General features: G+C 46.0%; 2 protein-coding genes across 2 annotated transcripts; both read right to left on the reverse strand.

The window, feature by feature from the left end:
• Nucleotides 1–13,324: 13,324 nt before the first annotated feature.
• On the reverse strand, nt 13,325–50,765 carry LOC129846023 (pleckstrin homology domain-containing family O member 1-like). Its single transcript, XM_055914030.1, has 6 exons — nt 50,371–50,765; nt 49,534–49,680; nt 23,091–23,231; nt 21,601–21,705; nt 17,164–17,265; nt 13,325–16,888 (listed from the first exon to the last, which is right to left on the reverse strand). The coding sequence occupies exons 1-6, from the start codon at nt 50,395–50,397 to the stop codon at nt 16,100–16,102; spliced, it is 1,311 nt and encodes a 436-aa protein (XP_055770005.1). The 5' UTR covers nt 50,398–50,765; the 3' UTR covers nt 13,325–16,099.
• Nucleotides 17,612–21,593, reverse strand: LOC129846024 (neurogenic locus notch homolog protein 1-like). The gene is made up of 2 exons (XM_055914031.1): nt 18,223–21,593; nt 17,612–18,189 (listed from the first exon to the last, which is right to left on the reverse strand). The coding sequence occupies exon 1, from the start codon at nt 20,956–20,958 to the stop codon at nt 19,858–19,860; it is 1,101 nt and encodes a 366-aa protein (XP_055770006.1). The 5' UTR covers nt 20,959–21,593; the 3' UTR covers nt 17,612–18,189; nt 18,223–19,857.
• Nucleotides 50,766–56,377: the final 5,612 nt, after the last annotated feature.

Consider the following 56,377-nt stretch of genomic DNA (forward strand, 5'->3'; position numbering starts at 1 on the left):
CACACACAACAGCATTAACCTTCCCCTCCTCCCTCACTGTGTCTGTAAGCCAGCAAATCACAGTGCTCGGGCTGCTCCTTGCCTTATATGGACAATCAGCTTTTAGGGGGAAGGGTTTGCCCCTGAGCCGCTGCAGTTACGCTGGGCTTTTTGTCTGCCTGCCTACCTTCCATATGCACACATGGCTAAGCATGGTTAACTTATGCATCAATTATGTATGGTTGTCAATGGGGGATTTGTGATTTCTTTTCTTCTTAACAAATGGTTCCCCGTTTCCACACACAGAAGCAAGCCAGTGCACACTTACAGGAGGTCAGTGGTCTCACTGGAGCTTCGGCTGTCTTTTAACACTCTGACAGACTGCTGACACAGCAAAGAAGGGAATCTCCCAAAAGGAGTGTATCAGCAGAACACATCCCTGGAATTAAACACACACACACGCACACGCACACGCACACGCACACACACACACACACATTCAAACACACACACTGCCTGTGTCCTCCCGCTCTATCCCTCACAGCCCACTGCTCCTACCATCTTGAATCCCCTAGAGAGCTCAGAGACTGTGTCCCATCCCCAGAGAGGAGCAGAGTCAGACGGGTACAAAGGCCAAGCAGCTGGAGGGCGTCTCCTCTCCCCTCCTTTCCCCTCTACTCCTCTCCCTTCCTCTCCTCTCCCATTTCTCCTCCTTTCTCCTTCTCCTCTCATGTCCTCTCTCTTCCTCTCCTTCCCTTCTCTCCCCTCTCTCCTCCTCTTCTTTCCTCTCCCCCTGGACCTGGAGGCTCAGCCCAACACAATCTCACCCCATCACAACCAAATCTCCATGGTGATCAAAGCTAAAATAAATCCCCACTGAACACAACAGAGCACATTCACAAAATACATCATCTTCTGATGGGGTGAGGGAAGTTGCAAATAGTTCAAGGCAAAATCAGATGTAAGCAAAGTCAAATCAAATGAGCTTGGATATAGCTAGGCAAAACAAAATGTAAAGTGAATGTAAAAAATAAATGATAGCCTGCTTTAGTGCCCAATGATCTCATGACTTGGGTCTCTATTCAGTCTGTATGGCTGAAGCGTCACAGATTCCTCAATAGAAATGTAAAGGTCGTTTCAGATTCAGCCAACATATGCAACTTTTACCGTGAATGCGGTCTCCACTAAAGTGAGAACATTGCCTTTAAATTTGAATCACGCTGTAAAGCAGAAATTCCGCAATGCAGATTGAATAGAGCCCCTGGTCTCTTTACATGATGCAGACTTGTCTGAATGACAAGCTCAGGAATATTGGCCAGTAGCATATTGTCCTGCAATAAGGTTAGAGCAGAACATTCTTTGCAGGTGTCATGGCGTATGAACACTCACAAACTTTGTCAGTTGTAGTATTCCAGAGATATAGTGTCACGCTGATATAAATGATTCGGGAGAGAGGCGCAGGAATGCGTAATCGTTTTTTTTATTACGCACCAAATTACGGCGTGGCGTGTAAAAGCACGGGACGAAAACCAAACAAACAAGTAACAAAAACAGAGGGTTGAAACCCAAACAAAAGACGAGGAGAACCTTGAATAGATAACACACGCGCACAATGATTATCACACGGGACGAGACCCATAATCATCTGCGCAATCCACAATGGCACGAAAGCCCAAACACACAGCACAGGTACTCACACGCACCAACGGACATTGTAACAATAATTGACAGCACCATGGTAAACAAAGGACAAATATCAACTCAGAAAAAAAATAAGCGTCCTCTCACTGTCAACTGCATTTATTTTCAGCAAACTTAACATGTGTAAATATTTGTATGAACATAACAAGATTCAACAACTGAGACATAAACTGAACAAGTTCCACAGACATGTGACCAAACAGAAATGGAATAATGTGTCCCTGAACAAAGGGGGGGGGGGGGGGTCAAAATCAAAAGTAACAGTCGGCATCTGGTGTGGCCACCAGCTGCATTAAGTACTGCAGTGCATCTCCTCCTCATGGACTGCACCAGATTTGCCAGTTTTGTCTCGTCCAGTGACGGTGGGTTTGTACCCATAGGCGACGTTGTTGCCGGTGATGTTTGGTGAGGACCTGCCTTACAAATCAAATCAAATTTTTATTTGTCACATACACATGGTTAGCAGATGTTAATGCGAGTGTAGCGAAATGCTTGTGCTTCTAGTTCCGACAATGCAGTAATAACCAACAAGTAATCTAACCTAACAATTCCACAACTGCTACCTTATACACACAAGTGTAAAGGGATAAAGAATATGTACATAAAGATATATGAATGAGTGATGGTACGGAACGGCATAGGCAAGATGCAGTAGATGGTATAGTGTACAGTCTATACATATGAGATGAGTAATGTAGGGTATGTAAACATAAAGTGGCATAGTTTAAAGTGGCTAGTGATACATGTGTTACATAAAGATGGCAGGATGCAGTGGATGATATACAGTACAGTATATACATATACATATGAGATGGGTAATGTAGGGTATGTAAACATTATATTAAGTGGCATTGTTTAAAGTGGCTAGTGATAAATGTTTACATAATTTCCATCAATTCCCATTATTAAAGTGGCTGGAGTTGAGTCAGTATGTTGGCAGCGGCCACTAAATGTTAGTGGTGGCTGTTTAACAGTCTGATGGCCTTGAGATAGAAGCTGTTTTTCAGTCTCTCGGTCCCTGCTTTGATGCACCTGTACTGACCTCGCCTTCCGGATGATAGCGGGGTGAACAGGCAGTGGCTCGGGTGGTTGTTGTCCTTGATGATCTTTATGGCATTCCTGTGACATCGGGTGGTGTAGGTGTCCTGGAGGGCAGGTAGTTTGCCCCCGGTGATGCGTTGTGCAGACCTCACTACCCTCTGGAGAGCCTTACGGTTGTGGGCGGAGCAGTTGCCGTACCAGGCGGTGATACAGCCCGACAGGATGCTCTCGATTGTGCATCTGTAGAAGTTTGTGAGTGCTTTTGGTGACAAGCCGAATTTCTTCAGCCTCCTGAGGTTGAAGAGGCGCTGCTGCGCCTTCTTCACAACGCTGTCTGTGTGGGTGGACCAATTCAGTTTGTCCGTGATGTGTACACCGAGGAACTTAAAACTTTCCACCTTCTCCACTACTGTCCCGTCGATGTGGATAGGGGAGTGCTCCCTCTGCTGTTTCCTGAAGTCCATAATCATCTCTTTTGTTTTGTTGACGTTGAGTGTGAGATTATTTTCCTGACACCACACTCCGAGGGCCCTCACCTCCTCCCTGTAGGCCGTCTCGTCGTTGTTGGTAATCAAGCCTACCACTGTAGTGTCGTCCGCAAACTTGATGATTGAGTTGGAGGCGTGCATGGCCACGCAGTCGTGGGTGAACAGGGAGTACAGGAGAGGGCTCAGAACGCACCCTTGTGGGGCCCCAGTGTTGAGGATCAGCGGGGTGGAGATGTTGTTACCTACCCTCACCACCTGGGGGCGGCCCATCAGGAAGTCCAGGACCCAGTTGCACAGGGCGGGGTCGAGACCCAGGGTCTCGAGCTTGATGACGAGTTTGGAGGGTACTATGGTGTTAAATGCTGAGCTGTAGTCGATGAACAGCATTCTCACATAGGTATTCCTCTTGTCCAGATGGGTTAGGGCAGTGTGCAGTGTGGTTGCGATTGCGTCGTCTGTGGACCTATTGGGTCGGTAAGCAAATTGGAGTGGGTCTAGGGTGTCAGGTAGGGTGGAGGTGATATGGTCCTTGACTAGTCTCTCAAAGCACTTCATGATGACGGAAGTGAGTGCTACGGGGCGGTAGTCGTTTAGCTCAGTTACCTTAGCTTTCTTGGGAACAGGAACAATGGTGGCCCTCTTGAAGCATGTGGGAACAACAGACTGGGATAAGGATTGATTGAATATGTCCTTAAACACACCAGACAGCTGGTCTGCGCATGCTCTGAGGACGCGGCTGGGAATGCCGTCTGGGCCTGCAGCCTTGCGAGGGTTAACACGTTTAAATGTTTTACTCACCTCGGCTGCAGTGAAGGAGAGCCCGCAGGTTTTGGTAGCGGGCCGTGTCAGTGGCGCTGTATTGTCCTCAAAGCGAGAAAAAAAGTTATTTAGTCTGTCTGGGAGCAAGACATCCTGGTCCGCGACGGGGCTGGTTTTCCTTTTGTAATCCGTGATTGACTGTAGACCCTGCCACATACCTCTTGTGTCTGAGCTGTTGAATTGCGACTCTACTTTGTCTCTATACTGGGACTTAGCTTGTTTGATTGCCTTGCGGATGGAATAGCTACACTGTTTGTATTCGGTCATGTTTCCGGTCACCTTGCCCTGGTTAAAAGCAGTGGTTTGCGCTTTCAGTTTCACGCGAATGCTGCCATCAATCCACGTTTTCTGGTTTGGGAATGTTTTAATCGTTGCTGTGGGTACGACATCGTCAATGCACTTTCTAATGAACTCGATCACCGAATCAGCGTATTCGTCAATGTTGTTGTTGGACGCAATGCGGAACATATCCCAATCCATGTGATTGAAGGAGTCTTGGAGCGTGGAATCAGATTTGTCGGACCAGCGTTGAACAGATCTGAGCGCGGGAGCTTGTTGTTTTAGTTTCTGTTTGTAGGCTGGAAGCAACAAAATGGTTTCGTGGTCAGCTTTTTCAAAAGAAGGGCGGGGGAGGGCCTTATATGCGTCGCGGAAGTTAGTACAACAATGATCCAAGGTTTTACCAGCCCTGGTAGCACAATCGATATGCTGATAGAATTTGGGGAGTTTTGTTTTCAGATTAGCCTTGTTAAAATCCCCAGCTACGATGAATGCAGCCTCAGGTTGTGTGGTTTCCAGTTTACAAAGAGTCAGATAAAGTTCGTTCAGGGGCACCGATGTGTCTGCTTGGGGGGGGATATATACGGCTGTGATTATAATCGAAGAGAATTCCCTTGGTAGATAATGCGGTCGACATTTGATTGTGAGGAATTCTAAATCTGGTGAACAGAATGACTTGAGTTCCTGTATGTTGTTATGATCACACCACGTCTCGTTGATCATAAGGCATACACCCCCGCCCCTCTTCTTACCAGAAATATGTTTGTTTCTGTCGGCGCAATGCGTGAAGAAACCAGCTGGCTGCACCGATTCCGTTAGCGTCTCTTGAGTGAGCCATGTTTCCATGAAGCAAAGAAAGTTACAATCCCTGATGTCTCTCTGGAATGTTACCCTTGCTCGGATTTCATCAACCTTATTGTCAAGAGACTGGACATTGGCGAGTAGTATGCTAGGGAGTGGAGCGCGATGTGTCCGTCTGTCACGATCGTCATAATAAGCGGATCAAGGCGCAGCGGGATATGAAGACATCTTCTTTATTTAAAGATGATGAAACACGAAACGAACACTTTTACAAAACAAAACAACAAACGACCGTGAAGCTACAAACGTAAGTGCATACACAAGCTACAAACGTTCAACATAGACAATTACCCACAAACACCTAAAGCCTATGGCTGCCTTAAATATGGCTCCCAATCAGAGACAACAATAAACAGCTGTCTCTGATTGAGAACCAAATCAGGCAACCATAGACTTTCCTAAACACCTACACTGAACACAACCCCATACATACTAAAAACCCCTTAAACAATACACACACCCTAAACTAGACAAAACACACAAACATCCCCCCATGTCACACCCTGACCTAACTAAACTAAATAAAGAAAATCAATATAACAGAGGCCAGGGTGTGACACCGTCTCCGAAGCCTGACCAGGAGACCGCTTCGTTTGCCCCTTTTCGGCGTCGTTGTTTAGGGTCACCGGCTGGGATCAGATCCATTGTATTGGGTGGAAGGCAAAACACAGGATCCTCTTCGGGAAAGTCATATTCCTGGTTCTAACGATGGTGAGTTGACGTTGCTCTTATATTCAGTAGTTCCTCCCGACTGTATGTAATGAAACCTAAGATTACCTGGGGTACCAATGTAAGGAATAACACATAAAAAAACTAAATACTGGATAGTTCCCTAGGAACGCGAAGCGAGGCGGCCATCTCGGTCGGCGCCGGAAGAGAACAGGCCTACAAGCCTACAACAGGCCTACAACAGGCCTACAAGCCCCCAGTCCAGCCTTTCTCAACCTATTGAGGACAGTCTGAGCACTGATGGAGGGATTGTGCGTTCCTGGTGTATCTCGGGCAGTTCTTGTTTCCATCCTGTACCTGTCCCGCAGGTGTCATGCCTCCTTGCAGCATGCCTAAGGCACGTTCATGCAGATGAGCAGGGACCCTTGGCGTCTTTCTTTTGGTGTTTTTCAGAGTCAGTAGAAAGGCCTTCTTTAGTGTCCTACGTTTTCATAACTGTGACTACCGTCTCTAAGCTGTTAGTGTCATTACGACTGCTCCACAGGTGCATGTTCATTAATTGTTTATGATTCATTGAACAAGCATGGGAAACAGTGTTTAAACCCTTTACAATGAAGATCTGTGAAGTTATTTAGATTTATTTGGAAAACAAGGTCCTGAAAAAGGTATGTTTATTTTTTTGCTGAGTTTACAAATACAGTGGGAATAGGGCCAATTCTGGAAGGCAAATTTATACAAATCAAAGGCAGACCCGGAGAGCAGCAGCTTTGCATGGTTTCCACGACATGAGCTCTGTACCCAGAATGCCTGTTGGCAGGACATCTGTCTCACTCCCATCATGCAGTGTGGTAAAATGAAACAGCTTGAGTTGGACTGGAACACCAATGTGGAAACAGCATTAGAGTAGAATTTAAAAGGAGAAATGTGCAACATATGCTGCAGTATTCTTTGAGGTGGTATAAGTCAATATGGCTAAATGCCAAGGAGAGGTCTCTCTGGCAGAACATAGATGGAGTCGTATATTGGGTTTGGACACACCATGTTAGCACCAGATAAAGATTTGTTGCTATGTAATACTTTATTACATTATATAGCATGGGTTGCTTAAATGTTTTGACAAATCTGACTATTCATCTTTGAGAAAACACATGCAAGACAGAGTTCTTGGAACATCAGTCATAAGAAGATCACAGGCCAGTTGGATAAACCTCCAAGTTTTTCAGATTTTTTTTCACCCCAAGAAAATGTAATGTTTGAGTGGAAATGATGGAACTGAGCCAAGAACGCTCAATTTAAGTACTTAGGCTGCTCTGAACAGAGCCATGACACCGTCTGAGACAGACAGACCAGACCGTGTGTGTGTTGCTGAGAGGAGCGTGATCGGCTCTGCTTCTGTTATTTCTAGACACAGTCCGTGACTAACCGCACACAGCCGAGTGGAATCAGGAAGAGGCACTTGTGTTGTAGACATTCTTATCTTCCTTTTTCTTGCTCATAGTTTATATTCACTGAACACTAATGTTAATTGGGTAACACGAGCCTGGTCTCATAGACTAGACGTAAAATAGTAAATGTAAATTTGCTTACTCAAATTAGTATGATATGTTATGTTTGGTATCGTAACATAAGACAGAAGGTTACTTAAGGCAAAAACGAAAGGAGATTGGTTGGTCATGGTAGATGGTTGGGCGTATAACGTGAATGTCTAGCAACCCAAAGGTTGCATATTCGAATCTCATCACAGACAACTTTAGCTAGTTAACAACTTTGCAACTACTTACAAATTTTTAGCTACTTTGCAACTACTTAGCTGACCCTTCCCCTAATGATAACCTTAACCCTTTAACGTAACCCTAATCTATATTCTAACCTTAAAGGGTAGTAATAATGACATCAATGTAACAACACAGTGTGGTCAAAGACTTAGTAACTTAGTTGTAGCCATGATCTGGTTACCTATACAAACATAGTTATGATTTTGGGTTATTACATATTTATTAACTTGTTTCTGGATATCTTCTTAACTACCCACAATTAACTATTTCTCAACGTCATATGGAGGATCTACTCAGTGCTACCGAGTTTGTATGCTAGCGCAGTAGCTAGCTCAAGCTCACTAACGTTACCCACATCCCATGCTGTTCACAGACTTTGTGGCTGTTTTATCTAGTGGGAACCCGATAGCACGGCAGGCTCTGGTGTCATCTTGCCGTGGGCTCAAAACGAAAGAGAAAATCATACATGCTGGCTCTAATTGTGTAGTATCTTGTCTGTTCTCCTTTTTGTTTTGTCAACTTTTCGGCATGTTCTCTGTGAAGTAGGCTATGGGAGTTTTGTAACTTTTTCCACCTTAGCAGAATCTATCTGCTTTTGATTTTTCTCTCTATATAGCTATTGGATGTCCCTGACTCTCCCTCAGCCTGGTGAAGCGCCAACCTCCCCCTTGCTTTCGTAGCTAACTCAGCCTGCACTCTTTTAAAAGTTTTACCATCGAATGGGCCCGAGCCATCAATCTGTAAATCTCTGCTCTCTCTTCGCTTTTAATCTGCGATTATGTTTTAGTTGTGTTGTGTTAGTTGTGTTCAAGCTGGTCTACTGTAGTTGGGCTCTAGCTTGCCGACCATAACCGTGGTGGTTGGCTAGGCTGACTAGGCTAATAGCAAGTTGGCTAAATAGCTAACATTAGCTGACTGGCTAGCATTCTTGCTAAGATAACTGCATGTAGCTAATATTCTTTGATAACTGGTTAGTATCAGGTATCAAGGTAAGACCCAAGAGCAGACTTTGTGAAGTAACAATGTTTATTGTAACCACAGGGGCAGGCAAGGGGTCGATAATCCAGAGTAGAGGCCAAGGTACAGGATGGCAGGCAGGCTCAGGGTCAGGTCAGGCAGAGGTCGGTAATCCAGAGGTGGGGCAAAGATACAGGATGGCAGGCAGGCTCAGGGTCAGGTCAGGCAGAGGTCGGTAATCCAGAGTAGAGGCCAAGGTACAGGATGGCAGGCAGGCTCAGGGTCAGGTCAGGCAGAGGTCGGTAATCCAGAGGTGGAGCAAAGATACAGGACGGCAGGTAGGCTCAGGGTCAGGTCAGGCAGAGGTCGGTAATCCAGAGGTGGAGCGAAGGTACAGGACGGCAGGTAGACTCAGGGTCAGGGACAGGCAGAGTGGTCAGGCGGGCGGGTACTGAGTCAGGACAGACAAGGGTGAAAAACCAGGAGGACGAGAAAAAGAGAGACTGGGAAAAACAGGAGTTGACAGGAAAACCGCTGATAAGCTTGACAAACAAGACGAACTGGCAACAAACAGACAGAGAACACAGGTATAAATACACAGGGGATAATTGGGAAGATGGCGACACATGGAGGGGGGTGGAGACAAGCACAAGGACAGGTGAAACAGATCAGGGTGTGACAGTTAAATGGCATTATATATTTCCAAAACGTTGTTTTACTTTAATGTAGCTGCAAGCTAGGTGTTGAAAGCAACTGGGTGACTCATTCAGTGCTAATGTAACATTTGCAGGCTGGTAGGGCTAATGTTAGCAGGCTAGTAGGGCTAACATTAGCAGGCTAGTTGTCTAGTAACCTTGCGAGTTGATTCAATGTAAACGTAACATTAGCACGCTGGTAGGTCTAACGTTAGCAGGCAAGTTGGCTTGTAACCTTGCAAGTTGATTTGTCAAAATAAATTATAAACTATTTGCTTGTAAATTGGCTGAAGATTTTATTGAAACCAGTAGTCATGAGTGCAAACTATTTGGTTTAATTTGAAGATATATATTTTAAGTTATTTCTGTTTACATTATAGGGAATAGGCCTGCTTGCCAGATCCTCCATATTACATCACACCCCAGAAAAACATTTTCCAACATGACTACGGCATTTTTCGGAATTCTGATCGGTTTTATGAAATAACAGGTGTTATTTTTACAGTGAGTCGTAACTTGGCATTGGAACCTTTGATGTGTATACTAATGCAAATCCACATGTTACATGTGGTTACGTTTATGCTACCTACCCTTTAACCGTAACCACAAGACTAGCTAACGTCAGGATTCGGATTTGCGTTTATCGTTGAAGGAATGAGCTTTACACCGAGGCCTGTACTCTGGAGCGGGATCGATTTGGAGGTGGAGGGTCCATTATGGTCTGTGGCGGTGTGTCACAGCTTCATCGGACTGAGCTTGTTGTCATTGCAGGCTATCTCAATGCTGTGCGTTACAGGGAAGAAATCCTCCTCCCTCATGTGCTACCCTTCCTGCAGACTCATCCTGACATGACCCTCCAGCATGACAATGCCACCAGCTATACTGCTCGTTCTGTGCGTGATTTCCTGCAAGACAGGAATGTCAGTGTTCTGCCATGGCCAGCGAAGAGCACGGATCTCAATCCCATTGAGCACGTCTGGGACCTGTTGGGATCGGAGGGTGAGGGCTAGGGCCATTCCCCCCAGAAATGACCGGGAACTTGCTGGTGCCTTGGTGGAAGAGTGTGGTAACATCTCACAGCAAGAACTGGCAAATCTGGTGCAGTCCATGAGGAGATTCACTGCAGTACTTAATGCAGCTGGTGGCCACACCAGATACTGACTGTTACTTTTGATTTTGAACCCCCCCCCCCCCCCCTTTGTTCAGGGACACATTATTCCATTTCTGTTAGTCACATGTCTGTGGAATTTGTTCAGTTTATGTCTCAGTTGTTGAATCTTGTTATGTTCATACAAATATTTACACATGTTAAGTTTGCAACACAGTTTACAGTGAGAGTTGACAGTTGACAGTGAGAGGGCGTTTCTTTTTTTGCTGAGTTTATGTATATTTTTTCAATATATACATATTTTTTTATTCAACCTTTATTTTACTAGGCAAGTCAGTTAAGAACAAATTCTTATTTACAATGACGGCCTACAGTGACGGTAACACGTGTGATAAACAAATACCTCAAGGATGCTTGAGGTGACCATAAGATGCTTTTCTTCCTCAATGTGTAAGTCAACGCGGAGTGTCGCTCATAAAATCACATACACCCATTAGACTCGTGGTGACAGCAAGCTTCTTCCTGTCTGCTGCGCTGTTGGATGAAGTGTTGACATCTGGAGTGTGACTGCAGCTAGGCACGGAGCAGAGCAGCGTCAGTACTAATTTGAGGAGGCAGAGGGACCTCTCTCATGTGTTTAATGAGCAGGGCTTGGCGTGGAGGCCACAGGGGCCTGCTGCCCTCTGGGAGGGGATTCTGCCCTATGGAGTGTCGAGATCTCCACAGGCCGAGAGAGAGAGAGAGAGAGACAGCGCGAGAGAAAGAACGAGAGACAGAGAGTGAGCGAGAAAGAGTGCGCGAGAGTGAGCGAGAAAGAGAGACAGAGAGCGAGAGAATGAGAGACAGAGAGAGAACGAAAGAGAGACAGAGCGAGAGAAAGACAGGGTAATATGTATGCAGATTTAAGTGTGCATTGGGTAGAGGATGTATTGGTTGTATTCTATTCACACAGTAGACTTCTCTCGGCTGTGTTCTGGCTTCTTCATTTCTGTGGTGTATTTTTGTGTCTCATTTAAAATCACTGTCAGTATCTGTTTCTCTTCCTGCCTCTATGGGGCTGTGAACATCGGTGCCACATCTCACCCAGTTTTAAGGAGGTGCCACCATCTCTGTACTGTCTTTGGCAGTGACAACACAGGAGGATGATAACACACAGTCCGTCATGCCGTAGGCCCAGCTCTCTGTCTGTCTATGTCGGACTAGCAGGCTGCTCCTGCCACATGGTGTGAGGTGCACACATGCATGGAATCATTCCTGTGTGTGTGTGACGTGTGTTTGTCTCTGTGTGTGTGTGTGTGTGTGTGTGTGTGTGTGTGTGTGTGTGTGTGTGTGTGTGTGTGTGTGTGTGTGTGTGTGTGTGTGTGTGTGTGTGTGTGTGTGTGTGTGTGTGTGTGTGTGTGTGTGTGTGTGTGTGTGTGCACATACAGTTTCTACAGACTGGCAGAGAGAGTGTGAGTGTAGTTTCAAATGCTCTTGAACAGATTTGGTCAAAAATGAAGAGAAAGTACATTTTCCATTTCTTTTGTTTAGCACAATTGATTAAAATGGACCCCTGAGGGAGCAGGATTTAAACCTCTGAGTCTGTGTACAATGCCTTCTCCATTCCCATCTAGTAATCCACCTAGCTCCTACTCTGCTATTGTATTCCTATGGTACAATCTTCATCTCATCCATAATGCACAAGAATTAGGATTTTGTAAATAGCTGGGGGACAATCATTGTAGTTGCTGAGTAACTTTCCTATATTCCTCTTGGTATTTAAGGCTGCGGTAGTTACTGTTTTGGTGCCGGACCCACATTTGGTGAACAAAATTGGAAAGGAAACTGAAAGTATGACAACATAAAAATGTCATACATAAAAAGAAGGAAGACATTTCACCTTACAGAAATAACAAAACAGTCATGATGGAATGTTATGTGTTTGTGTGTGACCTTGTGTGGCCAATATTGGCTGGATTTCACAACTTGTGGCCACAGATCCTGTATCCTGGTCCTGTATGGCTCAGGTGGTAGAGCACGGCACTTGTACTGCCATACCTGAGGGTTCGATTCCAGGGGCCACCCATACATAAAATGGATGCGTGCATGACTGTAGCAGCAGCATACCACCCTGCATACCACTACTGGCTTGCTTCTGAAGCTAAGCAGGGTTGGTCCTGGTCAGGCCCTGGATGGGAGACCAGATGCTGCTGGAAGTGGTGTTGGAGGGCCAGTAGGAGGCACTCTTTCCTCTGGTTTAAAAAATATCCCAATGCCCCAGGGCAGTGATTGGGGACACTGCCCTGTGTAGGGTGCCGTCTTTCGGATGGGACGTTAAACGGGTGTCCTGACTCTCTGAGGTCATTAAAGATCCCATGGCACTTATCGTAAGAGTAGGGGTGTTAACCCCGGTGTCCTGGCTAAATTCCCAATCTGGCCCTCAAACCATCATGGTCACCTAATAATCCCCAGTTTACAATTGGCTCATTCATTCCCCTCCTCTCCCCTGTAACTATTCCCCAGGTCATTGCTGCAAATGAGAACGTGTTCTCAGTCAACTTACCTGGTAAAATAGGATAAAGCAATCCTTCTGCCCCCCCCCCCCTTAAAATGATCTAGATGCACTATTGTAAAGTGGCTGTTCCACTGGATGTCATAAGGTGAATGCACCAATTTATAAGTCGCTCTGGATAAGAGCGTCTGCTAAATGACTTAAATGTAAATGTAAATAAAAAAATTGCTTTTGATAAAAGTGTCTGCCAAATGGCATATATTATATTATTATTATATCCCAGAATGCATTGCGGCTGGAGAAGAGGTTAAGTTGACTTGGTGTTTAATGGATTATTAAGGTTGGAGTTGGTGTGACCAACCATTTCACACAACATGTGGTATGGTTGTCAGAACCAGTAGGCTGACAGGTTTACATTGTCAACTAGAAAATATGAAACATCCTTATTTACATTATCAAAGTATTTCAATGGGAATAGTTTTATTTCCTTGTACAGCCATATTATCTTTGGCATAGCTTGAAGATGGTATTATTGCTGCCGTAAAAACAATGCTTGGATCAATCACTTCCTACCTCAGCATTTCCTATGAAAACCAGCCCTATATTCCAGTAGGGTATTCTTCTGAATGGACATACAAAAATCATTTTATTACAATTCTCGGCTAGGTTTTGACTTAAAAAAGCAAACATTCAATGTAGAACACTGGTTGTCTGAATTAGGCTGATTGTTATAATTGCACAAGTGGTTATGTCTCAAGTACTTTGACAGTCCAGAAGTGATGAACATCAGTGCAAAGCAAAGCCACTTTCGTCTCCATCATAACGCAACGCAATAAGAAAATACAGCAACATCCTTTGAGATGATTCAAACTGCTCCGAGTATGTACAGTGCATCGGCTGTCATATCAATCTTTTAGGATTGCACAAACATTTTGTGTTCAGCCTCACACAAGAGAGTACTTCATCCCAGATAAAACTAAATAACAACAACAATAATAGACATACTAGTAAAAATATTGTTTATGGCCTACTCAGTTAAATGTTTCCTCTTGTCTTCTTTCTAACATACCTTTTTCACCTCACCCTCATTTATGTCCATATCCAACTTCAACGTTAATGATTTTTGACTTCTGTTATTGGGTTGTGGTTGTTGGTTGAACAAACAGAGTAACACTACAATATGCAGAGTTTCCAGTTGAGTATTCTAAGAGCGTGAACATTCTAGAATGCCCCGGCCATTTTCTTCTCTAAAGCGTGCCTTAAATCATCCTACAAAAGCATTTTAAACAAATAAAAAATACAAACAATGATAACAACATAATCATAACACTGTTTTTGTCCGTCTGACAGTCCAGAGCGAACCATTTCCACAGCACTGTGCCAACACATAACATGCGTAGCTACTGACTATAAAACAAGGCGGGGTGCTCTAGAGAGGCGCACTGGATGTTTTGATTAGGCGACGCAGTCCATTGGCCGCTGCTCTCTCTCTCTCTCTCTCTCTCTCTCTCTCTCTCTCTCTCTCTCTCTCTCTCTCTCTCTCTCTCTCTCTCTCTCTCGCTCTCTCTCTCTCTCTCTCTCTCTCTCTCTCTCTCTCTCTCTCTCTCTCTCTCTCTCTCTCTCACGTTGTGGTTGTGTGTGTTCGTGCTACGTTGCATAGCTCTCTTCTCTGTCATAAACCCTATAAGACCTTAAGTAGGACAGGGAGGTCAGAGGTCAAGCATTAGCATCACTGTTAGCTAGCCGGAGGGATGCGTTCATCAACAGCATTGTTTACACACATTGTACCTTTGAGAAGCTCAGATTTTCAAACAGTAACAAGCTGAGCGACTGTTTTAGGTATCACAGCGTTGGAACTATGCAGTCAGTATGTTTCTAGAAACACTAGATTGTCGTATCAAAAATGTAGAACAGAATGAACAGAATCTGTGCTCTCCAGTTTCCACCCACCAGTTTCATCCTCTTGTTTTACAGCCTTCCTTCATAGTGCAATTCTGTTATTATTACTATTTTAGCAAATCACTTACAAGTGGTTCCTCTCCTCAGTACTGCATCTGACCTCTATGTCATGCTTCCCACTCACAACAGACACACACAGACGCCATCCCGGCTCCATGGCTCTACAGTAGCATGATATTCACCACTCACACCAGACACACACAGACGCCATCCCGGCTCCATGGCTCTACAGTAACATGATAATCACCACTCACACCAGACACACACAGACGCCATCCCGGCTCCATGGCTCTACAGTAGCATGAGAATCACCACTCATACCAGACACACACAGACGCCACCCCGGCTCCATGGCTCTACAGCAGCATGAGAATCAATGGCTGCAGTGGCAAGGCTGAAGACAACTGGTTGTAGGCCTACAGGAAAGGAACAGCCCTGTCCTAATAGGTACCATCTAGTAACAACACAACCCAGACAGACGTCCTCCATTTTGACTCTATCATATGGCTCATGGAACAGACAGAAACACCCTATGGAAGGCCAGTGTTTTCTGACTATGTGAACTGGTTCCCCTTGTCCCTGTGAGTCATAATGGACCAGCAGAGATGAGGAGTCCACTGAGCTCCATTCCCAGAGCAGCAGAGGGAGTGAGGATGCTGTACTGTACGGTGGGCTGATGTTGCTTTTAGAGTGGTGGTTGTTGGGAATCTGGCTCAGACCAACCTTCCAGTGTGTTGAGTAACAGAAAAAGGAAAACATTCACATTCCCAACATGCGGGCTGGTCTGGACACCATGTTTCCCTTCCTGTAATCTGAGTCATCCTCAACCACTGTGTGTCTATCCCTGGAGAGCAAAGCCCTTCTGATTCCCCGCCCAAACCTGGCAACATCCCCTCTTTGACAACCAACGCAGAGGAAAACATTGAGATTGTGGGCAAAACCCGACACTGCAGTATCACAAGGTCTTTCAGCAGCTGGTCAGTACAGAGAGACAGGATCTCTACTGGACTCCCTGGCCAACATGTACCTCAGATCCTAGATTGGCCCCTTCGCTTTGCCCCCCACACCCTTCATCAAGCAGACATGTAAGGGCACAGTGGTCAAGCACAGGGGACGTCGTTGGGCAACTGAATGTCCTCACTTTGTCACAGCATCAATCAAATGAAAGGACACAGAAGGAGAGAAACAGACATATTTAACACTATTGTGGCTTTGCATGTTGAGTTGTTTTTTTGCTTAGGGATTCATAGTCCAGTCTGTGTTGAGTTCTCTGACGGTCACATCATGCTCTTCCTGTAGTCAGTCTGCTTGCCGCTGTTGGAGGGTGTGAGGGGTGAGAGGGAGGCAGGGATGGCGGGCGGGGAGTCCAGCTGACGGTAGAGCGCTCTCAGCTCCTTCACCTCCTCTAGAACATCCTTGGCCTGACCCCATGTGGACGCTGCCTCCTTCAGCAGCCTCTCTGCCTCTGCCCGGGCCCCGTCCGAGGAACCCCTGGAGCCCTTGGAACCTGGCGAGTCCTTCCCTTTCCCCTTCCCCCGCTCCACCTCCTCCCCCTTCGCACCCTGCACCTGCATCAGCAGCTCCTGAGTTCTCTCCAGCTTCTGAGCGATTAGGTCCTGCAGCTGGCTCATGGGCGGCAGGTTGCCAGGGGGAGCAGAGGTGGCAGAGCGGGGGATGGATGTCCTGGGTTTGGTGGCCTGCGTCCCGGAGTGTGAGAGGATCTCGTCCATGGAGGCGCAGCGGCTTTTCTCAGCCGGTGTGAGCCTCTTGCCCGGCTGAGGAGTGCAGGACTTCCCCATCGGGCTCTGAAGTTGCTGTTTATCGTCCCAAGTGACCCCAGTATCGCGCGGAAGGCTCTGGGACTTCCCAGTGACCTCTGCGGGAGTCGCTAGACAGATGCTACTGATGGCACCCTCTGTTTTGGACCTGAGGCAGTCGAGCTGAGTGGATTTGTCCAGGTTGGCCCGGAAGCTCTTGTCACAGGTGTCCTGGCCGTCTGTGCTGGGGCTGTCCTCCTCCTGGATCAGGTCAAGGGTTAACATGCCGTCAGAGGTAGAAGTGGAGGCCTGGACACGGAGCAAGGAGAAACAGTCTGTTAGTGATATTAGACACAGTGAAAAACACTGAGATCAGGGTAAGGCCCATTGTGATTTAGTTAAGTTAGGAAATGAATTGGATTAAACTTATGTAAAATTCCAGTTGAAAGTAGTTTGATCATTACCATGTCCAACTGACTCATTGAATTAAAGCTCAATTGACCGAGTTGGAATTGTCTCCAACCAGCCGTTGTGGTAATAAGGAGGGCTAAGACAAGACAGGCCAGGAGAAGCAGGATACCTACCACAGCCATGATGTGTCCTCGTGTAGGCAGGCGCCGTGTGTGAGGGATCTTAGCCCTGTCCCGTGTGAGATGGGACAGAAGGTTTTCATCCTCAACCATGACCTGAAAGAAAGAGATAAAAAAAAGATGAAAGAGAGAGAGAGAGAGAGAGAGAGGGGAGAGAGAGAGAGAGGAGAGAGAGAGAGAGAGGGAGAGAGGGGAGAGAGAGAGGGGAGAGAGAGAGAGAGAGAGAGAGAGAGAGAGAGAGAGAGAGAGAGAGAGGGGAGAGAGAGAGAGAGAGAGAGGGGAGAGAGAGAGAGAGAGAGAGAGGGGAGAGAGAGAGAGAGAGAGAGAGGGGAGAGAGAGAGGGGAGAGAGAGAGAGAGAGAGAGAGAGAGAGAGGGGAGAGAGAGAGAGGGGAGAGAGAGAGAGAGAGAGAGAGAGAGAGAGAGAGAGGGGGGAGAGAGAGAGAGGTATAGAGAGAGAGAGGTAGAGAGAGAGAGAGAGAGAGAGAGAGAGGTAGAGAGAGAGAGAGAGGTAGAGAGAGAGAGAGAGAGAGAGAGAGAGAGAGAGAGAGAGAGAGAGATAATGGAACAGTCACATGTGGAGTGAGGGGATTGACATGCTTTCACATTAGCCTGAGGGCTGTGTTTGTGTCGGAGTGGGTTGGGTAGTTTATTGATCAGTATTATCGGCCTAATCATGGATTGATCATGTACAGGCATGTGACTCACTGGGCCAAATGGGCCACAACAATTTGCATAATGCCTTGGGAAACAGGCCGCTAACCTATAGACAACCTATAGCTAACCTATAGCTACACTGACGACCAACACGTCTGCACTGTTAACTAGTGATAACACCGTCTCCACTGATGAAGTGAGTTCAGCCCTATAGATAACCTTTAGCTAACCTATAGCTAACCCATAGCTAACCTATAGCTACACTGATGACCAACACGTCTGTACTGTCATCTAGTGATAACACCGTCCCCACTGATGAAGTGAGTTCAGTCCTATAGCTAACCTATAGCTAACCTATAGATAACCTATAGCTAACCTATAGCTATCCTATAGATAACCTATAGCTAACCTATAGCTACACTGATGACCAACACGTCTGTACTGTCATCTAGTGATAACACCGTCTCCACTGATGAAGTGAGTTCAGCTGGAGTGTAGTTTATTCACTGGCTAGTGGGACTAAGCAACATGTAATATTTTATCCGCTGGGATTTTATGTCTAATATCAACGTCATAATTGTCAATTGGATCTGAAAGCTTCTAGCCATTACATTATCAGGTGGAACGAGAAAAGATGGAGATCACCAGCATATGTGTGCAGTTAAGAGCACTAGGTTAGCTATCCAGGCTGCATCACTACCAGCTGTGATTGAGAGTCCCATCGGGCGGTGCACAATTGGCCCAGCGTCGTCCAGGTTTGGCCGGTGTAGGCCGTCATTGTAAATAAATTCCCAGTTCTCTGCTGCCAATGACTGGAACGAATTGCAAAAATCACTGAAGCTGGAGACTCATATCTCCCTCACTAACTTTAAGCATCAGCTATCAGTGCAGCTCACAGATCATTGCACCTGTACACAGCCCATCTGTAAATAGCCCATCCAACTACCTCATCCCCATATTGTTATTTTTTTGTTGTTGCTCCTTTGCACCCCAGTAGCTCTACTTGCACATTCATCTTCTGCACATCTATCACTCCCGTGTTTAATTGCTAAATTGTAATTACTTCGCCACTACGGCCTATTTATTGCCTTACCGCCCTAATCTTACCTCATTTGCACACACTGTATATAGATTTTTTCTATTGTGTTATTGACTGTGCGTTTGTTTATTCCATGTGTAACTCTGTGTTGTTGTTTGTGTCGCACTGCTTTGCTTTATCTTGGCCAGGTTGCAGTTGTAAATGAGAACTTGTTCTCAACTGGCCTACCTGGTTAAATAAAGGTGAAATAAAATATAAAATAAGAATTTGTTCTTAACTGACTTGCCTAGTTAAATAAAGGTTAAATATATATATTTTTCCGTGCAATGGCTACTGCTATAGGTTTCAGGAGTTTCAGACTGCTTACCACTCTCTCCCAAAATACATCATCCAGGAGGATCCTCTTGATGGGGCTGTCCATATCGGCAGACTGTGATATTTTTCCACAGATTGAAGAGAGTTTTTGAGGATGATTTAAAACGCCATCCAATCATGTGACTGTCTTGTCAGGGTACTGTGTTCAGTAGAAGTGCCCCTGAACAAGGCAGTTAACCCACTGTTCCTAGGCCGTCATTGTAAATAACAATTTGTTCTTAACTGATTTGCCGAGTTAAATAAAGGTTAAATAAAAATAAAAATAAGGGTGTATTTAAGGGCACTAGGTTCGCTATTATACACATACATTATGTGTATACAACACTTTCAACCAATGTTGTATTGCAATTCAATGCTGGTTTATCAACATAGATCTACAGTACGTGTGTACCATCATGTAGGACTCCACCTGTGATAACCCTACAGTTGAGAGCAATGAAACCCCATCCTGGTGGAAGAGTGAATCCCGTCTCTGATGTCATCAGGCTATTCAGCAGCAGAGACACTGGAGCCCTGGAGGTAATTGATATCTCTCACAGTGCTGGTGCTGTTGTTCCGAGTCCATCCACACACCTGACCATTTGTCCTCTAATTGTATTTTATTTGATGTGAAAGTAGCTCAATGTTGTATTCCTTCTGTTTCTTTAACAGTGATGTCATGGATTTGGATAGTCATTGTGAGAGTGCTTCTGCTTCTCCCATCTATAGCTGTGTGATAGGGACCTGTACAGTTTGGGCCATCTATAGCTGTGTGATAGGGACATGTACAGTTTGAGCCATCTATAGCTGTGTGATAGGGACCTGTACAGTTTGGGCCATCTATAGCTGTGTGATAGGGACATGTACAGTTTGGGCCATCTATAGCTGTGTGATAGGGACATGTACAGTTTGGGCCATCTTTAGCTGTGTGATAGGGACATGTACAGTTTGGGCCATCTATAGCTGTGTGATAGGGACATGTACAGTTTGGGCCATCTATAGCTGTGTGATAGGGACCTGTACAGTTTGGGCCATCTATAGCTGTGTGATAGGGACATGTACAGTTTGGGCCATCTATAGCTGTGTGATAGGGACATGTACAGTTTGGGCCATCTATAGCTGTGTGATAGGGACATGTACAGTTTGGGCCATCTATAGCTGTGTGATAGGGACCTGTACAGTTTGGGCCATCTATAGCTGTGTGATAGGGACATGTACAGTTTGGGCCATCTATAGCTGTGTGATAGGGACATGTACAGTTTGGGCCATCTATAGCTGTGTGATAGGGACATGTACAGTTTGGGCCATCTTTAGCTGTGTGATAGGGACATGTACAGTTTGGGCCATCTATAGCTGTGTGATAGGGACATGTACAGTTTGGGCCATCTATAGCTGTGTGATAGGGACCTGTACAGTTTGGGCCATCTATAGCTGTGTGATAGGGACCGGTACAGTTTGGGCCATCTATAGCTGTGTGATAGGGACCTGTACAGTTTGGGCCATCTATAGCTGTGTGATAGGGACCTGTACAGTTTGGGCCATCTATAGCTGTGTGATAGGGACCTGTACAGTTTGGGCCATCTATAGCTGTGTGATAGGGACCTGTACAGTTTGGGCCATCTATAGCTGTGTAATAGGGACCTGTACAATTTGGGCCATCTATAGCTGTGTGATAGGGTGCGTGTGTGTGTGCATGCGTGTGCTTTCGTGCATCAGTGTGTATGTGCATGTGTCCATCCATGTGTGTGTGTTTGTGGATTATGTCAAATGTGTGTGTTGTGGCCTTATATAAGGGTGGTGTTGACACGATGCGTTAAATGCATAAAAGCTCAGTGTGTGTGTGTGTGTGAATGTATATGTGTGTTTTAGTGTGTGTACATGTTATTTCACATCAAGCTGCTCCCCTACCGTCTGTCTATTGATGTCATCAGGGCGATTGACCTGCGGTGAGAAGGAGGGATGAAGGATCCATCCCATCATCCCCAAACAGAGAGGGAATCCTTTGATCAGCAGCCTCAGCTAGAAGACTGTCACATCTGTCACCACCTGTCTCTCTTCTTTATAGAGGTCATTTCATCTACACTACACTAGACTGAAACCCAGAAAATGCCCTCATCAGGAAACCAGTTGAAGATAGAATGTAAGATACTATAACAGGTCCTTCTATTTCTGAAGCACTTTATACATGTCAACATGCTGTGGGAGTTTAGTGTCGGGTCATGAGGGTGTGTGTGAATGAGGGGCGGGTCAATGGATTCCATTCCTCAAAAGTGCATTCAGTAAGATATCCTCTTGCAATTGGCCATGTGACAGATGAAGTGTTGTTTATAAGAGAGAGAGAGAGAGAGGAAGATGAGAAGGAACACCGAGGGGTGTGTCTCACCTCATCCAGGATGCTGTTCTTGGATCTGGTGATTGCTCCATTTAAGGCGTTTATCCAGGACTCCTTCTCCTCTGGACTAACAGCCAGGAACACCAGGTTAGGGACCTGACAGACACAAACGAGAGAGAGAGAGGGAATGTAAGAAGCCAGGGCCTTGCACAATATTGTGTAACTGAGCATGAAGGGGGTGTTGAAAATCCTAACATGCATAGTTCTCAGTCAACCATCTGTAAGGGATACCTTTCATATAGGTACCATTACAGAAACCCATATCACTCACGCACACATTCACACACAGATATGACCATATGGCGCTCTTTCTCCCACTGAGGCTACAGGAAACTGCAGCTGTGTGGAGACTCTGAGAATCACTCTCAGTCTGTGTCTGTCTGTGTGCTGAAACACAAGCTTCCTGACCTGACAACCCAACGTGATACCCTATCCTCCTGCTGCTCTGGGGGTTCTGGGAGAGCCTGCAGATGGTGTATGTGTGCGTGTGTGTGCGTGTGTGTGCGCCACTTTGTGAGTGCATGTGTGTGTTAGGGATGGGTATGAGTAATGGAGTACTGGAACGGAAGTCAATGCATGACCTTTAACCAGAGATTACATTTGTGTCAATTACTGTAAAACTATTTGGTGGATTGTGCTTTGTGGCTGCCTGAACAGGACTTGGAGACCATGTTAGTGTTCCATTTGTATATGTGCATTTGCAGGGCACAACAGAAAAGAAACCAAGCCAAGGGTCATACAGGTTATGTCTATAGATAAATGGACACATCTTTTTTCCAGCGGGGGTCTTGTGTTCTACATATTATTAAAAAAAACGGATTTGAGTACTCGAACATAAAAAAACCCGTCAAATCCCCATCCCTAGTGTGTGTAGGGCTCATGGGGGAATCACTGCCTCACCAGAAGAGCCTTTCCATGTTTCAAAGGTGAACTGGACTGGCAAACTGTCAGATTTCAAATGGTCTACAAGCATTGGGAATTTGACACTTTCACTCTGTTTCTCAAGTTAGTCTGTCCATCAGCGTTGGCGATCATATACTGGGTGTAGGAGTTGGAGGTGTGGCGAGTCTGGAACACAATGTCCCTGTGAAAGGGAGGGAACAGAAGGAAGGAGGGAACAGAAGGAGGGAGGGAACAGAGGGAGGGAGGACAGTGTCTCTGGGCAGAGACAGAGGTGGGAGGAGCTAAGTAGAGTCAAAGGGGATCATGGCTAATGACTAAGGACAGGGTGTACAGGGTGGTGGCCCAGTCTGGCAAGCCGGGTCAGGTGAGTGTCAATCAGCCTGTCAATCAATCTGGCTGCTGTAACTGATCTGACTATGTTAATGTCTGGCTACAGCACCGTGAAACTCATCTCAACATTGTGTTTAAGATGTAAGTATTGATTGTGTTGCTATTGTGGTACAGTACTTTGAGGATACAGGTTTGCTCTTTCCAAGGTTCTAGATCTGGGTTCTTGTGGACACTTCCTGTGGACCCACCGTGTTGCCTGGGGTTCTGGAGCGCAGCAGGGTGAACTTGCTGTGGTTCTTCTTGCTGCGGCTCTTGGCCTTGCGGAGCTCCTCAGAACGCTCGTAATCCGTCAGGTCAACCACCTCCTGGATCTTCTTCTCATCCTTCACCTGCAGATAGACACAATGGACAGATGTTTCAGATATTTCAGATAGACAAAATGGACAGATGGAGATGTTTCAGATAGATGCAATGGACAGATGTTTCAGATAGACACAATGGACAGATGTTTCAGATGTTTCAGATAGACACAATGGACAGATGTTTCAGATGTTTCAGATAGACACAATGGACAGATGTTTCAGATGTTTCAGATAGACACAATGGACAGATGTTTCAGATGTTTCAGATAGACACAATGGACAGATGGAGATGTTTCAGATAGATGCAATGGACAGATGGAGATGTTTCAGATAGATGCAATGGACAGATGTTTCAGATAGACACAATGGAAAGATGTTTCAGATAGACACAATAGAAGATGTTTCAGATAGACACAATGGACAGTTGCAGATGTTTCAGATAGACACAATGGACAGATTGAGATGTTTCAGATAGACACAATGGACAGATTGAGATGTTTCAGATAGACAAATGGACAGATTGAGATGTTTCAGATAGACACATTAGATAGATGGAGATGTTTCAGATAGACACAGTAGATAGATGGAGATGTTGAACAGAAAGCTAAGACTCCAATACAGACGTCAACTTCAACAGAATGAACTGTATGAACTGTAATAGTGTATTCTGTGTCCCTGAAAACTGTGAGAGAGATAAAGGACGTCTCCCATGTGATGTGTGAGGCTGTATGGTGTAAAGGCGGAGTTAGCAGGCACGAAGTCACTAAAATAGAAACAAAGGCAGTCATCCAATAACGCTGCAGGGTGCAGATAGGGCAGGAGGCCATCAATTCTTGAAGGACACAACCGGTCCGGAACATGCTGGACTAATCACAACGTGCACAATAAGCCCCAACCCTCAACCCTTCCTAGACACAAACTCCCTCCTGTTCCCTGTTGTTAATAACTTGTGTTATTAATCTGACGTCCCCCGCCCCCACCCCGCACCCACCCCACCACCAAACACATCCCAGGACAAAGGCAATAGGCTGAACAGGCAGCACCCAGTGACAACACAACAGCTAATTGGATTAAGGTCAGACACGGCTTTGTGTCTGTCCACAACAATGCTTAAACCACATCAGGAGACCACTTTTGAGGTCTGGGAAAAATTTGAGAAGATTAGATTTTGGATTATAGTTACCCTTTAATTCAAGTGTACACCTAGCAAGAGTCTGTTGTTTAGCATGTTTTTGTAGCACACATATGATGGTAGAGTTTGCTAAACAAATACCCACTGGATTTATGAAAATAATAATTATATAATTCTGCCAGGTCAGCATAGGCTACTTTGTAGTTAACATTTAATTGAGAAGTTTTTTGGGAAAGCCTTTCCATCTACCAGAAGACTGTTTTCATTAGCATCATCGCTAACCGCTACACAAAGAGGTAGATGTGCTCACCTCACATACACAGACAGGGGCATTTCTCGTTGCCTATTCAGGAAGTTGCAGGAAATACGAATCACTGATGCAGTCTGTTAATGTCTTATGATAAACTTGGGCAAATGTAATTGATATCCTACTAAGTTCAATAAATGTTTGAACATCGTTGAATTATGGTTAAATGTCTGGATTCCGTGATTCCGTCCACGTTCTCCGCATCACAGATTTTATATGGCCCTAGGTTTGTAAGAGGTCACCAGTAAAGTGTCACCATCTTAACCCTCCCAGGTGGCATGGTGGCAATGTGAGTTCAGGTCCGGGGCAGCCAGTTGCCACATGGGGCACAGCTGTGGGCCTATGACACAACCCCCACGGGACCGTCTATCATGGGACAGTGTGATGACATGACAGCCATCCACCCCATAAAGTTAAAAGTTTTATTGGGCGTACAAAAGACTAAATTAAAATATTGTTAAACTTTGGTACATAAAGGTGCCTCAGTGAGTCAACATACCGCTCGCTGCCTCTCGTGATTTCAGTTTTCTGAACCTTGGTGGAGCCATACACACTCCTTACAACAGGGTTTCCCAAACTCGGTCCTGGGGACCCCCAGAGGTGCACCTTTTGGTTTTTGCCCTAATACTACACAGCTGATTGATGATCAAATGATCAACTAATCATCAAGCTTTGATCATTTGAATAAGATGTAGTGTTAGGGGCATGGTGGATAGACAGTGTGGTGAATAGACAGTGTGGTGAATAGACAGTGTGGTGAATAGACAGTGTGGTGAATAGACAGTGTGGTGAATAGACAGTATGGTGGATAGACAGTGTGGTGGATAGACAGTATGGTGAATAGACAGTATGGTGGATAGACAGTGTGGTGGATAGACAGTATGGTGGATAGACAGTGTGGTGAATAGACAGTGTGGTGAATAGACAGTATGGTGAATAGACAGTATTGTGGATAGACAGTGTGGTGGATAGACAGTGTGGTGGATAGACAGTGTGGTGGATAGACAGTGTGGTGGATAGACAGTGTGGTGGATAGACAATATTGTGGATAGACAGTGTGGTGGGTAGACAGTGTGGTGGGTAGACAGTATGGTGGATAGACAGTGTGGTGGATAGACAGTGTGGTGAATAGACAGTGTGGTGAATAGACAGTGTGGTGAATAGACAGTGTGGTGGATAGACAGTGTGGTGGATAGACAGTGTGGTGGATAGACAATATTGTGGATAGACAGTGTGGTGGGTAGACAGTGTGGTGGGTAGACAGTATGGTGGATAGACAGTGTGGTGGATAGACAGTGTGGTGGATAGACAGTGTGGTGGATAGACAGTGTGGTGGATAGACAATATTGTGGATAGACAGTGTGGTGGGTAGACAGTGTGGTGGGTAGACAGTATGGTGGATAGACAGTGTGGTGGATAGACAGTGTGGTGAATAGACAGTGTGGTGAATAGACAGTGTGGTGAATAGACAGTGTGGTGGATAGACAGTGTGGTGAATAGACAGTGTGGTGAATAGACAGTGTGGTGGATAGACAGTGTGGTGAATAGACAGTGTGGTGAATAGACAGTATGGTGGATAGACAGTATGGTGGATAGACAGTGTGGTGAATAGACAGTATGGTGAATAGACAGTATTGTGAATAGACAGTGTGGTGAATAGACAGTGTGGTGAATAGACAGTGTGGTGGATAGACAGTGTGGTGAATAGACAGTATGGTGAATAGACAGTATGGTGAATAGACAGTGTGGTGGATAGACAGTGTGGTGGATAGACAGTGTGGTGAATAGACAGTGTGGTGAATAGACAGTGTGGTGGATAGACAGTATGGTGGATAGACAGTGTGGTGAATAGACAGTGTGGTGGATAGACAGTGTGGTGAATAGACAGTGTGGTGGATAGACAGTATGGTGAATAGACAGTGTGGTGAATAGACAGTATGGTGAATAGACAGTGTGGTGGGTAGACAGTATGGTGGATAGACAGTGTGGTGAATAGACAGTGTGGTGGGTAGACAGTGTGGTGGATAGACAGTGTGGTGGATATACAGTATGGTGGATAGACAGTGTGGTGGGTAGACAGTATGGTGGATAGACAGTGTGGTGGATAGACAGTGTGGTGAATAGACAGTGTGGTGAATAGACAGTGTGGTGAATAGACAGTGTGGTGGATAGACAGTGTGGTGAATAGACAGTATGGTGAATAGACAGTGTGGTGGATAGACAGTGTGGTGGATAGACAGTGTGGTGAATAGACAGTGTGGTGGATAGACAGTGTGGTGAATAGACAGTGTGGTGGATAGACAGTGTGGTGGATAGACAGTGTGGTGAATAGACAGTGTGGTGGATAGACAGTGTGGTGGATAGACAGTGTGGTGAATAGACAGTGTGGTGGATAGACAGTGTGGTGGATAGACAGTGTGGTGGATAGACAGTGTGGTGGATAGACAGTATGGTGAATAGACAGTATGGTGGATAGACAGTGTGGTGGATAGACAGTATGGTGGATAGACAGTATGGTGGATAGACAGTGTGGCGGATAGACAGTGTGGTGGATAGACAGTATGGTGGATAGACAGTGTGGTGGGGGACCAGGATGAATATGTATGAACTTTCCAATTTGTAAGTCGCTCTGGATAAGAGCGTCTGCTAAATGACTTAAATGTAAATGTAAATGTGGGTAGACAGTGTGGTGGATAGACAGTATGGTGGATAGACAGTGTGGTGGGTAGACAGTGTGGTGGATAGACAGTATGGTGGATAGACAGTGTGGTGGGTAGACAGTATGGTGGATAGACAGTATGGTGGATAGACAGTATGGTGGGTAGACAGTATGGTGGATAGACAGTATGGTGGATAGACAGTATCATGCATACAGTCTGTGGTTATCAGTCCCAGACACTGTCACAGAGAAAGAGGAAGACAGACTCAAGTCTGGCTTTGTGGCTTGGGGTCCCGAGAACCGAGTTTGAGAAACGCTTCCGTAGAACAATCAAAAGGGCTGTTTGCATTGAGACAAGGCAGATATCTGTTAGTTATCTAGCTGGTACGCTAATGGTCAGACAGCCAGGCAGGAAAAATATGAATACATGTACTTAGAAAATGGTTTATAAGAATACTTATTTGTGCTTTCAGACAGGAATAACAATTCAAAAACAGAAATGGTTATTGCATAAACATGATACATTTGGGTGATTTAAAGTGTTTACAAAGGATTAGATTTCAGCTATACGGCACCGCTGTTGGGAGATGTGTTGTGGCCCTGGGTGGGTGGGTGAGTTGGGCTGTGGGTTTAGGATTGAAAGAGTAGATGGCACCCGACAGAAGGTTTTGGGAGATATCATAACCCTCGGCCAACCCCCTCCCTCCCAACACATGTCCCCCTCAGCGCTGACACTCACTTTGGTTTTAATCCCCCCTCCACACACACTTTGTCACTCCTCATCAGGGAGGGGGGGGGGGGGGTCCTGAGCCAATGTGATGTTGGAGCTCAGAGCCACAAAGCCAGACTTGAGTCTGTCTTCCTCTTTCTCTGTGACAGTGTCTGGGACTGATAACCACAGACTGTATGCATGATACTGTCTATCCACCACACTGTCTATCCACCATACTGTCTATCCACCACACTGTCTATCCACCATACTGTCTATCCACCATACTGTCTACCCACCACACTGTCTATCCACCACACTGTCTATCCACCACACTGTCTATCCACCACACTGTCTATCCACCACACTGTCTATTCACCACACTGTCTATCCACCACACTGTCTATTCACCATACTGTCTATCCACCACACTGTCTATCCACCACACTGTCTATCCACCACACTGTCTATCCACCACACTGTCTATCCACCACACTGTCTATTCACCATACTGTCTATCCTCCATACTGTCTATCCACCACACTGTCTATTCACCACACTGTCTATCCACCACACTGTCTATCCACCATACTGTCTATCCACCACACTGTCTATCCACCACACTGTCTAACCACCATACTGTCTATCCACCATACTGTCTATCCTCCACACTGTCTATCCACCATACTGTCTATTCACCACACTGTCTACCCACCACACTGTCTATCCACCATACTGTCTATCCACCATACTGTCTATCCACCACACTGTCTATCCTCCATACTGTCTATTCACCACACTGTCTATTCACAGACACCAGTTCTTTCCTCTCTCTTCTGCTGATGAAAATGCAAATCTTGTCACATTCATTCTGACACCTTTAAGTCACAGGACTCTGGGGAAGTCTCACATCAAGCTATGATGATGACCATGTCACCTTGTCATCTTCTATGACTTCCTGTGGTTGAGTGGAGAGACACCCTGTTACTGTCCACTGTATGATTTCAGGAGGGAGAAGACCAGAATTGGTGTGACCGTGCTATGCCTCAAACATCACCCTGGTTGGTTTACTGTCAGAAAGCCTCTCTCTCAACTGGTTCCCAGCGCACAGCAGGACCTGCGCTGACGTCCCTTGACCCCTCAACACAACTAGGCCCTCGCTAAGTGGCAATCAATTTCCATTAGTGGAGCAGGATAGAGACTGACCAAACTGTGCAGAAGCTGTAGGACACACGCATGGCTGGACGCATGCCTGGCCTGGGAGACAGCAGGACAGGATAGGTAGCAGGGCAATGCCAACGCTAGTCCAGTCAACTTTGACTCTACACTCTTCTTCCCTCTCAGAGGTGCCTCCAGAACGCAGTGGTCAGGCCAACATTGTCACTCTTCTTAGAACTCAAAGGCAGCATATTGCAAGTCAGCAATGTCTGAACCTACTGGATAGAATGGGAGAGAGGAGGGAGTGTCACATAATACTGGTTCAGTTAGGTTTAGTGGTCAGGACAGGATATATATTAATACCGTTTCAGTAGGGTTTAGTGGTCAGGACAGGAGATACCTGTATATTAATACTGGTTCAGTTAGGTTTAGTGGTCAGGACAGGAGATATATTAATACTGTTTCAGTAGGGTTTAGGGGTCAGGGCAGGAGATACCTGTATATTAATACTGTTTCAGTTGGGTTTAGTGGTCAGGACAGGAGATACCAGTATATTAATACTGGTTCAGATGGGTTTAGTGGTCAGGGCAGGAGATATATTAATACTGTTTCAGATGGGTTTAGTGGTCAGGACAGGAGATGTATTAATACTGTTTCAGATGGGGTTAGTGGTCAGGACAGGAGATACCTGTATATTAATACTGTTTCAGATGGGTTTAGTGGTCAGGACAGGAGATATATTAATACTGTTTCAGATGGGTTTAGTGGTCAGGACAGGAGATATATTAATACTGTTTCAGATGGGTTTATTGGTCAGGACAGGAGATGTATTAATACTGTTTCAGTAGGGTTTAGTGGTCAGGACAGGAGATACCTGTATATTAATACTGTTTCAGATGGGTTTAGTGGTCAGGGCAGGAGATATATTAATACTGTTTCAGATGGGTTTAGTGGTCAGGACAGGAGATATATTAATACGGTTTCAGATGGGTTTATTGGTCAGGACAGGAGATGTATTAATACTGTTTCAGATGGGGTTAGTGGTCAGGGCAGGAGATATATTAATACTGTTTCAGTAGGGTTTAGGGGTCAGGGCAGGAGATATATTAATACTGTTTCAGTAGGGTTTAGGGGTCAGGGCAGGAGATACCTGTATATTAATACTGTTTCAGATGGGTTTAGTGGTCAGGACAGGAGATATATTAATACTGTTTCAGATGGGTTTAGTGGTCAGGACAGGAGATATATTAATACTGTTTCAGATGGGTTTAGTGGTCAGGACAGGAGATATATTAATACTGTTTCAGATGGGTTTAGTGGTCAGGACAGGAGATATATTAATACTGTTTCAGATGGGTTTAGTGGTCAGGGCAGGAGATATATTAATACTGTTTTAGCTGGGTTTAGGGGTCAGGGCAGGAGGAGACTCGTTGAGGCTAGGTGACCTCGGCTAGTGTCAAGACAGACCAGGGTATCCTCTGAGGAGAAGCCTATCTGATGTAGCCTCAACAGAGCCAGAACCTGAGCCGAACTCTGCTCACGTGACGTGTCACAAGTAGGTGATAACCAAACAGTGTGTTTGTTAAGCTTGGAGCCTATATCTTTTCGCCAAGGAACATGGAGAACACATAGTCCCCCCGTCAAGCTTGGTTTGGACTCTTTTGTGAAGGAGGCCCTATTTCAAGACCAGCCATTAAAGTCCAGAGGTGGAAAAACAACAAAGCCCTGTGTTCGGTGGCCCTGATACCTGCCTAGGAAGAAACGGATCTCAAAACGCCATCTTGTCCGGCTTTGTTGGAGGCTCTTTGTCGCATTCAGCTATTCCAAGTCTTGGCCCTGGCTATACATAGACCTTCAACAAGAAACCCAAGTGCTCGCCACACAAAAGATGCCGGTGCTAATTTTGGATGAGGACGTGCTGTGCCGACAAAACTACGGGGGACATTTTCCGTTGCGTATTGGGGGGGTGTGGTGAATAATTAACAGCTCTTATGTATTGCATTGAGATTAAAGTAAGGGCATCCCTTTTCAAGGTAACACTTTCCAAAAGGATGAGGCCCCTCCAAAATATCCCCCAATGATACTGATTAATAAAAACAGCATATTGTGGATCTCTCTCCTACCACTCATGATCATATATGATACATGTTTTCCAGTGGTATAAAGTATATCTGTGAGGTCACAAGCAGGCCTGAAACACATCAGATTATGTATCATGTAACCACTAATCACCATCCCCAGTTTCACCAAAGTGCAGCCAATACCCTATAATCACTCATCGGGTGAGTTCCCTTCAGGTTAAAGGGCCAGTGCTTGGGTTGAAAAAACTGAATTCCCTGCATCTTGACTGTACATGATGGAATCATGCATTTTCCCTCTGTGTATTTACAAGCATTATTCCACATAATATATAACAATATATGCCACGTAGCAGAAGCTTTTATCCAGAGTGACTTACAGATGGCCCCAAGAAGGGAACCCACTCGCCTGGTGTTACAAGCTACTGATAGAGTTACAGAGGATCACCTCATGGTACTGGGTGGAGGTGGAGCCTATGAGGCTAGCCCTGTAATTGGTGCATTCATCTCCCCAGGGGAACATTATAGTTCCCTGTATAGGTGTTGTATTTTATATATTCTAATCCCAGGAGTATCCTGACTAATCCCAGGAGTATCCTGACTAATCCCAGGAGTATCCTGACTAATCCCAGGAGTTTCCTGACTTCAACCAACACTTGATGCAAGACTAATCTTGACTGAGACGGTGATCAATCGAGGATGATGACAGTGACGATGTGCATTCATGGTATAATCGCCTCTGAAAAGTAGGGACCCTTTAAGCTCTCTGGCCCAGTGTCTATGTAAATCATGGTTTATGAGGACACATACATGGACTCTGTTTCACACCAGCTGCCTCCAGGGGAGATTCTCTAGAACAGGTTTTCCCAAATTGGGGTACGCAATGTTGTCGGGGGTGCGCCATATAAAACTATGATTCACATTTTCAAACAGTGATTCACATTTTAAAAAGTATATTTATGTGATTCACATTTTCAAACAGTCCATTTATATTTTCCAACGGGGCTATATATTTTATATTTTGAGTTTTTTTCTTGTCTGAGTAACCAGTTGAGTAACCAGTTGCCTGAGTGTTCAGCGAAATAACAACACAATGTCAAATACAGGTAGCCTAGTCAAATAATTAACATCCAATCACATTAACCGTTACTCTCTCACGGGGATTCCACTAACGGTCCGTATCTAGCAAAACGTAGCTGCTGCTCGTTCCGTTTGCTTGAAAAATTTATATATGGTTAAAAAAAGTAAGGCCAGTGTCCATAGAGACACATACCAGCTCTACTGGTAGTACTGCTACTACCAGCAGTACTACACCTGCACCTGTCGACGACACAAGTTGTTCTCCTTCCACGAGCACATCCAACACTAGCATCAGTAATTCTAGGGACAGGGACGTTGGACCATTGAAGAGGCACAAATATGATGAGAACTACATTGACTTGGGGTTCACTTATATTGGGAATTGTGCCTTTCCACAGCCACAGTGTGTTATATGTGCAAAAGTAATCTCTCACAACTCAATGAAGCCTTCACTCTTGCGCAGACATTTAGAAACTAACATGCCAATTTGAAAAATAAGCCACAGGAGTTTTTTGAGCGAGAATTAAGACGATTTTCGAGTAGCAAGACATGTATAAAAGCAACAGATACCATTAATAAGAAGGGACTAGAAGCATCTTATATGGTGAGCTACTGAGTGGCTAGGACAGGCAAGCCCCATACTATTGTGGAGCACCTAATTCTTGCTTCTGCCGCGGATATGGCTGGGACAATGCTGGGGTAAAAGGCCAAAAAAACTATACAGACAATGCCTTCATCAAAAAACACTGTTTCACGACGCATCAGTGACATTGCAAGAGATGTTTTGAAACAATTACTGCTTCGCATACAAGCCAGTGAATTCTATGCGTTACAGCTGGATGAGTCAACAGACGTGGCGGGCCTGGCACAGCTCCTGGTATATGTCCATTACGTTTATAGGGGTCAAGGAAGACATCCTCTTCTGCAAACCACTGGAAACCAGGACAACAGGAGAGGATATTTTTAAAGTACTGGACAGCTTCGTGACATCAAATGGACTTTGGTGGTCAAGTTGTTTTGGTATCGGTACTGATGGTGCAAAATCCATGACAGGGAGACATAGTGGAGTGGTAACGCGCGTGCAAGCATTTGCTCCCGACGCCACTTGGGTACACTGCAGCATCCACCGAGAGGCTCTTGCTGCCAAGGGAAAGCCTGACAGCTTGAAATACGTTTTGGACACTACAGTGAAAATGGTTAACTTTGTTAAAGCAAGGCCCCTGTATTTTATGCACTATGCAATAATATGGGAAGCGCTGGTTATCAAGGGGCAAAGTAATGACAAGTTTTTTTTTTATTGAGAGACAAGCTTAAACTTTATTACTGACCATAATTTTCACTTGTGTGACCGCTTGCATGATGACAAGTTTCTCACACGACTGGCCTATCTGGGTGAAGTTTTTTCTAGGCTGAATGATCTGAATCTAGGAGGGATTACAGGGACTCTCAGCAACTATATTCAATGTGCGGGACAAAATTGAGGCTATGATTAAGAAGAGCTCTTCTCTGTCTGCATTAACAAGGACAACACACAGGTCTTTCCATCATTGTATGATTTTTTCTGTGCAAATGAACTCAAGCTTACGGACAATGTCAAATGTGATTTAGCGAAGCACATAAGTGAGTTGGGTGTGCAATTACGCAGGTACTTTCCCAAAGCGAATGACACAAACAACTGGATTCGTTACCCCTTTCATACCCTGCCTCCAGCCTCTTCGAAATTGCAACAAGCGGTTCTGTGAAAATTTTATTTAATCAGAAGCCTGCCAGATTTCTGGATTGGGCTGCGCTCAGAGTATCCTGCCTTGGGACACGGATGCCCTTTGCAACCACGTACCTATTTGAGAGTTGATTCTCGGCCCTCATTAGCATGAAAACTAAATACAGGCACAAATGATTTAAAACTGAGACTCTCTCCAATACAACCCAACATTGCAGAGTTATGTGCATCCTTTCAAGCACACCCTTCTCATTAACCTGTGGTGAGATATCCTACCCTGCCTTTCTTCCAACTGCACTGAAGATAGGAAACACTGTCACCACCGACAAATCCACTATAATTGAGAATTTCAATAAGCATTTTTCTATGGCTGGCCATGCTTTCCACCTGGCTGCCCCTACCCCGGTCAACAGCACTGCCCTCCCCTCTGCTACTCGCCCAAGCCTTCCCCATTTCTCTTTCTCCCAAATACAGTCAGCTGATGTTCTGAAAGAGCTGCAAAATCTGGACCCTTACAAATCAGCCGGGCTAGATAATCTGGACCCTTTCTTTCTAAAACTATCTGCTGAAATTGTTGCCACCCCTATTACTAGCCTTTTCAACCTCTCTTTTGTGTCGTCTGAGATTCCCAAAGATTGGAAAGCAGCTGCGGTTATCCCCCTCTTCAAAGGGGGGGGACACTCTTGACCCTAACAGCTACAGACCTATATCTATCCTACCCTGCCTTTCTAAGGTCTTCGAAAGCCAAGTCAACAAACAGATTACCGACCATTTCGAATCCCACCATACCTTCTCCACTATGCAATCTGGTTTCAGAGCTGGCCATGGGTGCACCTCAGCCACGCTCAAGGTCATAAACGATATCTTAACCGCCATCGATAGGAAACAATACTGTGCAGCCGTATTCATTGACCTGGCCAAGGCTTTTGACTCTGTCAACCACCACATCCTCATCGGCAGACTCGACAGCCTTGGTTTCTCTAATGATTGCCTCGCCTGGTTCACCAACTACTTCTCTGATCGAGTTCAGTGTGTCAAATCGGAGGGTCTGTTGTCCGGGCCTCTGGCAGTCTCTATGGGGGTGCCACAGGGTTCAATTCTTGGACCGACTCTCTTCTCTGTATACATCAATGATGTCGCTCTTGCTGCTGGTGATTCTCTGATCCATCTCTACGCAGACGACACTATTCTGTATACTTCTGGCCCTTCTTTTGACACTGTGTTAACAACCCTCCAGGCGAGCTTCAATGCCATACAACTCTCCTTCCGTGGCCTCCATTTGCTCTTAAATACAAGTAAAACTAAATGCATGCTCTTCAACCGATCGCTGCCTGCACCTGCCCGCCTGTCCAACATCACTACTCTGGACGGCTCTGACTTAGAATATGTGGACAACTACAAATACCTAGGTGTCTGGTTAGACTGTAAACTCTCCTTCCAGACTCACATCAAACATCTCCAATCCAAAGTTAAATCTAGAATTGGCTTCCTATTCCGCAACAAAGCATCCTTCACTCATGCTGCCAAACATACCCTTGTAAAACTGACCATCCTACCAATCCTCGACTTCGGTGATGTCATTTACAAAATAGCCTCCAAAACCCTACTCAATAAATTGGATGCAGTCTATCACAGTGCCATCCGTTTTGTCACCAAAGCCCCATATACTACCCACCACTGCGACCTGTACACTCTCGTTGGCTGGCCCTCGCTTCATACTCGTCGTCAAACCCACTGGCTCCAGGTCATCTACAAGACCCTGCTAGGTAAAGTCCCCCCTTATCTCAGCTCGCTGGTCACCATAGCTGTAGCACGCGCTCCAGCAGGTATATCTCTCTGGTCACCCCCAAAACCAATTCTTCCTTTGGCCGCCTCTCCTTCCAGTTCTCTGCTGCCAATGACTGGAACGAACTACAAAAATCTCTGAAACTGGAAACACTTATCTCCCTCACTAGCTTTAAGCACCAGCTGTCAGAGCAGCTCATAGATTACTGCACCTGTACATAGCCCATCTATAATTTAGCCCAAACAACTACCTCTTTACCTACTGTATTTATTTATTTATTTATTTTGCTCCTTTGCACCCCATTATTTCTATCTCTACTTTTTTCTATCTCTACTATCTCTACTTTTTTTACTTTTTTTTACTTGCTATATTGTATTTACTTCGCCACCATGGCCTTTTTATATTTTTATTTATTTATATATATATTTTGTTTGCCTTCACCTCCCTTATCTCACCTCACTTGCTCATATTGTATATAGACTTATTTTTCACTGTATTATTGACTGTATGTTTGTTTTACTCCATGTGTAACTATGTGTTGTTGTATGTGTCGAACTGTTTTGCTTTATCTTGGCCAGGTCGCAATTGTAAATGAGAACGTGTTCTCAATTTGCCTACCTGGTTAAATAAAGGTGAAATAAATAAAATAAAAATATTCACAATGTTCGGTGAACAAATAAGGTTTTATATGTAAGATGGACAAATAAAGAGCAAAATTATTGATTATTATTATTTGTGCCCTGGTCCTATACGAGCTCTTTGTCACTTCCCACAAGCCAGGTTGTGACAAAAACTCATTCTTTGTTTAATAAATGTATTGTATAGTGTGTGTGTGTGTGGCAGGGTTACAATGATGGCAATAAACAACATTTGAGAGTGTGCTGACCCTGGTGCTAGAGGGGGTACGCAGCTGACCCTGGTGCTAGAGGGGGTACGCAGCTGGAGGTTGAACGTTTGAAGGGGTACGGGACTATAAAAAGTTTGGGAACCACTGCTCTAGAGCATCCAAAAAGTTTCAGCCACATCTGTACAGATCAAGATGCCCACCAGATTCAGCGAGCATCTCTAACTACTACATGAATAAATGATGAGACATTCAGGCACTAAAACGTGAATCCACATACTCTCAATCTCTCTTCTCCAGAAAGATCAGATCACCCAGGGAAGGTATACAGTATGGGCCCATCTCATTAAAGTTGCATGGAGTAGCGTTGGGCGGCTATCAGTGAGGTGGGAGGGATGGGAGCATGGCAACATGCACTGGTGATATCAAAGCTACAGAAATAGCCTCAGTAACACCCCCTGTACCCCCTCCCATGCTCCCATAGCCACGACTTGGCAGCGGTCTCTGGCTCTTGTTGGACAGAGGAACAGGTGAGGACAGGGAGGGAGGCAGGGGGCGGGAGAGCCAACCGTTAACTGTGCTTTTGAAGAGAAAAACACAGCTGCTCCAGAAAAAAAATCTAATGTTTGGAGAAGTGCCTTGATCCAGAGGCAGAATGGAATGAGACGCCACGTGAGCACGGAGAAACGAACAGCATGACAGATTACTTTCCTCAGTGCTTGAAAAGGAAAAGCAGTATAGAACCCACGAGGCTGACTTCCGTCTCTGTTGATCTCCCTCACTCTCTCTCTCTTTCTCCTTTGTCAGGTTAGGGTATTGACCAATGCCCACTCCCAGCTCTTACTGAGTTGAGGACAAACTAAAGGAATGAAGACAACAACAAATTGCTTTTAAGCTCTCTGTCCATGTTGTGTGGCGTTCTGTATTCACTGTGTTAGGAACAAAACTAATTCTGCCTTAAAAAATGAAGGGAATTTTCAACACACTTGCATAATGTTCAAGTGTTAATAACTCCCAACACCTCAGTTTCTAATATACAGTATGTCTATATAAATCACACTGAGAATTGTGCCAGCACGATCCAAATGTCGTCCTACATCAGCAGTATGAGTCACCGTGTTCATGTGAGTCACAGCCCCTCTCCATCTGTGTGGATCAACTGAGTGATGGCTTCTCAGACACGGTGCTCATACCAGGTGAGGTTCCTGGAGCCATGCCCGGACTGAAAACAGCCACTGGCCTCGTCGACCCCATCACATCAGTGTTTGCAGAGATGAAGGTAATGGGTAAAAGCAATAGAAGGAAAACTCCCCTGAGCCTATTGAGATGCTTGGTGGAACCATCTTTATATATCTTCACCTGTCCAGTCCCTTCACATCTTTAAAACATAATAGAAGTAGCTAATTGTCAGTGGCACGCCACAGCCAAGTGACACCAACTTGTAGCAACAGGTAGAGGTAACACATTCACAAAAATAGAGGTAGTGTATTCTCATATGTAGACAGACATAACAAGCCCTTGTCTCTACGGTTGACTCTTGTACTACTTCCTTTAAAAAACAGTGGTTGAGTGCATTCTACTAGGTGGTAGAGAATCTTGGTCTCCCCACATAACACTGCCTTGTCACTTCAGTCGTGTAGGTCTCAGGAGAACTCAGCCGGTTAGTGACAGTTACAGCCACAGACAGGGTGATGAAGATTCAAATGATATGGTGTCAAAAGCCAAAAACACTCTCTGACAGTATTGAATGAATTGTTTACAATTCCTAAATCACCTCAACCTTTATTTCAGTTGGGTGCTACTAACACAGGAGGGGAGTGAGTAGTAGATTAGGCTACTGATCGTGGTGAGAACCTGACCCTGTGACTGTAACCCTAATTATGAGTCTTAATGCAAATAGTGAGGTGAGATTTGGTCCCGTAGTCTCACCATGAGGAAGTGGAATGGACACATAGGGTGCTGTTGACGTGGTTCTACAACTAGACGTTAACACGTTTTTATTCATTTTGTTCATTCAAAGTGTGAAGCCTGTCTGAACCAAGCCATGCAAATAACTTGTGTCAAATTTAGAGAGCAAATTCAGTGGAACGCGCCAGCTCCTTTTTGGCTAAGCTGAGTTGGAGATTACAATAGCAGGTAATGATGGTACTCTCCAAACGCAACCCTTATAACCCACACAGCAACACACTGTTTACTGACCTTTGACACAGGAGCAATGAGGTACCATTGTGATAAATCTGGTCATACACTGACATGCATGAGGAAACAATTGGCTAATGGCAACGCTGGTAAACACTTGGGTTGGTTCCATTGTTTCACTGCTGTATAGTAAAATTACAGGGATGAGTCAGACGCAGCTGACAGGGAGTCATAGCATCTTCTGAATTATTTCTACTGTACGTGTGAGATCATTCTGATAGCATCAAATGCTGGGCCTCTAATCAGACCTGCTCCAATCCTTTCTCGTCACCCACACTTCCCATCAATCCAAAATTGAAATTCACTTTACAAGCTTTTTTCTGTTTCGCTTTTACTCTGGTCATGCTTATCCATTACCTACTGCAGCAGCCTGTTGTGTTGGAAGCAACGGAGGCCCGCCTCAGTAATGGTGTGGGAAACGTCGCTCTTACTCTGGCCTACTTTATATCATTACCGTTTCTGTAGCAAAACATTCTGAGCTACAACTATTCATCTCCCATCCAACATTGTTTTGATCTTGACAACAACATTCTGAGTGTATAGGTGAGGTGTGTCCCATCTAGGCAGGTACCTTCAAACTCTTCTCCATATTCCAACCCCCAAAACCCCTTTTTCATTTAAAGATCATTTTGTCTTGTTACATTGCTCTTACCACAACTCCCCCAGTCAGTGGATAACATTTGAGTTAACATAGCATTTCTGGCAAGGCTGGAGTGTGATCTAAATACATTAAAATGAGAAAAAGAGTACTGAGCGTTTACAGCCTGTTGAATCCATCATTATCCTCCCTGTCAGAGTTTAATGGCCCTGATGCAAAAGCTAAAAGTACAGCAGCACTGGAATCAGGCAGTTTGGACCAGTGCATTAATGAGTCATGCCCCCCTCCACCCTGTCTTCTAGAACATGTGGAACACCTAGGCATCGAGGTGTCACTATAAACTAGCCTTTGCTATCCACTTTTAAAATGGAAGGCTCCTCATTTGGGTTCATCCTTGACTCAATACCAGTCCCCTAAACAGTCTGCTGGATTCAACAACTCTGCATCTTTGTAACAAGGGGTGAGTCCAAAATGCACAATGCACAAGCAGCACAACCATAACAGATGCATCTGGGCGGCAGGCAGCCTAGCGATTATAGCGTTGGGGCAGTAAGAAAAGTCCCGGGTTTGAATCCCTGAGCCGATGAGGTGAAAAATCTGCTGATGTTCCCTTAAGCAAGGCACTTAACCCTAATTGCTCCAAAGGTCACCGTTGATAATGGCTGACCCTGGCCGTGACCCCACTCTCCGAGGGTGTCTCAGGGGAGGTGGGATATGCAAAAAATACACTTCCAATACCCACAGGTATATAATACCCACTTGTACATAATAGGACACATACAAGGACACACACATATAATAGGACACACACATATAATAGGACACATACAAGCCCCCACCAAACTGTTATTATTACCAGACACAGAGTGGTTTCTGTTCATCTCAGTCACACCTTGAGTCCAGCCCATGATTACATTCAGCATGGCGTCTTTCCGGAGGGAGGATGAGGACTTATGGTCTGCCCCGTGCCAGGCTTTGGAGACTTCTATAGGTTGGCATGGAAACTAGCAGCCCATCCTCATCTAACCCACTACTCCCCTCACCCTCCTGATGGGCAGCTGGAGGCTCACTAGCACAGACCCACCACTCCCATTCAGAACACAGAGGGAGAGAGAGGGGAGGTAGAGGTAGACAGAGAGGGAAGGGAGGTAGAGGTGGTAGAAGTAGATAGAGAGGGAAGGGAGGTAGAGGTAGATAGAGAGAGAAGGGAGGTAGAGGTAGACAGAGAGAGAAGGGAGGTAGAGGTAGACAGAGAGGGAAGGGAGGTAGAGGTAGACAGAGAGGGAAGGGAGGTAGAGGTAGACAGAGAGGGAAGGGAGGTAGAGGTAGACAGAGAGGGAAGGGAGGTAGAGGTAGACAGAGAGGGAAGGGAGGTAGAGGTAGACAGAGAGGGAAGGGAGGTAGAGGTAGACAGAGAGAGAAGGGAGGTAGAGGTAGACAGAGAGGGAAGGGAGATAGAGGTAGACAGAGAGGGAAGGGAGGTAGAGGTGGTAGAAGTAGATAGAGAGGGAAGGGAGGTAGAGGTAGACAGAGAGGGGAGGGAGGTAGAGGTAGACAGAGAGGGAAGGGAGGTAGAGGTAGACAGAGAGGGAAGGGCGGTAGAGGTAGACAGAGAGGGAAGGGAGGTAGAGGTGGTAGAAGTAGATAGAGAGGGAAGGGAGGTAGAGGTAGATAGAGAGAGAAGGGAGGTAGAGGTAGACAGAGAGAGAAGGGAGGTAGAGGTAGACAGAGAGGGAAGGGAGGTAGAGGTAGACAGAGAGAGAAGGGAGGTAGAGGTAGACAGAGAGGGAAGGGAGGTAGAGGTAGACAGAGAGGGAAGGGAGGTAGAGGTAGACAGAGAGAGAAGGGAGGTAGAGGTAGATAGAGAGGGAAGGGAGGTAGAGGTAGACAGAGAGGGAAGGGAGGTAGAGGTAGACAGAGAGGGAAGGGAGGTAGAGTTAGACAGAGAGAGAAGGGAGGTAGAGGTAGACAGAGAGGGAAGGGAGGTAGAGGTAGACAGAGAGGGAAGGGAGATAGAGGTAGACAGAGAGAGAAGGGAGGTAGAGGTAGACAGAGAGGGAAGGGAGGTAGAGGTAGACAGAGAGGGAAGGGAGGTAGAGGTAGACAGAGAGGGAAGGGAGGTAGAGGTAGACAGAGAGGGAAGGGAGGTAGAGGTAGACAGAGAGGGAAGGGAGGTAGAGGTGGTAGAAGTAGATAGAGAGGGAAGGGAGGTAGAGGTAGACAGAGAGGGAAGGGAGGTAGAGGTAGACAGAGAGGGAAGGGAGGTAGAGGTAGACAGAGAGAGAAGGGAGGTAGAGGTAGACAGAGAGGGAAGGGAGGTAGAGGTGGTAGAAGTAGATAGAGAGGGAAGGGAGGTAGAGGTAGACAGAGAGGGAAGGGAGGTAGAGGTAGACAGAGAGGGAAGGGAGGTAGAGGTAGACAGAGAGGGAAGGGAGGTAGAGGTAGACAGAGAGGGAAGGGAGGTAGAGGTAGACAGAGAGGGAAGGGAGGTAGAGGTAGACAGAGAGGGAAGGGAGGTAGAGGTAGACAGAGAGGGAAGGGAGGTAGAGGTAGACAGAGAGGGAAGGGAGGTAGAGGTGGTAGAAGTAGATAGAGAGGGAAGGGAGGTAGAGGTAGACAGAGAGGGAAGGGAGGTAGAGGTAGACAGAGAGGGAAGGGAGGTAGAGGTGGTAGAAGTAGATAGAGAGGGAAGGGAGGTAGAGGTAGACAGAGAGGGAAGGGAGGTAGAGGTAGACAGAGAGGGAAGGGAGGTAGAGGTAGACAGAGAGGGAAGGGAGGTAGAGGTAGACAGAGAGGGAAGGGAGATAGAGGTAGACAGAGAGGGAAGGGAGGTAGAGGTAGACAGAGAGGGAAGGGAGGTAGAGGTAGACAGAGAGAGAAGGGAGGTAGAGGTAGACAGAGAGGGAAGGGAGGTAGAGGTAGACAGAGAGGGGAGGGAGGTAGAGGTAGACAGAGAGGGAAGGGAGGTAGAGGTGGTAGAAGTAGATAGAGAGGGAAGGGAGGTAGAGGTAGACAGAGAGAGAGTGCAGAGAAAGAGAGCAGGGATAGAGAGATAGCAGAGAGAGAGAGCAGAGATAGAGAGAGCAGGGATAGAGAGATAGCAGAGAGAAAGCAGAGATAGAGAGAGCAGAGAGAGCAGAGAGAGCAAAGAGAGCAGAGATAGGGAGAGCAGAGAGAGAGAGAGAGCAGAGATAGAAAGAGCAGAGAGAGAGAGCAGAGATAGAGAGAGCAGAGAGAGAGAGAGCAGAGATAGAGAGAGAAAGCAGAGAGAAAGAGAGAAAGAGAGAAAGAGAGAGAGAGAGAGAGAGAGAGAGAGAGAGAGAGAGAGTGTGTGTGAGAGAGAGAGAGAGAGAGTGTGAGAGAGAGAGGGTGAGGCCTGGGGATTAAACAATCATCCAGATTGAATTACCTCTGTCCAATCAAAGACAGAGAGAGAGAGAAATGGAGAAGAAGACAAACAGACGTCAATAAACACTGTTGGCTTTACTCCCTAACATGACAAAGACACTTGCATGGTTTGCGCTGTGTGTTTGTGTGCATGTTGTTTGTGTCATTGCTATGCTATAACACTAAAAGGCCCACTCCCAATGACACACTTTCCTGGCGCTGACCCCCAGCGTGCTATAGCCTGGCATGAGAAGCCAGTTGGCAAACACTAGCGAGCATGACACAAAAAAGTGCATTTCAAAAAGAAGTTTGCTTTGTTCTGTCTCTGTTCTTTTTTCTATCCTGTCTCCCTTTCTTCCCCACTTTCTCCTGCTTTCTCTCTCTTCCAACTCTCTCCCCCCTTCGTCCCTCCCTCCCTTCCTCCATGGCATCATTCCCTTTAGACAAACAGAAAACATCTCCTCCCCTTCAGGACAAAGCCAAGGCTAACGGACTGCTTGCGGTAACCCTATGTTTTAATTCAAATGTAAGGAGCTAAATCTTTATATGCCTCAACACTGAATGAATCACTGAGCAGGTTGCTAGAATGGTTTCATTGAAGAAAAGCTGTGGTTGTGAAGTGAAATCCACCCGTTCTGGGACTGATCAGGCTCATCTAAAATTCAAACAGATGATCTTTCTCACACTGCTTTCCCTCATACCATCCCCTTGACTGACTCAATAAGAACAGGTCCAGGAAGAGAAACTAGTGCAAATAAACACTGCAGCCTTTAGTTAGGAAGTATGATGATACCAATGAGGAAGCAGAAAGTATAGTGTGGGGCTGTGGGCTGAAAACAGTCTCAAAATGGATCTAGTGCTTAGCAGTGTTGAGAAGACAAACTGGATCGGCGCCTGTAGCACATGCTCCACTTCAAGATAGCAAATCATGTGCAGAGCGTTTCAGAAACTCACTGGGCAATGAGGTTATCGGCTTAAGTGAAAGCACACTGCCAGGCATGACTTGATAACTCACAAATCAAACAAAAGAGGTTTGTATGCAACCCAATGGACTAAGACCTCATCAACCCAATAGAATAAGACCTCATCAACCCAATAGAATAAGACCTCATCAAGCCAAAGGAACTAAGACCCAGTGAATTCATGTCTACGGGGTATTCCAGTATTGAGATAACAGAGGAATGATAATGACTGAACACCTCCCTCTGCAACTGGATCCTGGACTTCCTGATGGGCCGCCCCCAGATGGTGAGGTAAGGCAACACCACATCCGCCATGCTGACCCTCAACACCATCCGCCACGCTGACCCTCAACACCATCCGCCATGCTGACCCTCAACACCCTCCGCCATGCTGACCCTCAACACCATCCGCCACGCTGACCCTCAACACCATCCGCCACGCTGACCCTCAACACCATCCGCCACGCTGACCCTCAACACCATCCGCCATGCTGACCCTCAACACCATCCACCACGCTGACCCTCAACACCATCCGCCACGCTGACCCTCAACACCATCCGCCACGCTGACCCTCAACACCATCCGCCACGCTGACCCTCAACACCATCCGCCACGCTGACCCTCAACACCATCCGCCACGCTGACCCTCAACACCACATCCGCCTCGCTGACCCTCAACACCATCCGCCACGCTGACCCTCAACACCATCCGCCACGCTGACCCTCAACACCATCCGCCACGCTGACCCTCAACACCACATCCGCCACGCTGACCCTCAACACCATCCGCCACGCTGACCCTCAACACCATCCGCCACGCTGACCCTCAACACCACATCCGCCACGCTGACCCTCAACACCATCCGCCACGCTGACCCTCAACACCATCCGCCATGCTGACCCTCAACACCATCCGCCATGCTGACCCTCAACACCATCCGCCACGCTGACCCTCAACACCATCCGCCACGCTGACCCTCAACACCATCCGCCACGCTGACCCTCAACACCATCCGCCACGCTGACCCTCAACACCATCCGCCACGCTGACCCTCAACACCACATCCGCCACGCTGACCCTCAACACCACATCCGCCACGCTGACCCTCAACACCATCCGCCACGCTGACCCTCAACATCACATCCGCCACGCTGACCCTCAACACCATCCGCCACGCTGACCCTCAACACCATCCGCCATGCTGACCCTCAACATCACATCCGCCACGCTGACCCTCAACATCACATCCGCCACGCTGACCCTCAACACCATCCGCCACGCTGACCCTCAACACCATCCGCCACGCTGACCCTCAACACCATCCGCCACGCTGACCCTCAACACCATCCGCCACGCTGACCCTCAACACCACATCCGCCACGCTGACCCTCAACACCATCCGCCACGCTGACCCTCAACACCATCCGCCACGCTGACCCTCAACACCATCCGCCACGCTGACCCTCAACACCATCCGCCACGCTGACCCTCAACACCATCCGCCACGCTGACCCTCAACACCATCCGCCACGCTGACCCTCAACACCATCCGCCACGCTGACCCTCAACACCATCCGCCACGCTGACCCTCAACACCATCCGCCACGCTGACCCTCAACACCATCCGCCACGCTGACCCTCAACACCATCCGCCACGCTGACCCTCAACACCATCCGCCACGCTGACCCTCAACACCACATCCGCCATGCTGACCCTCAACACCATCCGCCACGCTGACCCTCAACACCATCCGCCACGCTGACCCTCAACACCATCCGCCACGCTGACCCTCAACACCATCCGCCACGCTGACCCTCAACACCATCCGCCACGCTGACCCTCAACACCATCCGCCATGCTGACCCTCCCAAAACTGTGGCCAGGCACGACTCCAACACCATCATTATGTTTGCCGTTGACACAAGGGTGGTAGGCCTGATCACGGACGACAATGAAACAGCCGATAGGGAGGAGGTCAGAGACCTGGCAGTGTGGTGCCAGGACAACAACCTCTCCCTCAACGTGAGCAAGACAAAGAGGAAAACGAGGGCCGAGCATACCCCCATTCACATTGACAGGGCACTAGTGGAGCAGGTCGAGAGCTTCTTGGTGTCCACATCACTAAGGATCAATGTTCCAATGTTACCCGCTTTAAGTTAGTTTTAACAGTGGCCAAGTAGTCTACTGTAGCTATTTGATCATAATGTAGGCCTACCAGAGCGCCGAGTCTAGGTCTAAGAGGCTTCTAAACAGCTTCTACCCCCAAGCCATAAGACTGCTGAACAGTTAATAAAATGGCTACCCGGACTATTTACATTGACCGTCTTATTTTATTATTGTTTATTCACATGTTTTACACTGACTCTTTTGCACAGGCTCCATGTACACTCACTGGACTCTAACCACACACTCACACATACTACACTGACACTCCAACACACACACATATGGACACACACACACACAAAACACATACACACATGCATATTGACGCCACACACATACACATACATTCACATTCCTACACACTCTTCACATACACTGCTGTTACTCTCTGTTTATTATCTATGCACAGTCACTTTACTCCTATCTACATGAACATATTACCTCAATTACCTTGACTAACCCGTACCCCTGCACATTGACTCGCTACCGCTACCCCTTTCTATATAGACACTTTATTGTTATTTTCTTCTGTTACTCTTTTTCATTTAGTTATTTTGCACATTTTTCTTACTTACTTTTGAAAACTTTGAATTTTTGGCTCGTAAGTAAGCATTTCGCGGTTGTATTCGATGTGACAAATAACATTTGATTTGGTAAACTTCATGGACTAAAGTTTCTTGTTGTGTGCTGGTGTTACCTAGGGGATTGTCTTTTGCACAAGTGCTCTTAAAATCCCTACAAGTCTTGACGAGTCATTTGAAGAAGGTTATGTGGTCAGTTTCTGAGAGGAAGTACTGTTTGGTGCTCTGACCAATAACCCTCTAACACACAAAGCAGAAGAGAGAAAAAGACTGTTTCAAAATACCCCACAGGGAAGAAACATCTTCCTTATTTGGGCAAAGAACAACACTCAGAAGAAGGAACTAATTCAGTCAATATGTCCATGGCTCAAATCTGCCAGTCTAACTTAGTTGTCTCTTTGGTTGAGGACAGTATAAGCATCATAGTGAATTGGGAACTGGGAATGTGGTTAGGTGTGTAAAAAGTGTAGTGAAAAACACCAGACATCATAGCGAAAGTGGACAGAGACTGAATCAGAACATGACAGACGTCAGGCTGGAACAGGTTGGTCAGCGAGGTGAAATCGGCGCTCTCCCACTTGCCAGAGCTCGCTCCTCACAGCTGTCCCAACTACGGGGAGGCCTTTCCTCTCAGATCTCCATGAAACCTGACCTCATGCCCGCACTGTCTTGAAAAATAATGCTGGGTTGACATTTGGCCCTAAAAGCCACTTGAGGAAAGTCGAGAAAGGCACTTTCTTTGTTGACCATAGAATTTAGACCTACCTGCTAGCCACTTGATATGGACCCAAGCTACTTGTTGCGCAGGGTCATCAGTTACAGATCTGAAAGAATAGAATTTGGCCAACCCGTTGGCTGCATAGAGTTCCAGGCATATTGTTAACAGCCATCAGATTCTCACAGGTCTAAAAGACCCTTGGAAAAGTGTAGGGAAAGGGGGCCTGCAGGTTGATTACAGACTGGACCTGTGACTCATGCTCCCTCCATCATAAAAATCTCTCTCAGGACTGCTGACACTTAATAAGTGATGGCAGTCAACTCAAGTGAAGGCTTGGTGGGTGAATATACAAGCTGCACTGACGTCACCCACCTTAACATGCTCCATTCAAGAATGTCAATGGGAAATGATCCTGAATTCACCATTTTATCTGACAATGATAAAAGCTAATGTTCTATCTGGTGGGGTTTCCAAAGGGAAGCTTTCCTTTGCTATTGTCTCCTGGGGTTAGTTATTTTGTGGTACTTAGCTCTGGGTGGTTTTATTTATCATTCTGTGGCAAATGACTGAAAAGGGCACTACATTGATACGCTTGGTGACCTCTTCAAGTGACCAAAACCCATTTCTTTGCCACATATGCCTTGATATTCAACTCTCAAAGGCTACTTTCCCTCAAAGCTGTGAATATGTTAGGATTGATTCGATCACAGTTTGGAATCTTCAGAGTCTGTCAGATTCCACTGTGATCCCTGGAGTTCTGTTTACTATTGGAGTAAGGTGTTAAAGTGGTCCCTTAGAAGCTGCCAACACATCCTCCTGTAAGCTTCAGCTGAGCTTGGCAGAATACTAATACCCTGCAACTCTAAAGCAAGCCCAGCAAGAGAACTGTCAGTGCACGATCGCAGTCAGTGTGTGTGTGTGTGTGTGTGTTTGTGCGTGTGCGTGCGTACATGTGCGTTTGTAGCAAATTCCCTGTAACTCTCAGCTAAGCGGTTTAAAACGGCCTCTGCCTTGTATCAAGCACCACATTGACTCTGACTATGTGGCTCATTATTGCTTCTGTTTAATATCTGTAGCAATCACCCTGACACATCACAGGCTGGCTCTGTCACTATGGTTACCACACCGTTCATTAAGGCCTTAATATTGCAACACCACAACCATGCGGGTGCTGTTGTGCTGTCTCGTAGCTATGCCTGGAGCACGCTCTCTGTTCTCAGTGAGCCTCACCACGGCACTTACTGGGCGCCTTATTACCATCTAGGGTTATCTCTCCGACAAGTCCTTCTGTCATAAGGCTAGACCGATGTGCTAGAGTTCTCTGGAGACTTCCTCTATTAATAAACACTCTATGAGCGTAGATTTGAGATGGGGATACTTTCTAATCTTCTGTCAAGCTGTTTTGCTGTGAACAACTAAGAGGAGTAATGAATCAGACTTCAGCCATTCAAAGCACTCTAACTGACGTCTGACTGCAATGATAACAGACACTGTAGGTCAAAGAACTGAAGTATAGTGTAGAGCAGACATACAGTGGAGTTTTTTCATCTATATGTTGGGTATCCAGTGAGGTGGAAGGTGTGCTGCAGCTCAGGTTTGTTGCTGACAGGGAGAGAGAGAGAGAAGCAGAGAGAGAGACGGAGAGAGAGAAGGAGAGGGGGGGAACATACAGACAGACAGACAGACAGACAGACAGACAGACAGACAGACAGACAGACAGACAGACAGACAAGGTGAGGGAGAGAGAATGAGAGAGAGAGAGAGAAAAAGACAGAACTCGTTGGCTCACCAGCCCCAGAGGGATGATAGATGAGGCTTGGCGGGAGGATACAGAGATTTATGTGAAGCCTTAAGTGAACCTGAACACACACACACAAATACACACACACAAAGCTTTTGGAGTGGCTGATTTGGTCCACCAGTCTGAGTGCATCCAGAACAGAGGAGAGCATGTCTAGGGTATCTCTTGAGACTGCTACATGACCACATAGTTAAACACTTCCATATACTTAATGTTGTCCCTGGAAATACTGTCATTTATAAACCACCGTATGATGTCATAAAGTAGCCTATATTTCACAGTGTTGATGCTCAACAAGGACTATTACAATGTACCCCAAAATGTGTGTCTAAGATGTGCTGTTTCTGTTTGCATTTGAAAAGTTAAAAAAATACGTGTTCAATGCTCCAAAAAATGTCAAGGTGTGTTATGTCAGCTGTTCAATGAAGAGGCGTCACTTACCTCTTTCTCTGAGATGTAAAGTTGCTCCCCTTTGAGTATTACAAAACGATTTTTCCAGATCTCCCTAAATATCCCTTTGCCACAGAACTTGCGAATCCAACCGATTTTGTCTGGCTGCGTGTTGTGCTGGTTTGTGTCCTGCGGGCCCTGCATATTCAACGAAAGCAACAAAGTAGCAGTTCAAGACATGAAATTGCCAGAACACCTCGTTTAGATTCGAAAGTGGGACTGAACAGACAAGAAAAAGAGGAGAGTCTTTTTGTGAGGCGACTCAGCCCCCTGTCATTTCCTTTGTCATGTAGATGCTGTCACATTCCTTGCGCGCACAGTTTTTCTTGGGCTAGTGTTTTTGTCACCATCTTATGATCTCAGTTAGGCTGCACCGACCACGTTAGACATTTACATTCCAAAAAATAAAGCTCGTTTTAAAATGATTCCGTTATACACAAAAAGAGCACTCCCTAAAAACGTTTGTCTTTCACAGCATCCACAACAAGCATTTCATCAGAACACTTTTAAACTCTACATTGCTAGATCTCTTGTCAAATATAATCGTGTTGATCAAGTTAAGATAGTGGGGGACATTCTCCAGTTAGACAATGAATAAATAAAGCAAATTAGCATGTCTAACAAATGCATCACTTTGGAGTTTGGACTGAGACTTGGCTACAAAGTAACCGAGTCAGTAACGTATCAAGTAGCATTGACGTGTTTATTAAATACAACACTCGTTACATTGTAGCTTGTTGTTACATTCTTTGTAATAGCAGCTAACCAGAAACCCGTTATTACATTGAAGGTGAAGTGATCATCACTTGCATCGTTTCAGAACCTTACCCGTTTAGCTGAATTGTTTTTCTTCATTGTGAAGGATAGGACTGTCGATGACTATCCCCGACTTCACTCAGTTATAAATCCGCAATTTTGTACAATAGGCTGATGCCAAGAATGGCCGTAAATTCTGGACACGGGGTGTATATGCCCGTGACGCTCGAAAGCTGCCAGTAGCCTATGTCTTACTCCTGTCCTCGCCGCCTCCCTAGGCTGGAACACTTCAATTTTCTCCCTCTCTATTCCTTTGTAGTTATAACTGAATGCGGTTGGTCTAGCTACGCTCTCGCATGCTCTGACCACCGAACTGAACTGGTAGTGTCTAGTTACGCGGATGAGTCCGTTTCATTGCCTCCCTGTTGAGTCCCCCTCCCTCTCCCTCTCCCCTCTTCTCCGGGCTTTGGTTATTAGAGAGCATGCAGCTGGGAGACTGGATAGCCTTCTCCCCCGCTCTGTAACTCGATGGCTCAATCTCTCTAAAACCCAAGCTGTAGGGCTACCGAGTCATGATATCATCACGGAAAATAAGGAATGAAGGTACGAGGTTCGTGTGAAAGACGTAAATATGGAAATGATAGGCTGTAGAAAGTGGGTGTGTGTGGGAGGGGGTGTTAGGCTACAAGTACAGTGATTGATGTCTAGAAAATGTTAAATTGCACTCTCTAACTTTTGTATAATTTCAGCCGGAAGTGATGCTCAAGAGCCAAAAGTGGTCCCCTTTTTTTCTGTACCATGTCATCAAATTGTGTAGGAAGTCAAACATTTCATATATGTTACATCCTGTTCAATTGGTATATGTTACAAATTCAATTCGTAATATACTATACCTTACAAAGTTGATGTGTTTAAGATCCTGGAGGGCATCTTTAATTATGTTGTGATGTTCTAATGACCCTCAAGATCTCACAAAAAATTATCAATAAAACTAGAAAATTATAGGAAGATAGAATATAGGTCTGGGCTATGGGGTGGAAAATGTTATACCTGTGATGTAATAGTCAGTCTCATTAACAACAAAATGGCCACTTGCTGTTTACAACCTTTGCTGACCCTCTTAGGTTTCCAAGAATATCTGAGGAAGCTTATCCCTTAAGCCCCCTTTCCACTTTCACACACTCTTGATGTTGTAAAACGGAAAGGATAGGACTACACCAATATGAATAAACAAGATTGCTGTGCCTGAAATATGTTTTTCTCCAGTGTCTTCTCAACACCATTATTTTAATTTCCCCCTAAAACAAATATTTTAATTAAACTGAGTCACTACTGAAATGACACCAAACAAGGTAAAGCACATCTCCAAATATTTGTCATCATGTTGTCAGCATGTTAAAAACTCAAATGAAAGCAGGAAGCACCAGTGACTAGATCAATAAAAATGTGGTCAGATGAAGCAGATGCTAAACTACAGGACTGTTTCGCTAGCACAGACTGGAATATGTTCCGGCATTCCTCCGATGGCATTGAGGAGTACACCACATCAGTCATTTGCTTTATCAACATGATATGACGATGATGTCGTCCCCACAGTGACTGTACATACATACCCCAACCAGAAGCCAAAGATTACAGGCAACATCCACACTGAGCTAAAGGCTAGAGCTGCCGCTTTCAAGGAGCGGAACTCTAACCCGGAAGCTTATAAGAAATTCCGCTATGCCCTCCGATGAACCATCAAACTATGAGGGCACAAGGCTAGACCCAAATGCAGACACAGGAGGCAGATGGTTGAGCTCCGATATTTATTATAACAAAAGGGGTAAGCAAAAGGCAGGTCCGGGACATGCAAGAGTTCATAAACCAGGTCAGAGTCCAAACAGTACCAGGGGATAGGCAGGCTCGAGGTCAGGACAAGGCAGGGGTTCAGTGATTAGGTCCGAGTCCAAACAGTACAAGGGGATAGGCAGGCTCGAGGTCAGGACAGGCAGGGGGTCAGTCATTAGGTCCGAGTCCAAACAGTACCAGGGGATAGGCAGGCTCGAGGTCAGGACAGGCAGGGGGTCAGTCATTAGGTCCGAGTCCAAACAGTACAAGGGGATAGGCAGGCTCGAGGTCAGGACAGGCAGGGGTTCAGTGATTAGGTCCGAGTCCAAACAGTACCAGGGGATAGGCAGGCTCAAGGTCAGAACAGGCAGAGTGGTCAGGCAGGTGGATATGACGTCAGGACAGACAAGAGTCAACACCAGGAGGGCTAGGAAAAAACAGAGACTGGGAAAAATAGGAGCTAGGAAAAACACTGTTTGACTTGACGAAACAAGACGAACTGGCACAGAGAGACAGGAAACACAGGGATAAATACACCGGGGATGTAACGGTTTCTCTCCTCCTCTTCGTCTGAAGAGGAGGAGTAGGGATCAGACCAAAATGCAGGGGGTTTTGAAAACATAATGATTTATTAAACGACGAAGACGAACACGAACACGAAAAAAACACTTGGAAATGATTACAAAATAACAAAACGAACGTAGACAGACCTGAACTAGAGAACTTACATAATAACACGAAGAAGGCATGAACAGGTACAGACTACAAACAAAACGCTACAGTCCCGTGTGGTACGAACATACATACAGACACGGAAGACAACCACCCACAAACAAACAGTGAAACCAGGCTACCTTAATATGGTTTTCAATCAGAGGAAACGTCAAACACCTGCCTCTAATTGAGAACCATTTCAGGCAACACATTAAACCCAACATAGAAACACAACACATAGAATGCCCACCCCAACTCACGCCCTGACCAACTAAACACATACAAAACAACAGAAAACAGGTCAGGAACGTGACAGGGGACTAATGGGGAAAACAGGTGACACCTGGAGGTGGGTGGAGACAATCACAAAGACAGGTGAAACAGATCAGGGTGTGACAGAACCGGGCAACGCATCAATACAGGACTAAGATCGAATCGTACTACACCGGCTTTGACACTCATCAGATGTGGCATGGCTTGCAAACCATTACAGACTACAAAGGGAAGGACAGCCGAGAGCTGCCCAGTGACACGAGCCTACCAGACGAGCTAAACCACTTCTATGCTCGCTTCGAGGTAAATAACACTGAAACATGCATAAGAGCACCAGCTGTTCCGGAAGACTGTGTGATCACGCTCTCCGCACCCGATGTGAGTAAGACCTTTAAACAGGTCAACATTAACAAGGCTTACCAGGATTACCATGACATGTACTGTGAGCATGCCCTGACCAACTGGTAAGTGTCTTCATTGACATTTTCAACCTCTCCCTGTCCTAGTCTGTAATACCAACATGTTTTAAGCAGACCACCATAGTGCCTGTTCCCAAGAACACTAAGGTAACCTGCCTAAATGACTACTGACCCGTAGTACTCACGTCTGTAGTCATGAAGTGCTTTGAAAGGCTGGTCATGGCTCACATCAACACCATTATCCCAGAAACCCTAGACCCACTCCAATTTGCATACCGCCCCAACAGATCCACAGATGATGCAATCTCTATTGCACTCCACACTGCCCTTTCCTACCTGGACAAGAGAAACACCTATGTGAGAATGTTATTAATTGACTACAGCTCAACGTTCAGCACCATAGTGCCCTCAAAGCTCATCAATAAGCTCAAGACCCTGGGACTAAACACCTCCCTCTGCCACTGGATCCTGGACTTCCTGACAGGCCGCCCCCAGGTGGTAAGGGTAGGTAACATATCCGCCACGCTTATCCTCAACACAGGGGCCCCTCAGGGATGCGTGCTCAGTCCCCTTCTGTACTCGCTCTTCACTCATGACTGCATGGCCGGGCACGACTCCAACACCATCATTAAGTTTGTAGACTGCACAACAGTGGTAGGCCTGATCACCAACCACGACGAGACAGTCTATAGGGAGGAAGTCAAAGACCTGGCTGGGTGGTGCCAGAATAATAACCTATCCCTCAACGTAACCAAGACTAAGGAGATGAATGTGGACTACAGGAAAAGGAGGACCGAGCACGCCCCAATTCTCATCGACGGGGCTGTAGTGGAGCAGGTTGAGAGCTTCAAGTTGTATTCTACACTTGTTGCATTCGGCACACGTGACAAATACACTTTGATTTGATTTGATTTGATGGTGGGGGATGAATGGCACGACAATGGGCCTCATAATCTCGTCCCAGTATCTCTGTCCATTCAAATTGCCATTGATAAAATGCAATTGTGTTCGTTGTACGTAATTTATGCCTGCCCATACCATAACCCCACCACCACATTGGGGCACTCTGTTCACAACGTTGACATCAGCAAACCGCTCGCCCACATGACGCCATACACGCTGTTTGTCATGTGCCCGGTACAGTTGAAACCGGCATTCATCTGTGAAGAGAAGACTTGTCCAGCGTGCCAGTGGCTATCAAAGGTGAGCATTTTCCCATAGAAGTGGGTTATGACGCCGAACTGCAGTCAGGTCAAGACCCTGGTGAGGACGGCAAGCACGCAGATGAGCTTTCCTGAGGTGGTTTCTGACAGTTTGTGCAGAAATTATTTGGTTGTGCAAACCCACACTTTCATCAGCTGTCCGGGTGGCTGGTCTCATACAATCCAGCAGGTGAAGAAGACGGATGTGGAGGTCCTGGGCTGGTGTGGTTAAACATGGTCTGCAGTTGTGGGGCCGGTTGGAAGTATTGCCAAATTCTCTAAAACAATGTTGGAGATTGCTTATGGAAGATAAATGAACATAAAATTATTTGGCAACAGCTCTGGTGGACATTCCTGCAGTCAGCATGCCAATTGCACACTCCCTCAAAACTTGAGACATCTGTGGCATTGTGTTGTGTGACAAAACTGCACATTTTAGACTGGCTTTTTATTGTCCCCAGCACAAGGTGCACCTGTGTAATGACCATGCTGTTTAATCAGCTTCTTGATATGCCATACCTGTCAGGTGGATGGATCATCTTGGCAAAGGAGTAATGCTAACTAACAGGGATGTAAACACATTTGTGCGTGCGGAACATATCTGGGATCTTTGATTTCAGCTCATGAAACATGGGACCAACACTTTATATGTTTTTTTGTGTAGATTTGTTTACAGCTGGACGTGTGCTGAACCTGTCAAGTGTAGACCTTCCTTCTTCTTGCTCTTTCTCAGGGCAGACTCTCACTATTCAATGCACAGACGGTTCTCTCTGTCTGTCTGAGAATAAGGAGACAGAGGGTAGTGAGTCTACTGTCTCAAGATTCCCCCGATCTCTTTCTCCCGCTGTCTCCTCTCACAATCTCCTATCATGGTTGATGAAAAAAGGAAATCCGGATGGAGTAATAGGATGGAGTAATCCCAGAATAGTCCCAGCAGCATGACTCCTGCTAATCCTACCCAGCAGTAGTGTTAAAATGCACTGCTGGCCTGGTATAACACAAATCTATTGCGCAACTACACTGGAAATCAGCTTATAGACTATAGCATGACCTCACTTCACGGGGGCCAAAGGAGGCATTGTGTGTGTGTGTGTGTGTGTGTGTGTGTGTGTGTGTGTGTGTGTGTGTGTGTGTGTGTGTGTGTGTGTGTGTGTGTGTGTGTGTGTGGTGTGTGTTGGTGTGTGTGTGTGTGCGTGCGTGCGTGCGTGCGTGCGTGCGTGTGTGTGTACAATATGTGTGTGTGTGTGTGTGTGTGTGTGTGTGTGTACAATATGTGTGTTTGTGTGTGTGTGTGTGTGTGTGTGTGTGTGTGTGTGTGTGTGTGTGTGTGTGTGTGTGTGTGTGTGTGTGTGTGTGTTTGTTTGTGTGTGTGTGTGTGTGTGTGTAGACCAGTGAGGGAATGGTCTAATGGTCTAGTTTAACCCTTTGTTAGACCAAAGCCACTTCAACAGTTCACTCTTACTTCACTTTCTCCTCTTTGTCTCACTCTAACTGTTTCTCTTGCTCTCCCCTATTTTTCTCACATGCCTGTAGATGATCAATCCATGATTAGGTCCATAATACTGATCAATAAACTACCCAACCCACTCTGACACAAACACAGCCCTCAGGCTAATGTGAAAGCATGGCAATCCCCTTACT

This window comes from Salvelinus fontinalis, unplaced genomic scaffold (assembly GCF_029448725.1).
Source record: "Salvelinus fontinalis isolate EN_2023a unplaced genomic scaffold, ASM2944872v1 scaffold_0431, whole genome shotgun sequence".
NCBI classification, from domain to species: domain Eukaryota; kingdom Metazoa; phylum Chordata; class Actinopteri; order Salmoniformes; family Salmonidae; genus Salvelinus; species Salvelinus fontinalis.

Excerpts from the sequence above, each read along its gene's own strand:
- LOC129846024 (XM_055914031.1), bottom strand. The coding sequence starts at position 20,958 with ATGGATGGACACATGCACATACACACTGATGCACGAAAGCACACGCAT.
- LOC129846023 (XM_055914030.1), bottom strand. The coding sequence starts at position 50,397 with ATGAAGAAAAACAATTCAGCTAAACGG. Across the intron at positions 49,681-50,370 it reads AAAACAATTCAGCTAAACGG|GGCCCGCAGGACACAAACCA; the intron begins GTAAGGTTCTGA and ends TTGAATATGCAG. Across the intron at positions 21,706-23,090 it reads CCAGAACCCCAGGCAACACG|GTCCCTAACCTGGTGTTCCT; the intron begins GTGGGTCCACAG and ends TGTGTCTGTCAG.